The following is a 72,089-nucleotide window of genomic DNA, read 5'->3' as shown; positions in this document are numbered from 1 at the left end:
ACAGCAAACTCTGCTATAATACAAAATATGTTATAGTGTAATAAGAGAGACCCATGTGTAGGAAATAACTATGTAATATGAGGTAGAATAAAATAAAAGTCAGAGGTATAAAGATAATGTCATAACATAGCCCAAGAGAAGGAGAAATATAATTATAAGTAGGAATCATTCCAATGAAAAACTTTAAGATGCTATGTTTTATTCATTTCGTATGTGTCTTAGCAACTGCCTTCAAAACCAATTATAATGAAATCAGGACAGATACATGATTAGACGGAGTAAAAATCAGAAGATTGAATTTGGATTGATTGATTTTTACTTCAATGGTGTTAAGAAAAATTATCCCAAACCTGGAAGTCAAAAAAGAGTACCTAATATCCTTTTAATTCTTCCTAGGAGAATGTTTCACAAGCATACCCAAGGACTATTTAATGATACAGGAGGAGGTTAAGTGTCCCGTGTTGGAATTTACTATTTGATTACAACCCGGGTGGTGTAAAGTTAAATGTTGACTTGTATATTTCAGTCCAGAAGAAGAGATAACCATAAAGGTTATGATTTTATTGCCCTGTAGAACATAAACCAGTTTTGTTTCTCATATAGCATCATACTCTTTTGCCATTTCTCTTTTAAGTGACTTTTCTAAAGTACTATATCAAGGGTCAGCAAATTTTTTCCATAAAGGATAAATATATAAAGGTAAATAATCTTGAACCAATAAATTCTCTACCCAAAATTTACTTTGAATACTATTTTATCTTTGGTCTTATTTAAACAAATCTAAGACAATGTATTTGATAAAGACAATAAATATTTCCTGCTTTTCAAGACATGTGGTTTCTTCCACAATTACTCTATGATCGTAGCTCAAAAGCAGCCATAGATGTTACATACAAAAAGGTGTGTCTGTGTTCCAATAAAACTTTATTAAAAAAATTAGTATGTGGCTGGATTTGGCCCATGGGTGATAATTTGCTGACTCGTAATATGTTACCGCCTATTCTGAAATGCTCTTGGAATTAGCTGTAACATCTTACAGATTTGTTCATTTTGACAAATGTTCATTCTATATTTATGTGAGTTATATTTTTAACTTCTGAAAACAATACATTGATATTGGAATATAGTAAAATAATGGTGGGAAGTTAGGCAAAACAGTTTATTTTCCTTCCTATGTTGATCAGGGCAAACTGACTACAGTGCCACAATCCTACACAAAGGACTGTTTTGTATAGGATTCAGAGCAACCAGAGTTGCAGGTCTGGATAGGTTTATTTGTCTTAAAAGCCTCAGTTTAATCATCTGTACAACGTCACATAAAATTCCCACTTCATGGTGTTATTGGGAAGAATGAACAAGACAATTTATATATGGAAAAATTATGGACCTCAAATACGTTGTCTTAGATTTGTTTAAATAAGCCCAAAGATAAAATAGTATTCAAAGTAAATTTTGGGTAGAGAAATTATTGGTTCAAGATTATTTGAAAATTGCAAAATTCGGGTTCACCATTTGAGGAAATTAAAAGTATTTGTGTGTCATTTACCTTAAAATTTAAGCATGTTTATTGTATATGCTTAACTGTGAAATTAAGTTATAGTCTGTATCTGTTTACCAAAGAGGGAAATAGATTTGTTTGAAAAGTTATCATCCAAGGACTGCTAAGTTTGAAATTAAGTTAGTGTTAAAGCTTTTCTGGTAAAGGAGTGTATTAATTCCTTATCATGGTAAACTATTTCAGAGAAGATTGTGAAAATTAACTGCTGATTATGAATCCTATGATCTTGTTATAACTACCCTACCAGAATTTAAACCCAACAAACAAACAAAAAACTATGAACTTATAAAAAACAGATTAAAAACTTTCTTCATTGACTAGGTTTATGAAAGTAGAAATAATTGAGATATATTAATGATTAATTTTAAAACTATGCTAACTTTTTTTCTTTGACATATATAATACAGCATTGGACAGGGAAAGATGTGCAATGTTTTTTTAACTATCTTTCTCAAGTCCTCCAGTCCTCACACTTTATAATCTGTTTCAAACACTGAAGCACATAATATGTACTGAAGTATATAATATGTATGTTAAGGAAAAATGGGAATAATATAAGACAATAAACTACCCCCACAATAAAACAAACAAAAACTTTTTGCTAATTGTCTCCTTATACTTTCAGGCCTCAGGTCAAATTTTGTGAAGTTTGAAACCAGAATCTGTCCAAACCGTAAATCTTCCCTGACAGGCAGAAAGTCCAGCTTTTCTGTACAGTTTTCCTATCACAAGTAATTTATTTGAATTCTTTTACAGCACTATGATAGGCAGAATAATACCCCTCTCCCTCCAAGATCCAGATGAACCTGAGAATATGTTCCCTCACATGGCAAAAGGGACCCTGTAGATGTGACTAAGGTTAAGGACTTTGAGATGGGAAGATTATGCTGGATTATTCTGGTGGGCCCAACCTAATGACATGGGTCTGTTAAAGGGGGAACATTTCCTGGCTGAAGTCATAAGGAGATGGGACTATAGACAAAAGGTTCAGAGGGAGATGCCACATTACTGGTTTTAAAGATGGAAGATGGATCCATAAGCCAAGGAATTCAGACAGCCAAGAAAAGCTGGTGACCTTTAAAACCTGGAAAAGTCAAGGAAACAGATTATCCCCTGGAGCCTCCAGAAAGAATGTAGCCCTAATGTCAACCTGAGTTTAGCCCAATGAGGCCATGGAGGGCTTCTGATCTACAGAAACATAACATAATAAATTTGCATTGTTTTAAGTTACTAACTTTGTGGTAATTTGTTACAGTACCAATAGAAAACAAATACAAGCACTCAAATCCATCTCCATATGTGCTTTTGCCTCTCCTTTTCACACACTCTTCTTGTTGGTAACTGAAGCTGCTAAGTCACTTAGCAGAACTTCTTAACCTTACGCCAGGCAATTAATTCTCTCTGTACCAATTTACTTCACATATGAATCCAGTTGTTTCTCTCAACTAAGTTTTTCTGTGGTTATATTGTGTACTTAATCAAGTAGTTAAAAATTCTGAAAGAGGAAAAGAAGTCAAATACTTAAAAGAAATAGAGTACTGAGTCAAGCTGCCTCCCCCATTAACCCATGGGTGAATGTCAGTCAGGGTTCCATCAGGAGTACAGAACCACCATGAGTGATATGGTGTAATGCTACAGTGTAGAGATTAGGCCTTGCACAATAAAGAGGAGGGGTAAAGAAGTCTATAGAAGACTGTGGCTTCTGAGGTTGCTGGGAGTCAGCAGGCCTGGCAGTTGGTAAGAAAACCTAGTCATGAAGTGTGGGAAAGCAGAAAAAACACACTGGAATCTGCAAGGACAATCTGGAATCCTCATTTCTTTCTAATTGTCACTGGTCTCAGTGGCATGGGTGATCTGCAGCAGAGTCTTCTGATGTTTGTCCTACAGCTGAACGTGCACCTCACATAGGTAGACCTCAGAGAAGCTGAAGGGAATGAGCCAGTGGAAGTTGGAAGCTCTTGTAGTTGCAGGTCCAGAAGCCATCCCAACCATACCAGCTGTGGTGGTTTGAAGCTGTATGTTCCCCAGAAAAACATGTCCTTAAATTTAATCCATTCCCTTGGGAGTAAACCTATTATAAGTAGGACCTCTTAATGAAGTTACTCCAATTAAGGTATGTTCCACCTCAACCAGGATGGCTCTTAATCCTATTACTAGAGGGTGAAGGAAATTCAGACACATGGAGAGAAAGCCACAGGAAGCAAGGAGCTGAAATGGAACCCAAGAGGAGAAGAAGAGACCAGGAGATGCTGCCATGTGCCTTGCTACGTGGCAGAGAAGCCAAGGATCCGCTGGCAGCCAGTCTTTGGGAAGATGCTGTGACTTGGACATTTTCCCAGCTTCAAAACTGTGAACTAATAAATTCTCATTTTTAAGCCAAACCATTTCATGGTATTTGCTGGAACAGTCTAGGAAACAAAAACACCAACCAAGTAAGCAAGTATACCAGAGATAAAATGTGTAAACTGTAGTAGCACCTGGTGCCCACACCAATCTTTATGGCATAATGGCTGCCAATTCCATTGCCTTCCAAATTTCACAAATTTCTCTTGTGGCCAATTCTAAATTAGACTGTTAAGTTGAAGGTCTTTTGGGGAAAGTAGTTCTAATAAGTTGGCAGAGTGTTCCTATAAGAAGACCCTATAATATGAGATTCATGTCTTTCAGTAACTCCAATCAAGTTCTCAAATGTGAGGGACAGCTTACTTCCTTACACCCATAAGAAATCTTAAGGGACTTTTACCTTTTATACTGCATCCCCCATCTAGAAATTAAAGGGTCTTCTCTTCCTCCAACATGAGATGCAGCAAGAGTAACAGTAGAAAATGGCAATGCTAAAAATATTAAATACATTTCAATTACAACTCTGAAAATTCTTACATCCAATCACAAGATGTGGCTTGAACTCCATGGCCCAAATAAAGTAACCACAAAAGTTGAGAGTGAATCATTAGAAGCATGAGTTATTAAATAAGTTAAATGTATGTGGGAGAATACAAAAGTCTAATCCAAACCATTTTCAGGAGGAATTTTTTGAATATCAAAAATTGCATATAAACTCAATTTACTTTACTAAAAATCAATAATTAATAGTTCTGTTTTCAGTTCTCTGATTAAGATGACTTTGCAATTTTTCCAAGGAACAAATTGCTTTACTTTTATGTTTCTAAAGTGTGTTTTTAACCAAACAAAAACAGTTCCAAAACTAGTCTAGCTCTCTCCATCATAAAAAATATCTTCAGCAACTCCCACTGACAAAAAGAATCAACCAACAACTCTTATTCTCTGGGTACTTTGCTAGAAAATAGAAAAATATTCCAGTGTAGATTTACCAGGAACTGATAAGATACCTGAAAGTGGGGCTGGGAGTTGAAAAATTAAACATAAAATGTGTGTACAATTTATTTATTCTGCATTCATTCTGTGATTTGGACAGCAACAACAAAGTGCTATATTTATAGCTTTCCACTCCAAGAGCTTTCTAAGTGTGTTTTTGTTTTGATTTGCCTACTATATTTCTAAATTTCTGACTTGTAGATAGGGGTAATGGGTAAAGAGTAGAATCTTAAAAAGAGACTTCCAGGCAGATGATGGATTAGGAGAGACAGAGCAAAATTCCCATCCATGAAAAACACTAGATAGAGTTCCAGGGTTCCACCAGCTGGGCAGAGATTTCTACACTGATATTAAGTGTGTACCAGGAGATGCTGAGAGACTGCTTTTAAGACCAGTGAGTGTTTGGCCTGGAATGCTGCCTGGGAATGGGCAGTGGGAGCTGACTGACAAGCACAGAGAACAGCTTTCCACACCTGGCACCCTCCTCAGATCTTGGCTCAGGTGACAACCCTTCACAGATCTGTAGCCATGAGTCCCCATACCAGGGACTGGCATTTAGAGCAGGCATATGAGCATGAAAGAGGGCAGCTTTCCACACCCCATGCAGCCATCTTTGCAGTTGGCTGGGGAGATGACCCTTCACAGTCCCATGGCCGAGAGTTTCCTTGAAGGCGTTCAGGATTTGACTGGCTTGTGATGGCATCTGTTCTTCCCCCATGGAAGCCCATGGTGTGCACAGCCTAGAGGCAAGGGCACCACATGGAAGTGCTGGGAGCCCTCCCCCAGTCCCAGGGACTTGAGGGCATATGGCAGACAGGGACTGTGGGGTATTTGAACCGGAAGGTGAAGTGTGCAGCTCTGCAGCCCCAGAGTACTTCAGCTGCAGCCCCGGGAATGGCTGAGACCTCTGTGTCCTGGAGCAACCTCCTTGCCAAATTGCACAGGGCATGTCCCCACCCACCGGACTAGCAGTCCCCAGTGCACATGAAAATTTGGTGCACTGATTGGACTTCCACATGGTTTGGACCCCCACTCACTGCATAGACAAAGTTAGGGGAGAACTGCCTTGAGGGCAAAAGGTGGTTCAAGAGCGCCATCTACTGGTAGGTCAGGGAAGATGCACTCCACGTAGCTGCAGTTCTGCTAAATTTTAGATAAATTTTCAAATAATCATGCATCAAGATAAGCAAATGCCAGGAGGCCAAAAACAACAGAAAATTATAAAACGTATGAAGAAACCAGAAGATATGGATACTTGCTAAAATGTATTTTGAAAGTTATCACTGTTATGTATATATATTAAAGTTCACAACAAAAAAATTCGTTTAAAAAAAGAAAAAAACAGCACGGCTAAAGTGAAGTGTAAGCAGCGTGCGATTTTTTTAAGAACACCAAACCAGTAAAGAATAAGGAAGACTAAGTTAGGTTGAGAGAAAACTGCAACATGGGTTAGAGCTTTAAAAAGAGAGAAATCTCAACACTCATTCTGTGTGAGAATTTAGAGAAAGTTACAAACTGTTGTTTTTAAAATGTTCTACTGTGTGTTGTAATGGATTATCTCCTTCCTCTGTGTATATAAGGGACTTCACCAAATACATAAATTTCAACATTTTTATGTTTAGTTTTACATTATATTCAGATTGTGACATCATACTGAAATTAGGAATAAGGCAGTCAAATAATGGAGAGATTAATATCTATTTATTGTATGATTTAGTACGCATTAATTGAGCACTTTGTGCCATGTTCTTTTGGAGATGAATAAGCCTTGCTCCCTCTTCTAAAAAGTCAGGTAGATAGATAATTACAATTCAAATAAGTAAGTTCCATGATAAAAATATGCCCGTTTTCTGTGGAGCAAATGCAAAATAGATAGTAAACATTTAAGAAGAAAATACATTTGTTAAGAATTGATTAGCCTTTAGCATATATTTTGGTTTTAAAATTATATCATAATACTATATTTGTATTCTTATAAGTAGAAATATGGAGGTATAGGCACATATCCTTTGAAATGAATAACATAAATTAAGATCACACAATTCCAAAAAGGCAAAAGGCAAGTGGCCATCAGTGTCTGACATACCCTCTCCAAATTTGTCATCAAAATGTCTATAAAAATAAGCACAAAAGTACCTGGTGTATGTGTGTTTGAATATGTGTTAATATGTATGTGTTGAGGAAAAAAACTTGTTTGACATAAAAACAAAAGTTTACTGATACAGACATGTATGTCAGTAGGTCCTGCCTATCTTCTCAAAAGAAAAGACTGGTGTTAAGTACACATATTTATTTATTTCCCATTTTCTCTTGGTGGAAAATTAGAGGACTTTGAAATTAGATATTATGTGATTGAAACACCAGTTCAGCCACGTGTTCGACTCTGTGAACATGAGCAAAATACTAAATCTGTCTATACCTCAGTTTTCGTATCAGAATATAATAACCAAACTTCAGGCAATCTTTCATGTAATCTAAATCTCCATCAATTGAAAATGCACCATTATTTTCTATACTATTGAAAGAGAGAGAGAGAGAGAGAGAGAGAGAAAGGCTGCCAATTTTAATTCTAAGATATTATTATAATGTGCATCCTGACTTTGGCATCAATGAAATAACTATGTACATAAACATATATACAAACACAGTTATATAAGGACACAATGCACACACTCAAATTTTATCTCTGATAACATTTGCAATCCAATATTACAGAAAAACATGAGAGGCACATACCCTTTCCTATTTTTATCTATATTTATACATATTACCATGGTGTTGTATATTTGAAATGTATTAATTATCTTGAATCCTTGAAACTTGCAAACCTGTTGACCACAAGTACAATGCAAACAAATTGAGAGAAATGTGTTTTGGTAAGAAATGATAACCAAACATTTGGGAGAAGAAACAACATGGATTGGCTTAATGCCAGTCAGATTGACTCTTCTTATAAAAACCTGATGCAGATGCTGCCACCCAAGTGTCAAACTAAGGGAGATCAACATCAGGTCTCTGACTCCTGGCTACAATGTTCATGCTACAAGATTTGCTGCCATTCTTGCTGACACCCTGTGGTCAGACCAGCGGCTACCGCCGGTGGCTATAGATCCTTGTATCCCACCTGCCTCCCGAGTTCTCTGTCAAATGTTTTTCACCTGTTGTCCAGTGGCTCTCCTGCAAGAGACTTTAAAGACTCTCATATCCTCCAACTTTAAATGTATTGTGTACCTTGAAGTGGTTATTGTATATTGGTCATATTGGAAGCTACAATTATGTGAGCAAATAAATCACATTTATTTGACAATTGACATAGTTAGCAGGATCCAATTCCAATGCAAATACCTTGTTAGGTCACCAGGACTGCAATATCAGTATCTGAAGTCTAAATTCAATGTTCTTATTTAATTGGCATTTTAGTTTGAAAAATAAGACTGAGAAAAGAGTTGTAGGATACTCAAGATGTAGAAAAATCATTTTAAACAACCAAAAAATGAAAATTATTGGTTAAAAAATGAGGATGCTTGGAGGCCAATAGGGACCCTTATAAAATTTAGGATTAGAGGCACTTGGGATGTGACCTGATCACCCAACCAGAAGGGTTAGATCCTATAGTTAAAAGAGCTAAGCAGGATGAAATGCCTTCTTTATTCCTGGGTGCAATAAGTAATAAAGACAAAGATAGAACTAAAGGGAAAATTCTGGCCCAGAAGGATTGTATCTAAAGGACCAAACTCAAATCCCTTCCCACTTGCTCCAGATGGTAACCCAGATCCCTTGACAGGAAATGACGACTATCCAGATAACTCATATAACACAGATGGATGGGAAGCTGAGACACATGGCCATTATTGAAACTATTAAGAAGAGTAATAATGATAACCCTATTGTAGAAACAAAGCAAAAGGCATTTACCAGACAAGAAATCATAAAATTAAAATAAGAATTCTGGCAAAATGGAGAAACAACTGAAACACAGTGACCATTAGAGCTATGGTCCCAAGGAACACAAACTTGCCCCTTGCAGGCAGCATATTGATACAATTAAGAAACATATCTAATAATGCTAGACTAAATCAAATACTTAGAAGTTTTGTAGAAAAACACTCAGAAATAGGAAGGTCACTGTTTGATGGGACAACTAGGGATTGGAATTTAAGAATGGCCTTTATGAAATTTAGCAGAAGTAAAAACAGGGACTTGCCACTAGTATCCTGATGAAGCTGGGGCTATAGACTATGATTTATAATGTCTATACAAAGAGTCCATTAGAAGCATAAGCAACAGACCAAATTAAGAAAATTACACTAAGATCAGCACCAACTCTAACAGAACAGCTCTCTTCACAATATTTACATGTGCTGACACAACTGGCAAATTAATTGATGTAATTAGAAATGCTAAAGAATTAAGTCAGGATAAAAACTAAGCATTCAGTGCACTGTTTGGTTTGAAAAACCAGAGACCACCCCAATTTAATACAGAATGAGAAAAACTTGTACTAAAAGGGAAAACAGACATAAAATATGACACAAAATTTTAGGAAGCCCTTCAATATATAGATAGACACAAAGACAGACACAATTGCCCATATGTAAGGATGGTGACTTCTGAGGATAATTGCAAATACAAACAACATTAATGCTGGTAAATACTGGATCCCAGATCATAGGTATTAAAAGCCAGATTAACAAAAATGAAGAAAATAATGGAAGAGGTTATATTGAAGGTATGGGAAAAAAATTAGTATAGGAACTTGGGTTAATAGCTATATTATAATAGAAGAAATGTAACACATTAAAGCCAAATGCCTAATAGGACCTACTTTAGAAAACATATTTGAAATGGGCATTATATAAATAGAGTAATGAATACCTGACAATATAATTTAAAAGGAGGCTCCAGGATATTACTAAAAAGATGCAAGAGCTACTGAAGATATAATAGTCCCTGACATCTCACCTCCTAATAATCCCATTTGGCAGGTTAAAAAAACAGATGGACCTTACTGATTTACTGGAGATTTTAGAAATCTCAATTAGGCTACTTAGGCTACTCCCAAACAAGAAGGAACACTATTAGATATTGGTGCACTAATTAATAAAATTGCTACAGAAAAAGGCACATGGTATATAACTATAGATCTCAGTGACTTATTATTTGCAATACCTATTGCTAGTCAAAGCCAACACATGACAGCATTCTAATGGGAAGGAAGGCAATATATGTTCACGAGATTACCAGAAAGATATATTAATAGCCCAGAAATAGCACACAACATGTTGACACAAGATCTTACATGTGTTTTCTAACACATATCCATACCAGAATACTATCTTATCTTATATTGATAGCATCATTAAAATTGGACCTGACAAACAAGAACAAGAGAACATTATATACAACTTATTTCCTTTCTAACAGAAAGAAGTTGGACTATAAATCCTACTGAGGGCACAGACCAGGTACTACTGTAAAATTTTTAGGAATATACTGGTCCTCAGAAGGACCAACTATACCACATCCAATACAAATTGCAACTGTTACAATCACCCAGAACAAAGGAAGAGGCATGAAAATTGACATTTATTTGGCTACTGAAAACAACATATACTTCACACAGGTATATTGTTGAAACCAGTATATGAAACAACAAGTAAAAGCAAAACATACCCCTGGGGAGAAAAACAGGAATTAGCAGTTTACAACAACTACATTTATACAATACATAGCTGTTGTGACATTAAGTGTCATTTTAGTCAAAATATTGTACTTATTACATCATAGCAATTTTCCTTACTCTACAACCATTAGAATTATTACCTACATATTTTAACATGTAGTTGAAACTACACAGTTTAAAGATTGATTGGGATAAAAGCACATATGTGATCATTGAAAAACTGGCAAAACTTATGAAATAAAATGTAGAATGAAATTTTCTAAATATGTTGGATCCTGATTACATGAACCAAATTTGAAAATCTGTGCTTTGTAGTCACAAAACAAGTAAATAAAGACAAACATGCTACGGACCACTATATGAAGAGTTTATGTAATAAAATAAATGGATAAGATTTCCTGGGGAATTTATAGAAATTCATTTACAGATCCAATGTATATTTAACATTATTGAGAGAAATTGTAAAAGTAATATTAGTAAAGTATGTTAATATGATATTATAAATAATACAATATTATATGAGGTGATTAATATAATATGGTATAAGTTTTTTAATTTCTTGATGGAGTATAAGATACATACAGAAAAGTATCCATATGAAAGTACTGAACTTGATAGATTTTTTCAAACTGAACATACCCAAGTAACCAGCACCAGATCAAAAAACATTTCCAGCTCCCAGAAGACTCTCTCGTGAGCTTTTCCAGTCTTAGGGTAACCCTTATCCTGATTTCTAAAAGTACAGATCAGTTTTTCCTGTGTTTATATTTTTATTCTAATGGAGTCATACGAGACACACACTTTTGTCTATGGCTTTTATTCACAGATTTTTTTATGCAACTTGTTCATATTGTTGTTCATTCAAATTTCTGTGTTTCATCACTAAAGAGTTCATTTTCATTGTTGTATAGTAATCCATCCCATACACATATTAATCCATTCTTCTGTTGATGGACATTTGGGTTAATTTCAAATCTTATGAATCGTAAGGCTATGAAAAGACACTAGTAGATGTTTTTTGGTGAACATATACCCATTTCTATTGCTTGGACACATAGTAGTATAATTTCTTAGCCATTGGGCATGAATATAATCATTTTTAGTAAATATAGCTAAATCGTCATCCCCAGTGTTATGAGATAAACTTAAATTCTGACCAGCAGTGTATGAGAATGCTGTCCCAAACCTTGGTATTTTTGTCCTTTTTCATTCTAGCAATTCTGTTGGGTATTGAGTGGCATAAAATTGCAATTTTATTTTACATTTCTCTGACCAATGAGTAATGAAGTCAATCATTTTATATATACAGCATAAGTTTTGAAATCAGAGAAATTTGACACAAATCCCAACTCTTGATTTATGTAGTAGTATAGTCTATGATGACTGGTAAATTAACCTGCTGACCCTTAATTTCCTCATTTGCAAAATGAAAATAAAAGCTCTTATTTATTTGCATTATTATCACATTGTATTGTTAGTAGTATTACTGTAAAATTAAACAAGAGAGGATATTTAATATAATAAGGATAGTAGCTGTGACATAGACAGGTCACTCAAAAAATAAACTTAGTTCTTTCACCTAAGACTTGTCAATTAGAGATAAGAAAATTTACAGCCTTTTAAAATTCATTTACATATACACCCTCATGCTCACACATACACGGAAGCATGTCTCTTTTCTACCAATAATAATTAATGCACCCAGGGTTCCTTATATCAGCAGCTTAGGGTGCTGATATTTTTCATATCCCAAGATCCTAAAGGATTTCTCAAGACTTCATCAGCATTTATTTCTTGGAAGTTGAGTTTCTCCTTCCCATTCCAAAAAAGTCAGAGACCAACAGTGGCTTACTTCTTTCTCCTTCCATATAATTTTTCTTATTATTTTCATGAAGCATCACTGTTGAATAAAAATTGTCCCATGCAAGATACAGCCATCTTAGCCCACTGTTGTTTTGATAATCTTGCTCCTTCAAAAGCAGTTTTCTTAGTCTCTAGGAAAAAAAGGAGTGAAAAAGAAGTCCTCTCTTCCTGGTATTGCTCTTATCACTGTTCATCCCAAGCATCTAAAGAACCAGTCTCCAGGAGTTTACAATTCCTTGATCATAACATAAACAAGATCACCTCCCACTGCTTTGTTTGAGGGGAGAGGATAACACTTTCATTGTTTGACTCATTCAAGTGTATTTCTCATTAAAATTGGCCTTGGATCCCATGATTATGACTCTATAACTTGAATCACAAGTAACCAAAACCAACAGTGTGTAAAAGAAAAGGTGAATTTTTGGAAGAATTCTTAAGTAACACACAAAATAAGAGGAAGTGTTAATGAAGTTAGCTTTTGTGAGAATAGAAAAGCTCTGACTTGTTTTTCCTTAAAACTCTGTAGAACATGTTTTGTTTTCTTCTATATTACTATTAGAGAGGAGACATTTAGAGGCTATTTTGATTTAGATTTAGAAAATACTTTTCTCTGTATTGTAGTAGAATTTTTAAAAATTGCATTTCAAGAATTGACAGAAAGACTTTTGCTTGATTTTGTTGCTGAGTTATGCTTTCTGCATACCCATATTTTAAAAATTAGAAAAGTTTTTTCACAAATTATTATTTTTTAAAATTTTAACATCTTTTAAGTGTTCTGTTTTGTTTTGTTTTGGGTGCTATTGTGGTTATTGTATCTCTTTTAAGAGATCCTTTCTAGGAAAACCAGTTACAAATTTATTAACTCACTTTCTTCTGCCCTCCATACATGTAAGTCTTTGTCCCATTTTATGTTTTTTTCTTTTTTGAAATTTTTGAAGATTGTCTGTATTGTTGTGTTTTCAGCTTTCTTCTGTCTTTACTCTTTGCACTTTCCTGTGTGGATTTTAATCTACTTTATGTGTTTTTATTTTCATGAAATATATTTCTTCACTGTTTATTTTCTCTTCTAGTCCTATTGTGTTTTCATTTTAGTACTCCAAATGATACTCTGTTCAAAAACCCAGATATTTTTATAGTTCAGGGGACAAAATGTTTCCTGAATTGTTTTGCATATTCATTTTCTCAGGTAAGCTCTTTTTTTATGTAACCTGAATGACCTTCATTTGACTTCATTTTCTAGTTTTTTTTCCCTCTTTGCCTATTTGCCATGTTTCTGTTTCTTTGACTAAAAAAAAAAAAAAAAGATCATGTTCAAATGTGGAGTTTTTATTCATGTACATGAGTCTATCAACCTAATTGCTGTTCTCTCTTCATTTAATTGAAGCATTGTATAATTCTCCAACTAGATATTACAGTGAACTTTCATCTCTAGTACATTTTTGTTCTACTTAGGTTGTTTGCTGAGAAGTAATGTTTTCTGTTGTCCTAAACAGGTAGAATATATGAAAAAGAATTCAAATATGGATTGCCTTGAATCCTCTTCCAGGTTCTATCATTGCCCAGAATGTTTACTTACAGGAACTTCCTCTTTAGCAATGCATGTGTCACTGCCTTCATTGTCAATCCCCAACTACCTAATTCCTGAGAACATACAATAGCATAGTTGTGGTTAATATGGGACAGGAAATGATGATCTTGTCAACTCAAAGGTTAATTACCACAGCTACATATGTTTCTAGTCCCTTAGAAAACTGGCACTTTCAGAAGATAGTCAGAATGTTGTAGTGTCTTCTCAGTTTTTACTAAAAGACTCTGCTTTATGAGAAAAGAACATACTCTGATGGAAAGCCTCATAAAACTCCGTATAATTCTGCTCCATTTGCTTTTTGAAGATATTTCTCTAATTATTGAACTACATTATAAACCTCTTAATTTTCTATAACATTTTGAGTTTTTTCCTACTTATTTATGCATTCTACATGTTTTTTAAGGTAGGCAGACATTTCTGCTATCAAGAGACCTAGAGAGCAGTCAAATGTGCTTTATTTCTTTTGAGTTGTGTTGTAATTTGTTGCTCTGCACAATTATTTTCCACTCAAATAATAATAAGTACTATTAGCTATTATTCCACTAATTTCATATCTCTGAGATTCCTTCTTTTTTCTTTCTTTCTATATGCCCAATAAAATCTGGATCCCCAACAGAAACTGCTGGTAAGGCACAAAATTATAACATGAGTGTCAAAAGAGAGTCAGAAGGGTTGATCCATTCCAAGGAAGGATTTGGGCTTGGAATTTTCAATCTCTTAGCCTAGCTTATATTTTCAATAACTAGCAAATTGACACGAGAACATACATGTGTGTATATGTATATATGAGTGTATTCATGTGTGTGTTTATGTATGTGTGTGTGTGTGCGTGCTTCCATTGTAAAAGGGAATGCTGGAGCTGTGGCTACAGCACTAAACACAGTTCTGTTTTCTGCTCTTGCTACTCAATACCAGTGTAGAACATGAGTTTGTGAAACCAAATCTTCTTCCTAAGGGGTGGCCAGAAGTAGTTTTCAGGTGCCAGGTTTATTGAAGGCCACATCTGAAATTCTTTAGTTAATATTGCATATCACTGAAAGTCGTTACTACAATTTGGGAGAGTATTCTCAAAAGCAGACTTAAAAAGCGAAATACTGTGGACTAGACCTATGATTAGGTTATTTTTCACATTATTTACACTTAGCCTGGATATTCTTGGAAGAGGTTTTTTTTTTTCCACTATAAATTTTAAATCCAATCATACCAGAGTGGAGATTTTGGAAACTTCTATAGGGTTTGTTTCTGTAATTCAAAACCTGATTTTTGGCAGCTCTGTTCTCTGGATTTTTCATAAACTTGTGATTGAATTGACTGCAGTTTAGTGTATTTGTGTGTTTTTTCTTTTTACAATTTTGAGATAGTATTGTGCAATATGAAGATGAAATTAGACAAAAGACAGCTGAAATCATTATAGAGACAAATCTAAGTTTTGTTTTCTTCAATAACGTATCCTCTGTGTTTACTGTTAGCACACAAACATGACAAATTACTAAAAATTCATTCAAAAAAGAAGAAAAAACACCTCACCAAGGAAAACTGAACAATTTTGAAAGCCAAAGAAAGAATGAATAGGACAAGTCATTATCTAGGAAATTCACACAAGGCATTTTCCTAAACATTCCAAGGGATTGACAGAAATAGAGATCTGTTTCCTTTAAACATGAAGGATACGCCTTTACTTCTCATCTAGACTTTGAAGTTATAAACTCAACAAAAAGTAAACTATTATTTTTAAATAAACATGTAAATAAGTTCAAGTAAATTTCAAGTGCAACATAGAATATAGTATGTGTACAGTAATAACCATCCTTGATCAAGTCTTCTAAGGGTAAGCAACAGCAAATAGTGGAGAAGACTCCATTACCCTAAAAAATTGGATTACTTATAATGCTTGCCAGGAATATGGTGATTGAATTCAAGGTTCTCATAAATACTTTTAAATATAAACACTCTTTATTGTATTTAGTTCAAGAGTTTTATTTAAAAAGCCATAAATATCTGTTGTTTTTTACCTTTTCTATTTATTTATTTTGATCTGATTTTCAGTAATGCTCATTAGCAAGGAGTACTGCAGTTGCCAAGAATAGATGTTGGCAAACTCTGTTTTGTAAGAAAATTACGACCAATAGGGAGTGTGCTAGTTTGGATATATTATGTCCCTCCAAAAGACATGTTTTAATCCAATCTTGTGGGATATTTGGATTAGGTTGTTTCCATGGAGATGTGACTCACCCAACTATAGGTGATAATTTTGATTAGATTATTTCCATGGAGGTGTGGCCCCGCCCATTCATCATGGGTCTTGATTAGTTTACTGGAGTACTTTAAAGAGAGCCACACAGGCCCAGACACTTGCTGTTGCTGATGTTTAGACATGCTTTGAGATGGAGACAAAAGGACGTTTAGCTAAGAGATGAAGCCCAGAGTTTGTCCCAGGATATGCTAAGACAGGACCCCAAGGTGATTAGAAAGAAATGACCTGGGAGAAAGAACCAAGACCACACAGGAGCTGAGAATTGAGCTGGAACACAACCTGGGATCAGCAGACACCAGCCACGTGCCTTCACAGCTGACAGAGGTTTTGCGGATGCCATCAGCCATCCTTCAGTGAAGGCACCCTGTTGTTGATGTCTTGGTTTGGACACTTTTATGGCCTTAGGACTGTAACTTTGTAACCAAATAAACCCTCTTTATAAAAGCCAAGCCATTTCTGGTATTTTGCATAATGGCAGCATTAGCAAACTGGAACAGGGAGTAAATAGACTAAGGGCAGAAAATAATCGTATTTGGCTACATTTTTCTAGGTTATTTTGAGATATGTGTGTGTTTGTCAAGATGGACATGGTTTATGTTATCAAGACCAATGATGACTCCTTGTATCCACATAGTTCCTAATGGATATTTGTATCTTGCCTTCAAAATGTCCAATGTTGTATTTATTTCTTTTGCCTTTATTTTCCAAAATGATCAAGCAGGGATCAAATCATAGAAATATTCTCTCCGAAATGCAAACAAAAGGAATACTGTTTGTTACCTGAGGCTTGAAAGAAAACAAAAGAAGCTGAGTGCATAAGAAAACACAAAGATGTTTGTATATGATATACATTTTGGGACACTTGTATGCAAATTTAAATTGTAGTGAAGGTTTATGAAATTCAGTCTTCTCTCTGCTCCTATAATATGAAATGCAACTTTTGACTTGAAAATCTCTGTACAAACAATAAATGAATAACCGATTCCTTTACCTCCCTTCTCATGAACAACTTATGCATGTTTAAGGTATCAGTTAAAATGTCCCTTCGGTATGGTGCTTTTCCTATATAATTTTTAAACATGTATACATACTAATATTTTATACTTTCTTATTTAATATTGCTATCTTCCCTAAGGCAATTATCTACATGAAGACAGGAAATGTGTCTAATTGGTTTAACTTGGTATTACCATGTACCTGATGTTAAGTTCACTAAATATTTGTTGAATGGATGAATGGAATGGATAAAAGTATATCTGAACACATACCTACTCTGGTAAGTTCTAGAAAGGAAGGCTACAAGTGATATAACTAAAGATTTATGTTGAAATAATGATTATGGTACTTTTACTTGTTGAGTTAGTGCATTCTGAAATTCTTCCAAAATACGATTTTTTTTTCAAAGTTGGTCACACACACACACACATAACATACTCTGGTGAGTGTTACAGCTAGGACATTGACTCATTAAAGGAATAGTATATATAAAAAAATGAACAACAAATTAGGATGCTATGAATAATGTAAAATATAAAGCCTGCCTCAAAACATCTAGGGAATGGACAATATCTTTGAGATCAAAAGGCTCAAAATGACATTTGAAAGAAACGAAACAATTACAGATTCAAAATATAAGTTCTCAGATTTTCAAAGTGATGCATGTAGAAGCTGCTTCATCTTCAAGAAAAAAAAATAAGAATGTTTACTTGAGATGAAATGGGACTTGACATCCCATCTGGGCCATTGTTTATATCAGTTTCCATCTTTGCCAGCATGAGTTAAAGGTTATAAGGAAGCTGGGTCCCATCAAAGGAAATCTAGTTCTTGCTCACATGTTAAGAAAACTAAGCCCAGTCAAAATCAGACTTCCATCTCACATCTCACATCTTCACATTCATCTCTCTGCTCTGGACTGACACAGGCTCCTCAACTTGTAGTGCTGATCAATGTTGAAGGACCTGTTGTTTTCTCTTGTTCTTGCAGTCTGACCCCCTACTATACAAATCGCTTCTGGATACCCCAGGGATAGGTTGAAAGACAGAGAGATGAAAAGAAAATAGCAAGGTCTCATTTGACAGATGCTACTGTAGTGTGAAATAGTACTTTCTGTGTGACACAAGCCCAATAATTCCTCTTTCTTTGACAGAGTGAGTGTGTGGGTTCCTTTGAGACTTGTCAGTTGGGATAGATGGATAATTGCACCATTCACTAAAGTAGACAAAGCAATCTCTGGCAATTGTCTTGTGACTGACCTTCAATTCCTCCTCCAATAGCAGAAACAAACAAACAAACAAACAAAAAACCCACTTTCTTCTGGGGTTGCTTTACCATTTCAAGAAGCTCTTTTGGCAGGGTCTTTTCAGGATGGCTTGGCCTGGATTCCTTTTATAGTGTCCAATAAGGCAACTGGAAAATAGTGAAATTCAGGAAGGGTGGACCACTTTGTCATTTCTTCTGTTTTAGTCTGCTATCCCAGGATGTTCCAGCCAGCATCTCATCTTTAATAAATACTTCTCTGTATTAAGAATCAGTTGCAAGTTCCTGCAGCTTCCAAACTCCAAACTCCATAGAGCACAGATAACAGTCTCACATCTCTCTCTTATACTTGGATAGTAGCTCTGGATAGTTTGATACAGTTTACATGTTACTGCAGTCTAGTCAGCATCCAGGCAGGGAAAGAATGTCAGTCACCTTTTGCCAGACAACCCCAATCTTTTTTGAATTATACTCTTGAAACCTCCCCTCACTTGTCTTAAGATGGTTTTACGGCAAAATTAAGATCATCTTAAAATGATTGCATTACTATCCAACACATTCCTCTGCTCCAGTGACCAGTATCCTAAGTGTTCCAGAAGATATGATTGTTAGATACAAGCAATTTGAATCCCTGAGTCACCACTTTGAAGGGAATGGTCCTGTAGAACCCCTGACCCAAGAACAGACCTTGATTGAAGACATATAAAACCCCATTTGTTAAGCAACTGAGCTTTTAGATTTGTAAGAACTGCAGCATAGCTTAGCCTAACTGAATAATATGCACTCAAATAATTGTCCAAAATCATGCAACATTACAATTTGCTTTGTATCTGATCTATGACATTCTTTTACAACTCTTGTTTCTTCTGGAGTTTTGATTTGCCTTTCTTCTGCCTTGTTGAACTAGCTACACAAGCTTTCAGCATAGCCTCAAAATTAACTAGTGTTTCCATAATTCTATTCAGTATTTGTAATTGTTTTTCTTCAGTTTCTTCAATCAGAAAGAGACTTCCAAACTTCTGCTACAATTTGGACAAATTTTTCTCTAAGTCTACTGCAGGCTTGTTATACTAAGATCATCCTTCACTGTACTCATGAATTAGAGCTACAGTTTCATAGCAGCTATAACTTCCTCTCTCTTACATTCCTCCCTATTTACTAGACTTTACCTCAATTATTAAAGTTCAGAAAAGATGCCAAGGAGGTAAGCTTTCTAAGAATTTGTAGATCAGAAAATTGTCTTTGTCTTGATTGGTAAATAGCATAAATTATTTTTATTGTTAATTTAGCAAGATACAAAATTCTGGGATCAAAATATTTCCCCCAGACTTGAATTCATTTTCCATTTTCCTCTAACATCCTTTTTTGTTTTTTTAATCTGAAGAGATACATGAATGTTAATGTGATTTCCTTCTAAGTGTCTTGTTTCAGTTTTTCTTTCTTTCTTTCTGGAAGTTAAAGAATCTTTTCTATCTTTTTGAAATATCATTGAAGTGTACGAATGAAGTTGTTCAATGTTTCTTTTGTTTTTTCTTCCTATATAGGATTTCATGGGTATTTTCATGATGAAGATTCTGTTCTGCTGTTAACTATAGAAAATCTTTTGAAAATGACTATCATTTTCATCTGTTGATTTTTTGACATTATTTATTTAAATTTATAACAGCTCTTTTTTGCCCTCCAATTAAACCATTCTTTTTCTTGTTAATCTTTTTCTGGTTTGGGGAAGCAATGTCTCTTTAATTCTAATTAGAATTTAAAGATCATTCTCAAAAAATGATCTTTGTTTTTCTCTTAAATAAATGCTACTCTTTTTTTTTTTTTTTTAAATTAGATGTATTATGTTCCTTGGACATTCATTTTTATTAAACAATGAAGGGCTGTGCGTATTATGATGGCTAATTCTTGTAGATTTCCTCCGCTTTTGTGTACATAAATCTTTTCACACAATGGATCTCTGCTTATGAGAAGGTTGACTAGTACTGTTGTATATACTAGTTTGATCATTGAATCTTGGGGTCTTCTTCTAGATGTGTTAATGAAGAGATAGACTTTGGATGTTTTAGGAGGTCTTTTTTGCTTGAGTTACCACTTTTTACCAGAAATGACATTTTCTAAGCAGTTCTTATAAATTAAACTCAGAATTTTGACTTAGGTTAAAGGCAAATACCAGGCTTCCATTCTCTCTTGACTCAAGTGTTTAGGAGGAGGATGGACAGAGGAAGAGACAAACTAGTTTAGCTATTTTATAATAACATGGCCATGTGGCCATTTCATAGCTGAATAAGCATCTCCACTTTTAATCCCTATTTATAGCTGTTTTGTATATTTTGATTTTATGTACCTGCAGACTTGGAAAGAAAAAAAAAAAAAACCTAAGTTCTTGGTAAGATTGGCCACTACTGCTATTCAGCATCTTCTTTGGCATTGATATCACTTCTCATGTCTTCTGCTCTCTCCCTTCAGTCATCGAGCTCACACATGCTTCTGTCTTTCATAAATTTATAGAAATCACTCATCTGGTCTAATGCTTCTTTCCTTTCTCTGCTAGAATAAGCTTATTCTCTCTTTTTCAAAATCCACATCAGTGTATTCTAGGGATGGAGAATAGGAAAGCATGTGTGCCTAAACTGCTCTCTTGAAAATCATTTCCTCATGCACTGCATTTCTCGGAGACGGGAAAAAGAATCACCTCTCTCCATGCTCAAATCATTTTCTGATCTATAAATTTATACTCTTGGATAACATTCCAGAAATGTTCTTCATCTAAAAATTATCCAAATTTACTTTCTGATTACAGTTGTTCATTCTTCCATTTCTCTTCTCTATCACATCATACATATTGTTTACCTCTTATCAAGTTGACTGCACTTATTTCTACTTGTTTATAAATTATTTCATATCTTCCCTTCCATGCTTATCTAATTTCAATTTTAGAGTAATTTCACATGAGCCATTTTCTTGTCAATACCAGGATCTCAACTGCTCTTCCAACCTCTTGTCTTTTCATTGACCACCAGGGGAGTAATTGATGCTAAGTCAAAACAGTGCTTGCTTTATCTGCACTCATAGGCTGAGAGATACTGAAAACCTACACACACACACACACAAGTGTAAATATATCTCTGTAGAAGTGTAGATTCAAATCTTTGCCCCTCACTCAGCAAGAAGGAGCAATAATTCTCAATATTTGTACATAACTGGCTCCTCTTCTCCACAGTGGCAATATCCATATTTCCTACTCTCCACAAATTGTTTTAAGCTACCACTTTTACTTTCATTCTCAGCAGATAACTTCATCTCTTACATAATGAAAAAGTAGAATTCCCTCATCTTTTCAAAACCAAGTATTAAAACTACCTATCTCCACACCACCTTTATGTTCTTTCCAGTTATTAGAAGTCAAGTTAACTTGTGTTAAAAAAAAAAAAAAATCCTCAAATCTCTGTCACTTAAAACAATAAAGAAGGATAAGTTTCCATATCTTCTATTCCTTTTCTTCTAGATACAATTCTAAAGTGTTCTAGTTTGCTAATGCTGCGGAATGCAAAACACCAGAGATGGATTGACTTTTATAAAAAGGGGGTTTATTTGGCTACACAGTTACAGTCTTAAGGCCATAAAGTGTCCAAGATAACACATCAGTAATCGGGTACCTTCACTGGAGGATGGCCAATGGCGTCCGGAAAACCTCTGTTAGCTGGGAAGGCACGTGGCTGGTGTCTGCTCCAAAGTTCTGGTTTGAAAATGGCTTTCTCCCAGGACGTTCCTCTCTAGAAGCTTGCTCCTCTTCAAAACATCACTCACAGATGCACTGAGTTCCATCTCTTTGAGTCAGCATGTTTATATGGCTCCACTGATCAAGGCCCACCCTGAATGGGTGGGGCCACGCCTCCATGGAAATATCCTATCATCTACAGTTGGGTGGGGCGCATTTCCATGCAAACAACCTAATTCAAACGTTCCAACTTAATCCCCACTATTCTGTCTGCCCCACAAGATTGCATCAAAGAATATGGCTTTTTCTGGGGGACATAATGAATTCAAACCGGCACATAAAGCATGATTATTTATTTGCTATTTCAAGATACTAGATCTTTCTCTCTCTCAGCTTAATAGTAGCGACCTTGAGGGCATCTGAAACAATAGACTTTGGAAAGAAGGTAGTACTAAATATATTTTGTACAGCTGAAAAATCTTGAGTTTTTTAAAATGTTCAGGACCTTTGACACCTCATGTCTTCCAGTTTATTTCCAGAAGAAATTCATTTTCCAAGCTAAGTTTCTGGATTATTTCTTTCCTTTCATTTCTGCTAGCAAACATTTTGCCTTAGCTCATCTTTTTCTAGAATCAGTGGGAAGCAGTCAACACATGCATTTACAATATGGCTGCCAATCATTTCCCTAGAGCTGCAGACATAGTAAGCACATGGTTGCTCTTGTTATTGCAGACATTATATTTGCTAAATATTTTGCTGTGTCATACAAGGCTGTTTCTTCTGTAGTGCTAGATCCTTTTTCTTCTCTGATCACCTTCTGACTTCCAAGACAATGTCACATGCTCAAACTGTTTATTACCCCACTTTCAGATAACAAATTATCTATTTGGTATTTTAATATATGCTGTGGCAACAAAGAAATCCTCAAATTTATCTTAAAAAATACTCCAATATATAAAAATTATACTTCTGACTCACCTGATAGTCTAATGTGAATGTACCTTTTTTGTAGAAAAGAAACTGTGTTCACGATCTTTTGGACCATGGAGGCTCTGCAGTCTTCAAGGTGTATTTTCCTATGTCACCTTGACTGAAATTCTTTATCCTAGAAAGCTCTAAGGAAGCAGGTGGAGAACTTTTTATGTGCCTGTCTTATAGGACAAGTCCACATAAATTAGACTCACAACCTATTGGATTACAAATCAGTCATGTGGCCATATATAACTTGCAAGCAAACCAGGAACATATCGTCTCAGACTGGGCATCTGCTTCCCAGCAATCTATTTCCACTGTGGAAAGGGGATCACAAATTTCAGGGTACAGCTAAAATTTTGCTGCAATGCAGTAATAATGCTTTGGCTTTAAGAATAGTTCCTTTTGTAAATTGTCACCATGATAATAGTTAAAAAAAAATAAGAGAGTTTATAAAAAAGGATTATAATCTAATAATCAATAGTTTTGAGAATAAATGATGGCTTTTTGAAGGTAAGGTAGCATTAGGTAGTAAAATTATAATCTATCATAGAATCAGATAGTCTGACTGAACATTGACAAAATACAGCTTATCTGGAACTCAACTTCCTCTGGAAGAGGGGTTAGCAAAAGTACTATAGCCCATAGCCTACTTTTATAAATAAAGTTGTATTTGAACACAGCAGATATGCCATTCAGTCAGTATTTTCTATGGCTGTTTTCATGCTATGAGACAGAATTGAATTGTTGTTACCAAGACCATAACTTCCACAAAGCTGAAAATAGTTTTTATTTGTCCCTTTCAGAAAAAGTTTGTGAAACTTGATTTAGGCTAAAGGAGTAAACTTAGTAGTAAATAAGAATAAATAATACTTGTTGAATACTTATTCTTGAGTGTTAGATGCTGACAGTGAAGCTCAGAGATGTTAAAATATACCTTCCAAGAGCACATGACTAGTTTAGGAGAGGGAGAAAGAAACCCAGGCAATTGACATCAAAGCCTCCATAATCAACTGCATTCTACCTTGGAGTCAAGGGTTGATTCCAAAACATTTTCATTTTCTTAATTTCCTTTATATAATTATCTGTTTCACTAAATATTTTTACTCCTTTTATCCCTTTTTTGTGAGCTTCATTTTAATTCCAAAACTATTATTTTTATTATATTTTATTATTTATTATTTAGAATGGCTTATTTTAAATGTCTACTTAAAATACTTTTTCCAAGTCTGCAAAGAAAATGCTTTGGTTACCATTCTTATGAAATATGCAAGGTTAACAAGCCTTCATATTAGCTGCTTTTCTTCACTCTTGATGGGCCTGGGTTTACTGTCTATAAAGAATTTATTTCCACTTTACTGATGGAGAACCTACTTATGATATTAGTGTCTTTGCCCAAGAAGAATTTATACAGTAAATTTACTTCTTATATTATTTCATGGTAATTTATGCAGAATGTCATGATAATTTCAGTCATAGGAACATGCTATCCATAGATGTTTTCTGTTAATACAATTGTTTTTAAATTACAAAAGTGCTAATAAAATTAAGCTCTGTGAGCTCTCATTCTGCTCATATAGAATTTACTTCTGAATTATTTAGTGTACCTTAAACAAGGAGGGCCTTTGCAAACATTTCACATCTCAACATGAAGCTCAATAAATTCAAACACTGTCTACTGTCGACTAGCAAGCAATTTTTGTAGTCAGACCCTCAGAATGCATGTTCAAGGAGAGGAAAATGAAGGAATCTCTTACTTGTTTTGCAAGTTTCAACCACATATTTTTGGACCTATTCTTATCTAAAGTAGGGAACTTTTGTTGGTTGTTTATACTCGTTCTGAAATCCCCCCAAAATCATCTGTGGTAGATTGGATTATTGAATCCAAATTATTTATACAATAAAGAATTTTTCTGTATCTGAACTCCTGGTTATAATACAACTAACTGTAAATCTATGATTTGCCCTGTGAATTTGCAGTGCCTCCCACTACAATACCTAGAGTTAACTTCCTTGCCCTATTATATCTTGGGCTTGCGATTGGCTTTCTCCAAAGGAATGAGTAACACTAATGCACATAGAGGCTTTCAATGTGCTGAGAGGTTTGGCATGGCTTTTCAGAAGTTCTGCTCTCTGCCTTGAACAGAGCCTACTGCAGATAACTTTTGCTCCTGGAATAAGAACTCATGGAACAAGCCTAAACCACTGTTTCTTTGCTTTTATTTCATTGTCTCCCCTCTTTAATGAGACATTTTGTACATTTCTTTTTCCTAATTACTATCTGCTCATGAAATTTTATAAATAATAAATAATAAAATATAATAAAAATAATTGCTTTGGAATTAAAATGAAGCTTACACAAAAGGAATAAAAAGAGAAAAAATGTTTATTTAGTCAATTAGACACAGATATACTGCATATTGTGGACCCTTGGCCATTAGTCATTCTAATACCTAAAATCTTTTTGATCTTCCACCAAGAACCAATGTTCACACCCATGAGGGTGAAATTGTCTGCATGAAGAATGCATAACCTAAACCTAACCTTAAATTCAATCTATCATACTCAAATTCAGCTGAGCCTGATTAAGATCAAACTATAGCCAATGTGCAGTCACAAGATTATGAAATAATATTTTATTGTAAGACATTGAAATATTGGAATTATTTGTTATGCAACAATTTTGCAAGAAAAACAAACATGCCATCCTTCATTATTACAATATTCATTTATTCAATAAATATTTACTGAGAATCTGTAAAGCACCAGGCCCTATTCAAGAAAATGGATTCAAGGTGGAGTTCATGGCTTGGAAGATTAGTAATAATCATGTAAATAGAATGATTTTCAGATAAGACAATTACAGTAAAATACAAATCAGCCTGAGATGAATGATTAACAGAGACCTTAATAATATGCAGAAGGATTTGGATGCTGGAGGAGAAATACAGAGTTTGGGAAAATTGTATGTAAAGAGTCTGAAGTTACAGCAAGACATTCAATGAAGGGGAAAGTAGTGAGAGGTGAATAAGGATAAGATGTGCAGATTTAAGTCATACAATAGAATTTTGATTTTATTGTTTTAGTCATGTAAAATCATTGAAGAAATATCTTCTATCATGGAGTTAAAAATTATGTACATATGTGTGCTGGTCTGAATCTGTTATGTACCCCATAAAAAGCCATGTTCTTTAATGCAGTCTTGTGGGGGAAGAACAATTTGGGGTGATCTTTTGAATAGGGTGTTTTCATGGAGATATGACCCACCAATTGTGGGTGAGACGTCTTGATTAGATTATTTCCATGGATATGTGACCCCACCCATTCAAGGCGGGCCTTAATTAGTTTACTGGTGTCCTTTTTGACAGAATAAAAGGCAGAGACATTTTTAAGGAGATGCTTAAAGAGAAAATGCCCAGAGACATTTAGAGACAGCTATTGAAACCAGAAGTTTGGAGATGCTAAGCTAAGAGATGATACCCCAAGTATGCCTTGGAGAAGGTAAGTGAGAACCTATGGATACTTCAGGAGAAAGTCACTGGAATCATAAGCTGAAAGCAATGCAACTCTGGAGCAAAGGACCAGTAGACACCAGTCATGTGCCTTCCCAGCTGAGAGAGGTGTTCCAGACACCATCAGCGTTTTCCTCATAGAAGGTATCTACCTTCTGATGCCTTAGTTTGGATAATTTCATTGCCTTGGAATTGTAAATTTGTGAACAATTGGAATTGTAAATTTGTGAACAAAAAAGCCCCCATTGTAAAAGTCAATCTATTTCTGTTATATTGCATTTCTGGCAGCTTAAGCAAACTGGAACACATAATAGGTCAATGTTTGGGCCTTGGGTTCATGAATTTACTGAATTTTTATATGGCAACTTGTGGCATATAAGTGATTTCTTTTTTATTGGGGGAGGGGAGGTCCCTAGCATTTTTAATATCTTCTCAAATGGTTCTGTGACTCAGCTAATATTAAGACACTCTATAAACAAGAGTTTTGTGGAGGGGAGTGTAATACAAAATTTTATGTTTTAGAAAGAATACTCTGTCTATATGTAAAATAAATTTAAAGGGGTAAAATTAAAGACAGAGAAATGAGTCAGTAGAGAGTAGATGTCAAGGGAAATGGCAGGACCTATGGAAGTGACAATGGGCAGTATAGAGAAAGATTTTGAAAACATTTGATAGGACCTGGTAACTTTATGTCTGGGGGCATTTGGATAAATTGGAGGGGATGAATAAATGATTCCTTGTTTCTGGTTTAGGAAACTGGGAGGATGCTAATACCATTGACGTGTACAGGAATTCCTGAAGCTAGGATATTAATGACAGAGCCAAAATAATCTCCAAAGGTGAGGAGACACAGGATGACTTCTATCTAGGCCAACCCCTGGCCATATGGGCTACATAAGCCCAACAATCCCAAGAAAAGCATCCTGATGGATAAAGAAGGCACTAGGAGAGCCATATGTTCTTTACCACCAAGAGGAACATTTTCCCTAAATGCATCCTTCTTCTATTTAAGTGACCACTTGCATCCATGTGCATCTCACTTCTGACCTTTTGGAATTATGGCTTCCACAGAAGTCCAGGATGATATTTCTCACATCTGTCTCTCCTATCTTATTTCTCCAAGCCACATGACTTATACTCTCTGCTCCATTAATATCAGACTTCTTACATTTAGGGCCACTCTTTGCTATTTCTGAACTATGTCGTTGCCTTCTCAGTTCCTCTGCTGGAATGTGACTAAATTCATTTAACCTGTATAACTCCTACTATACCTCTGAAAATCTAATGTGACAACTCCAGACATGGTTATGGGCTTCACCACTATCTACTAATAAAAATTTATGTATATTTGTATGGCTGACATGAAAATGCATTGGTATTTTTTCTGTATCTGTCTAGTATTCACTCAAACTGTGATCTCCTTAAATATAGAACCCTTGTCTAATTTACTTATTTTTGCCTTTGTAGTGAAAACTGTACTTTCTGGAATAAAGGTAATACTTTTGTCTTGTTAAATAATTTAATGGATAAGTTGCAGTTCATAGACTGGCCTAATATATCTTTCCCATCATATTCACATTCTGAAGCCTACCAAACTCCACCTTTCTCATGTGGCTTTCCAGTTTTTGTTAGAATCAATCTCTTCTTGACTATAGTCTTACAGAAAATGTGGACCCTATACTAGAACTTCTTGCAGTCTTACCTGTTAAAAAGGGAAAAATATATATATAATTTTCCTTCCCCCAGATTACAAATTTAAGAACATTTTTGTGCATCTCCCTTTATATAGAGCTTTGTGGACTTTATAAAGTTAATAATCAAAGCTCGATGTACATAAATATATAATTTTCATATGAAATTAATCATACATTTTATGTATATTTTGAATTTATTTGTAAAATTATTTTATTTATCTCTATTATGACAAAGTCTGTGGAAAGAGTTCTGATTCATTTGCCATTAATAATTTGATTTGTGTGTCACTGATAATGCTGTCACCCCTTTTTATATTGGATTTATGTTTTGGTGCTTCATATTTTTATGATAGAAAGTGGGAACCAAGCCGATCCTTTTTTTCTTTTATTATTTCAGTGTGCTTTATTACAAGTGGTTACAATATTCTTAACTGCAATAAATTTGTTACAGGAGTTTTATCCATAACAACTGTAATAAGGAATTCTTAATAAAAAGGAAGGAAAAGATGAAAATTTTCTTTTAGCACTAAACTAGGATCATCCCAAACTTTCCTGAGATAGTCTAACTGATTGGTACAATTCTTTAAAGACCACTTTTCTGTTCTTTGTGCAGACATTTCCCCTCTTTGGTACATAAGCCCACTTTCTCATGCATTACTTAAATTTGATAGTTTGGAAACAAGTGAATTTCTCACAGTAGGAAGCTGAGTTTTCCTAGAGAAAAGGATCTATTCTATAACATAAGCTTTGTGAAAACAAATAACTCCTTCTACAAACTCAAAACATTTAATGAATAAAACATGAAGCTCATAAAGAACGGTGCATTGCCCTTTAGCTAGGGACTTCAAAACTGTTGTGTATAAGCCACATCTATTTTTTTCTAACCTTTTTGAAAGACTTAGTTCTGCAAGCCTTTCTCCTCCATAGTCTCTTTATTTCATTTCAAGCACTGGCTAATTTAATTGTATTTCATTGTCATTCAATAAATCCCAAATAAGTTATTCCTGTCTTTTCAAACTATAGAGGAATGAAATATCTTATTTACTCCATTTACTCTACTAACCAAGGAAATGTGAGCTTTCTCAGGGCCTGCCTGAGCATGGTTTTGTGACCTATACAATATATTCATTGGCAAATTTCTTACTTTTTCTTGGTTACTATTCACACTTGAATCTTAAAAGAAATTTTTAATAAAGCATATTTTTGGCATGTTATTAGACAGTCTATCATTTGGGATACTGATTGAACTCTTAAAGGAGATAAAGGACCCTAACTTTAATGTGTGTTTCTCCACAAAATCTCCCTGGGCTCAATTCTGACAGTTATACTAAGCTCCATTAACCATTAGTTAAATTATCCATAACTTTTCAACATTGTTGGCTAATTGCTTTGTGATTCTGAAGTAACTCCAGAGTACAGTAAAACTTCATGCCAATACAATACACTTTTACTTCACAGTGTGCTATAATACTATTTAAATCCTGGTAATGATTGGCCTTCAGGATCCCAGATATCTGCCCTGTAAAATCATATAGTAGAGCTAAAGAAATTAGTGAAAAATTCATTATTTGATTCTTGCATAGTTGCAAAAATACTCCTAAATATGAATAAATTCTACAAGCATTCTACTTTTACCTGAAATAAAATGGCAGGTCCATTTGTTACTAATGAGGGATATTTTTTCTTGCATTAGTATTAAATATAATTATTTCCTTTTTGAAATATCCCTATCATTCAGAAATCTATATAGGATGAATAATTGAACCAGAAATTAAAACTCTTGCTAGCAAAACTGGAGTGGACAATGATTATGACTAACTATACAAATATAAAAATATTCTTGCATGTGGGGGAATAAATGAATGTAAACCATGCAGAGTGTTGGAAAAGGTGAGTCTATGGTCAAACTGTGAGTCTATGGTTAACAGTAACATTGTAATATGCTTCCAATAAATGTAACAAAGACAATACACCAAACATAAATGCATATGAGGGGGGGATATAAGGTTAGGGATATTGGATTCTTGGTAGTGGTGTTGTTGTCTGACCCTACTATTACATTGTGTTGCATGATATTTTATTTTTCTTTTTATTATCTGTTTTATTATTCATTTAAGAAAACTTTTTCATAGTAATCAATATGTTCAAGTGCTGACTTGCTGATAAATGTACAACTACATGATGATACTGTGAGCAACTGATTATACACTGTGGATAATTATATGATATGTGAATATAGCCCTATAAAATTATAGGGAAAAATATAAACAGAAATGAAAGTGCTGGAGAAAACATGGAGAGAGGTATATATGTTGGTTTACTGTTGGTTAGGAGGCAGAATGGTGTGGCCTTTCTGGAGATCAGTGTGGTAGTAGTTCCACAAGAATCTAAGTATGTGGATGCCATAAGGTCCTGCAACCTCATTAGGGAGCATATAGTCAGAGGATCTGAGAGCAGGGACATGAATGGACATTTGCACACTGGTGTTTATGGAGACAGTATGCATGATTTGCAATGAGTTTAAGTGGCCTAAGAGTACACTAAGGACCAGAATGGTGAACTGTGGTGTGCATAAAATGGAATATTGAGCAACTACGAGGAGGAGTGAAGCTGTGAGACACACAATGCAGTGAGGTGAATGGAACCTGTACACAGCATTTTGAGTGAACTATGCCAGAAACAAAGGCAAGCACTATATGCCTCACCAATATGGACTAACTACAATATGTAAACTCATAATTGAATCTTAGAGAACAGCTTATCAGGGGAATGCTTATTATAATGGTCCCTAGATTGTAAGCTCTTATAGCAGTCACATCTATTCCTAAATTGTAATGACTATATCCAGATTCTGAGATGCTGATCCCTTTGTGTATAGCCTGATAGATACTTGTACCTCTGGGTATCTGTGTGACATCTGAAACTCAGAGACAGAACTTGGCAGAACTCGGGCCAAAGGGTAAAGGATGATACTGACTGTGTTTTAAAACTTCAACTTCCATGTGAGACCAAGGGAAGAGATGTTTAGTTGGTGCAGGATCTAAATTTCCTAAACAATTTAACTCATACGGTATGTTCAAATACCATAATTACATGGAACTTTGAATAGGAAGTGAGACCTAGTAGGTTTGTACAGGTTAGTGTGAAATAGCAACACATCCCAAAGCAATTTGGACAGAGAATAAAAATTTATACGCAGGTCCCCCCTGAGGAGCTGGGGGATGATGCAAAAGTGTTGGGCTTCCTCACCTGGATTGTTGCTGATGTTCTCACAAACCCTGAGGACAAATTGTTGTGGGCGATTAAGGTAGCATGCATGAAGTCCACTTTTCAGCAATGCCGGAAACATGGCCGCCAGGGCTGATGCAACAACAGCTTGGGCTGCCCTCCGCCTTCTTTACGGAAGCGGTTCGCGCCAAAAGCACTAACCATACATCTGCCTTCCACCCTAGCAACAGCAGCCGCCAATCTTAGATCGTCACCTGTCCTTACTAGCCATCCCCGCCCCTCCCGAGAGTATATATGCTCAACCTCCTCAATAAAATTTTGCAGCTTGATCAGAATACCTGTCTTGCTGTTATTCCTCGTGTCTCTTGTCCCATACCATTCTTCCTTCATAGGACTTGGAGCTTCCGTTTATCGTCCCGCGGGCCGGGACAACTGGCGCCCAACGTGGGGCTCGAGCCTTGTGAAGGATAGAACGCCGCGCTTAAGAAGAGAGCTCTCACACTCACCGCACCCGGGATCACCACGAAGAAACTCGCTCATGAGACAGATCCGTTCAGCAGTCAACCAGCGCCAGCGAAAAGGAAAAGAAAAAGGTAGGCCCCCGTCCCCACCATGGGACAAGCAACTTCCCAACACGAATTATATGTTAGTCAGGTCAAACAATCGTTCAAGACACGGGGAACTAGAGTTAAGAAAAAAGATCTCACACGCTTCTTTGATTTTCTGCTAAAAACCTGCCCTTGGTTCCCTCAAGAAGGTACTATAGACCACCAGTGTTGGCTAAGAGTCGGAGATTGTCTAAAAGACTACTTCAGAACCTTTGGTCCTGAAAAGGTCCCGGTTACTGCCTTTTCTTATTGGAACCTAATTGATGAAATCCTAAGAGTCCATTCTTACGCCCCAGACATTCAAACACTCTGCAAAAGAGGAGAGGAAGCTTTAAGGGAACACTCTCGTCCCGCTTCAGCATGCAGCTCAGTAATTATTAATATGCCTGAAAACCCCCTAAACAAAGACCCCAACAAAAGTAGGCCAAATACCCCAACCAGTCAGGCCAGTCCATCGCCCGGTCAGCCCGAAGCCGACCCAGAAGCTAAAATCTCTCCCCTTTTTGAAAACCCGGAGGCTAAACCGGAGGCTACAATCTCTTCCTCTTTTAAAACCAATTCCCTTCCCCCGTTTCGGCCACCCCCTTATAATCCTGATTTTCCCAATCCATGCCCTTGTTTTTATCCAGTTACGTCTCTGCCTCAGTTCCACACTTTAGAAGAGGCCACGGAAAATCTCCGGCTACATGCCGATAATTTTAAAGAAACCTTTAATCAAGAGCGGCTGTGAGCTGCCAATTTGCTTGCCGACCTCTGGTCGGCAACTCAAAGCATTGCTGCCCTTGCACTCCCGGAAAATGCCCACTCACCACGTCCCCATTGCACTCACCACACCTACGCCTTTCCAGTTACACGTAGTCAGACCCAAAACCCTTCCGCTGACACCCAACATGGCGCTGCTAGCTCCCAAAATGGTGCCGCTAGCTCCCAAAATGGCGCTTCTAGTAGCGAAAGCGAGGAAGAGGAACAATCAAACCCCCCCAGTTCTGACGAAGAGGAGCAAGAGGAATCTAGTACTACCCCAACAGCTAAATATAAAAAACTCAGTTTAAAATATTTAGAAAAATTAAAAAAGGCAATGAATGATTATGGCGCTACCATCCCCTTCACACTCACCTTATTAGAAAGCCTCAGTGAAAAGGAACTCACTCCTAACAATTGGTCCCAATTAGCCAGAGCTGCCTTGTCCGGTGGCATTTCCTGTTATGGAAATCCGATCATGAAGAGCACTGTAAAAGGTATGCCACCCGTAATGCCCGCAAAGCCACCTCTAAAAAATGGACATTAAACAAATTTTTAGGTCAAAGCCCCTACCATCAAAATGACAAGCAAGCGCAATTCCCCCCAGGCCTCCTAGCACAAATACAAACGGCCGCACTTAGAGCATGGAAAAAACTTCCACAAAAGGGTGCTGCCACTGCCTCTCTCACTAAATTAAGACAGGGACCCGATGAACCATATACAGATTTCTTCAGCCACCTGCAAAATATGGCTGAGCATCTATTTGGGGCCAGAGAAAGCGAGAGTGATTTCATTAAACACCTGGCCTATGAAAATGCCAACGCTGCCTGCCAAGCAGCAATCCACCCCTTTCGCAATACCAATCTTAATAATTACATAAAACTCTGTTCTGGCATCGGGCCCACTCAAACTCTTGGAATAGCCATTGGTGCGACCCTTCAAAATTTTTCAGCACAAACTAAGCCTCCAACATGCTATAACTGTAAGCAACCTGGCCATTTTTCAAAAAATTGCCCCGTGCCAAGAACCAGTTCCTCTTCACCCATCTCTAAAAAAACCCCATTTCCACCCTCTATTTGTCCCCGCTGTAGAAAAGGGTTCCATTGGGCATCTGAGTGCCACTCTCACGCAGACATTAATGGCCAACCCCTTAAGCCTAAGCCCCAGGGAAACTCACAATGGGGCCGGCCCCAGGCCCCAATCAGAACAAACCCAGGGGCAATACGGTTTGTTCAACCATCCCCAGTCGTAGCGCTCCCAACCACAAACCACTCTGCCATATCTCAGACTTATGGAGAGCTACAGCAGGGAGCGCAGGAATGGACCTCTGTACCGCCTCTGAATCAATATTAACCCCACAAACCAGCCCTCTCCTCATACCTGCAGGAGTCTATGGACCTTTACCCCCAAATATCTTTGGTCTCATTCTAGGGAGAGCTAGTACCACCCTGCGCGGAGTCCAAGTCATCCCAGGTGTACTAGATAATGACTTTAAAGGTGAAATACAAATAATCGCAGCCACCTCAAACAATATTATCCCTATTCCCTCTGGCACTCGAATAGCACAACTTATAATACTCCCCATTCAGCATGTCAACTCCAACTTCAAAAAACTCCAGCGCCCCACAGAGGGCCCTGGATCCTCCGACATTTTTTGGGCACAACCAATATCCCATAATCGGCCCACCTTAAAACTAAAACTTAATGGCAAGCTATTTGAAGGAATCTTAGACACAGGGGCCGATTCCACAGTTATATCCTCAAACCACTGGCCAAAATCCTGGCCCCTCATGGCCGCTGCCACCCACTTACAAGGAATAGGCGAAGCCACAAATCCTCTACAAAGTTCACAAGCCCTAAAATGGGAGGATGAGGAAGGGAACGCTGGTACAGTTATACCATATATTATCCCCCATCTCCCCGTTAATCTCTGGGGTAGAGATATCCTAACTCAAATGAAAGTTTTTATGTGCAGCCCTAGTGATACAGTTACTGCTCAAATGCTCAAAATGAACTTTCTCCCTGGCAAAGGCCTAGGCAAAGCTAATCAAGGAATAAGACAGCCCATCTCTATAACACCTAATACAGCTAGAACAGGACTCGGGCTCTCCCAAAATTTAGCCTGATGGCCGTTGACATCCCTGTACCCCATGCTGAAAAAATCTCCTGGAAATCCATAGAACCAGTATGGGTTGATCAATGGCCCCTGACTCAGGAAAAAACCCTAGCGGCTATAGAGTTAGTACTGGAACAACTTAACGCCGGACATATTGAGCCTACTCAGTCCCCTTGGAACACTCCCATTTTTGTAATAAAAAAAAGGTCAGGCAAGTGGAGACTGTTGCAGGATTTACGAGCTGTGAACAAAGCAATGGTGCCCATGGGGGCGCTACAACCTGGTCTCCCTTCGCCAGTTGCTATCCCTATCGGTTTCCACAAAATAGTTATAGATTTAAAGGATTGTTTTTTTTCCATACCGCTTCACCCAGAAGACAGGCAACATTTCGCCTTTAGTGTTCCTCAAATCAACTTTCAAGGCCCTATGCCCCGATTTCAATGGAAGGTCCTGCCACAAGGTATGGCCAATAGTCCAACTTTATGCCAGAAGTTTGTTGCAGACGCTGTTAACCCCATCAGGCACTTATGGCCACAAATCTACATCCTTCATTACATGGATGATATCCTATTAGCAGGTCCAAACATGTCCAACTTACACTCTTGTTTTCAAGACCTTCTAAAAAATTTAACAGCAAGAGGTCTTCAAATAGCTCCTGACAAGGTGCAAACTTCGGACCCCTTTTCCTATCTGGGGTTCGAGCTTTGGCACCAGCAAGTTTTAACACCCCGCATTCAACTGCGAACCTCCCATCTATTAACGCTAAATGACTTCCAAAAACTTTTAGGGGACATTCAATGGCTTCGCCCCTACCTAAAACTGCCCACCGAAACTCTTCTGCCGCTCAATAATATCTTAAAGGGAGACGCAAACCCCTCCTCTCCTCGAAGAATAACTACAGAGGCAATGCAAGCGCTTTCCATCATAAATCAAGCTATCCAAAGTCAAACTTGCTATCAAATAAATTACCACCAACCTTTAATCTTTATAATTCTTGCTACAACTCACACACCTACAGGAGTTTTCTGGCAATCCAATTTAAAACAGCCAAATGGGCGAGGCCACCCATTGCTCTGGGTTCACCTCCCCACTACTCCATCAAAAGTGCTCTCGCCATACATTTCTCTTATAGCTGCCCTCATAATTAAAGGCCGACAAACTAGTCACCAATTGTTTGGAAAGGACCCTGATTCCCTTATCGTCCGGTACACTCAAGACCAAATCCATTGGCTCTCCCAAACCGACGACGAGTGGGCTATCACATGCTCTTCATTTCCAGGCAATATTGATAACCATTACCCCGGCGATCCATTAATTCAGTTCGCCAAAATCCATCAATTCACCTTCCCAAAGGTCACTAAAGCAAAACCCATAGACTCTGCTACCTTAGTCTTTACTGATGGTTCAGCAAATGGGACTGCAGCATACGTCATCGAGGGTCAAGCATTTTCCGTGCGCTCTCCCTATACTTCAGCTCAACTTGTCGAGCTCTATGCAGTCCTGCAGGTTTTTACCCACCTTCAGAACCAACCTTTTAATTTATACACTGATAGCGCATACATAGCCCAGTCTATACCGCTATTAGAAACAACTCCATTTATCAAACCTTCCTCCAATGCAGTCCCCTTATTCTCACAGCTACAAAAACTAATTCTCAAACGACAGCACCCCTTCTTCATGGGGCACCTCCGTGCCCATCAAAATCTACCGGGTCCTCTTGCAAAAGGCAATGCGCTAGCAGATGCTGCCACTCAGTTAATATGCCCTAATCTCTGCGATTCTCTAACCTTAGCTTCCCAAGCCCATGCTCAACACCACCTAAATGCAAACACTCTCCACCTAAAATTCAATATTACAAGAGAACAAGCAAGGGAAATTGTTAAAACCTGCAAAAATTGTGTAACCCAATTGCCAGTCCCTCACTTGGGAGTCAATCCAAAAGGATTCATCCCAAATGAAATCTGGCAAATGGATATCACCCACTTTGCCAGTTTTGGGCAACTCAAATATATTCATGTTTATGTTGACACATATAGTGGATTCATTCAAGCTAGCCTACAATCAGGAGAAGCTTCAAAACATGTTATCTCTCATTTACTACATTGTTTCACCATCTTAGGCCAGCCTAAGCTCATTAAAACAGACAATGGACCTGGATACACTGGCAAAAATTTTCAAACCTTCTGTCAACAATTACAAATCAAGCATACTACAGGAATACCATATAACCCCCAGGGGCAAGGAGTAGTAGAACGAGCACATCGCACCCCAAAAAATGCCCTGTGCCGTCTAGCTGATAGCACTCTCAATCTCACAAAACAATGCCCTCGAGATCTTTTACATCATGCTCTTTTTGTTCTTAATTTCCTAACTCTGGATGATGAAGGACACTCTGCAGCTGATAGACACTGGCATCCCAAAACACAAACGCAGCAAGCCACCGTTATGTGGCGCGACCCCTTAACATCAAACTGGAACAGGCCTGACCCCGTTATCATCTGGGGACGAGGCTCTGCTTGCATATATGACCAACAAAAAGAGGGTCCTCGCTGGCTTCCAGAAAGACTAATTAGACATGTTAATCCTCCACTGTCAGAACAAGCCCCAAAATCCCCCCTTCCCTTTGACAATAACCTTTCCAGGGAACAAACCCCTTCCTGAGAAAAAATTTTTTTCTTTTTTTTTCTTCCAGCACGTCACCAACCTTGCTGTAGCCTGCCCAGAATACGTCCAACCTACGCACAGCCGGCAACCAGGAAAAGCCCAGGTTACAGGTTTGCCCCATCGCTGAGGCCACATGAACTATTGGCTCTTACTAATTGGTCTTCTGGTCTTGCTGTTTACAGCCAGATTGGCAGCTGTTGCCCCAAAATATTGGAACCCATTAGAAAAAATCCTGCTTGCTATAACGTACTTGTGCGTTGTAGGGTGCATCACTCTGCTAGCTTGCTTTCCTTAACAGAAGAAACCTATAACCCCTATTAGTATGGCCTTGTTAAGCCTACTGCCATTTAAGGTTGCCACCTTACATTTTCTCCTGCAGAGTGTGCTTAATGACCCAGGTACCGCTATCCACAGTCCCAATCCCCACCAGCCTTGGAAATGGACCTTGGCACGATGGGAAGATTCCAAAATTGTGCAAACCCACGTTACCGCAGGACGCCCTTCCTTTGTTGTTTACACCTGTGACCTAATCCTGTTCCCGGAGGGCACACCTTGCCTTAACCAGGCCCAATATTACATGTGCCCATCCTCAAACCCCGGGAAACAGTACTGCAATACTCCCAACCAATACTACTGTGCGTACTGGGGGTGTGAAACATTAGCCACTACTTGGAAGCCTTACGCCCCTGATCATTACCTAACTTTAAAATGGGCCCCTTTTGGCTGCAAGCCCCATGACCATTCCATCAATCCTTATTATGATAACTATAATTGTCAAAAACTAAATCTCACCGTACAGCTCCCTGCTGATCCCTCTTGGCTAATCGGTCGAACCTGGGGCTTCAGAGTCTATTTGGAAGGAGTCGACCCAGGGAGTCTTATCATAATAAAAAAGGAAGCGGTACAGCAAAAACCATTCGCCATTGGGCCAAATGTAGTGCTCGCTCCCCCGCCCCCAACTACCCCTCCTCGCAAACCCGCCAATTATTCCTCTGCCACCATCTCAGCTAATTCTTCCTCTACTACCAACTCAACATCGTCACCCTCAAGCTCTTCCATAGAGCTTAAGCCAATCTATAACTCACTTTGGACAGTGCTCCAAGCCACCTTTCTCTCCCTAAACTCCTCCCAGCCTAACCTTACTCGCAGTTGTTGGCTATGTTTCTCTGTCAACCCCCCTTTTTATGACGCTGTAGCCCTTAATACCTCATTTAATATTTCTAACGAAGACAATCCTCCCCAATGTCCTTGGAATACAACAAAAATTAGCCTCACCATGCAATCCGTTATCCACTCTGGGCATTGTATTGGTAACGTTTCCCCCTCCTTAAAAAAGGTCTGTGCACAGTCGTCCTTTCCATCGCAAGGTAAATTCTATATTCCCCCAACAGGGGCAAGATGGCTGTGCTCTTCCACGGGGCTTACTCCTTGCGTATCAGCAAGAGCCCTCACTGAAACAAAGGAAATGTGCCTCTAGTGGCTGTGCTACCCCGTGTCCTCTTCCATGAAGAAAAAGACCTTTATCAACACTGGGACGTGCAGCCTCCAACCATGCTAAGAAGCAAAAGAGAACTGGTCACAGCTGTCACTATTGCCTCTCTTTTAGGCATTGCTGGCTTGGGCACCGGAACCGCCTCTATCATTCTCCAACGCCAAGGCTTCTCCCACCTAAGAGCTGCTATAGACGAAGATTTAGCCCGCATTGAAACCTGCATCACCCATCTTGAGAAATCCCTTACATCTTTATCAGAGGTTGTTCTCCAAAACAGGAGAGGCTTAGATCTACTTTTCCTTAAGCAAGGGGGACTTTGTGCTGCACTAGGTGAGGAATGTTGCTTTTACGCTGACCATTCTGGCATGGTTAGAGATTCCATGACCAAACTTAGGGAAGGAATTACAAACCGCAAACGTGAACGGGAAACCCAAGGAGGTGCCTCCTGGGGGTTCAACGAAATCCTTCCTTACATCCTCCCTATACTAGGCCCCTTAATAACCATACTCCTTATAATATCCTTTGCACCTTGGGCCATCAAAAGAATAATACAGCTAGTAAAGGACCAGATTGATTCTGCCCTAGGCGAGCCTATTCAAGTGCACTATCACCGGCTTCACCTTGCTGACCAAGGTATAAATCCAGATTAACTAACTGCTACCCGCCCTTACCGGTGAAAGGCCCCTCCTATGGGAGCAGCATATAACTCGAAAGTATGCTTCAAGCGTGTGCCTTGATTGGTACCGCTGGGTGCAAGGCAAAGCACTGAAAAGGAGGGCCAAAACAATTAAAGGCCATTTTCGAGCTCCTTGAGAAGTATGCCTCATTTGCATAGGGGTTCGCTCTGCACAAATCCCCCTCCCCAGAAAAACAGAGCCACAAACAACTTGGGGAATGAGGCCTCTACTTCCCCCAGCAGGTTAATGCCAAAAGAATGTTCAATCAGCATTCTTCCTCCATCCTTTTGAAAAACAAAGGGAGGAGATGTTGTGGGCAATTAAGGTAGCATGCATGAAGTCCACTTTTCAGCAATGCCGGAAACATGGCCTCCAGGACTGATGCAACAACAGCTTGGGCTGCCCTCCACCTTCTTTACGGAAGCGGTTCGCGCCAAAAGCACTAACCATACATCTGCCTTCCACCCTAGCAACAGCAGCCGCCAATCTTAGATCGCCACCTGTCCTTACTAGCCATCCCCGCCCCTCCCGAGAGTATATATGCTCAACCTCCTCAATAAAATTTTGCAGCTTGATCAGAATACCTGTCTTGCTGTCATTCTTCATGTCTCTTGTCCCATACCATTCTTCCTTCACAGGACTTGGAGCTTCCGTTGATCGTCCCACGGGCCGGGACAACTAATAGTTTGGTGTGCCAAGCCCTCTATCTTGGGGCTTTCCCTTATGAAGCTTGTTATTGCAAAGGGGAGGCTAAGCCTACTTATAATTGTGCCTAAGAGTCTCCCCCAGAGTACTTCTTTGTTGCTCAGATGTGGCCCTCTCTCTCTAGATAAGCCAATTTGGCAGGTGAACTCACTGCCCTCCCCACTGCATGGGAACTGACTCCCAGTGGTGTAAATCTCCCTGGCAATGCAGGATATTTCACCCAGGGATGAGCCTGGACCTGGCATTGTGGGACTGAGAACATCTTCTAGACCAAAAGGGGGAAGCAAAATGAAAACAAAATAAAATTTCAGTGACTGAGAGATTTCAAATAGAGTCTGAGAGGTCACTCAGGTGGGCATTCTTATGCACTATATAGCCATCCCTTTTTAGGTTTTAGTGTATTTGGATAGCTAGAAGGAAATACCTAAAACTATCAAACTGCAACCCAGTAACCTTGACTCTTGAAGACGACTGTTTGGCAGCGCAGATTACAAGGGGTGATGGTATGATTGTGAAAGCCTTGTGGATCACACTCCCATTAACCACTGTATGGATGGATGAGTAGAGAAATGGGGACAAAACTGGGTGAAAAATAGGGTGGGAGGGGGGATGATTTGGTGTTCTTTTATAGTTTTATTTTTTATTCTTATTCTTGCTTTTTCTGGTTTAAGGAAAATGTTCAAAAAATAGATTGGGGTGATGAACACACAACTATATGATGGTACTGTGAACAGTTGATTGTACACCATGGATTACTGTATGATATGTAAATATATCTCAATAAAACTGAATTAAAAAAAACAAAAAACAAAAAACCTCTTGCGAGCACAAAGAAGAGAAATTTTGCCTTTGCCATTCATTCATGTCTCTAGTTACTCATCATTCTATGAATAACTATTAAAGATATACAATACTCTAGATGCTAGAGTACTCAGATGTGTTCAGCTGCTCTTTAGGGGCATGGAATAAATATAAGTGCATATTTTAAACTATCTGGAAAACTATGTTTCCTAGTATGTATTGCTGAATAAATTAATATGCTAAATATACAAATGGAAAATGAATAAACTTAAAAGATTTTTTAAAAATTTTAAACTCATTCTTTCTTAATAATTTTCCAGCCAAGTAAATTTACATGTTTATTCACTTGTTTGTTCAACAAATATATATTGATTGCCTACTATATGACAGAAAAAATTCTAAGATTTTACTGCTGGATTTTATTACTCAAATCTTTATTTGTGAGACCACAACCAGTTTTCCTTAAAGTTTATGATGTGCCCTCCACCCCCACCCCAACCAATGCTTTCAGAGTTTATTTTATTTGACTCTCTGTATGCTCTGGGGCAGAACAGGCATTTTGTAGATGCTGAGGTTTTATGACTGGAAGGGCACAAGCCCAAGTCAGAGGTAACAGCAATAGCCAAATTGCACTGAATAAGGAAGAATCACTACCATTGAAGGTTTTATGAGAATCTGAAATCAATATCCATCTCTAAAAGGATTTCCTGTAGACTGCTGGCACTGAGAAAATAAAGTTGCTCCAGCAGAATGGTTGTGGGTGAGGAGGGTTTCTATGTCTTTAGTTGTTTGGCTTAAAACAAGCTCTTGCTGTTAAGAGTAGTGGAATAAAATATAAAGACATATATAAATTCCTTTTAGATATTGACTGGTTCTATGAAGAGAAATAAAGGAGGGTAAGGGAAATAGTGACTGCTTGTGGAGTTGTAGGAATGGGTGTTTTTGTTTGTTTTGTTTTGTTTTGTTTTGTTTTGTTTTTAGTTTTCAATTAGCAATATTCACACCCTCGGATTAACCTCATTGGCTAAGAAGATACAACTACTGCACAAAGTTCATTCTAAGATTACATTTGCATAGAGTCTTACCTGAGGCATATGAAAAACATCAGGCAGATAACTGAGGGAGGAATGTCCCAAACAAGTGCAAATATCCTAAGGTCTGAGCACATAGTGGTTTTAAAAACAATAAGAATACCAGTTGAGCAGAATAAGCAAATAAGTGAGGAAAAATGAGTAGAGGATGCATTGAAAGATGCTGGGAAAATGTAAGTAGACAGAAGGAATTAATGTAGGAGCACTGAACTTTTTAATTCATTTTTTATTAGATAAGTTGTAGGTTAACAAAAAATCATGCATAAAATACAGATACTATATTCTCCCATATATTATCCATACCCTATTATTAGCACTTTGTATTGGTGCGATTCATTTGCTGCAATTGGTGAAAGAATATTTTTATAATTTTATTGTTAACTGTAGTACAAGGTTTACTCTAAGGTTCACTAGTTGTGTTTTACACTCCTATGGGTTTTCTTTTAAATTTTTATGTATCCTAAAATTTCTTGTTTTAACCACTTTCAAATATATATTTCAGTGCTATTAATTATGTTTACAATATTTTGTTACCATCATCATCATCATCATCCATCAGAAAACTTTTCCATCATTCCAAATACAAACTCTGTAAAATTTAAGCATTAACTCTCCATTCCCTATTCCACCCCAGCTCATGGTAACCTATACTCTAGTTTCTGACTCTGGATTTATTTATTCAAATTATTTCATATCAATGAGTTCATACAATATTTATCCCTTTGTATCCAGCTTAATTCACTCAACATGAAGTCTTCAAGGTTCACCCATGTTGTCTTGGGTATCATAACTTCATTCTTTTTTATGGCTGAATAATAATCCATTGTACATATACACATACTGTTTATCCATTCTTCGTTTGATGGACACTTGGGTTGTTTCCATCTTTTGACAATAACAAATAATGCTGCTTTGAACATCAGTATGGAAATATCTGTTGAAGTCCCTGCTTTCAGTTTCTTAGGGTATATACCTGGAAGTGGGATTGCTGAGTCACATGGTAACTCTAAACTTAACTTTTTGAGGAACCACCATACTGTCTTCCACAACAGTAGCACCATTTTACATTGCCACCAACAGTGAATGCATATTCCTATTTCTCCACATCATCTACAACACTTGTAATTTTCTCTTTTATTTATAGTAGCCATTCTAATGGGTGTGAAATGAAATCTCGTGGTTTTGATTTTGCATTTCCTTAATGACTAATAATGTTAAATATTTTTCTGTGCTTTTTGGCCATTTGTATAATTTTGGAGAAGTGTTTATTCAAGTATTTTGCTCTTTTTAAAATTGAGTTGTTTGTCTTTTCATTGTTGAGTTGTAGGATTTCTTTATATATTCTGGATATTAAACCCTTATCAGATATGTGGTTTCCCAATATATTCTCCCAGTGTGTCAGTTGCAGTCTTATTTTTGTGATAAAGCCCTTTGAGGTGCAAAAGTTTTTAATTTTGAGGATGCCCCATTTATCTATTTTTTATCTTTTGTTGTTTGTGCTTTGAGCGTAAAATCTAAATAGTCATTGCCTAACACAAGGTCTTGAAGATGTTTCCCTGTGTTTTCTTCTAAGAGTTTTATAGTTCTAGTTTTTATATTTAGGGTTTTTTTTTTTTTTTTTTTTTGTCCATTTTGAGTTGACTTTTCTATATGGTGTGAGGTAAGGGTCCACTTTTATTCTTTTGTATATGGATATCCAGTTTTCCCAGCACCAATTGTATATTCCAGGTGAGGTATTCTACATGTGTCAATTATATCTGGTTGGCTTAGAGTATCACTCAAGTCTTCTATATCCGTCTTCTGTCCAGATATTCTATCCAATTTTTAAAGTGGTGAATTTTCTCCTATAATTAATGTGGAAATATCTATTTCTCCCTCCAAACCAGTCAATATTTGCTTCATATGTATTGGCACTCTGCTGTTAGGTTCATATATGTTTATAATTGTTACATCTTGAATCGGTACCTATATCTCCATATAATGGTCTTATTTGTCCCTTCTAACAGTTTTGACATAAAGTCTATTTAATTTGAATTTAGGATAGCTAACCCAGCTCTTTTTTTGTTACTACTTGCATGGTGTTCCAGAATGGATGTATTATGTCCCTGAAAACACCATGTTCTTTGATGCAGTCTTGTGGGGGCAGAGGTATTAATGCTTGTTAGGTTGGAAAACTTTGAGTGTTTCCATGGAGATGTGACTCAATCAACTGCGAGTGAAATGTTTGAGATGGAGTTATCCAGAAAGGATTTGTGGAAAGTCCTATTGTCTGATGGTTTTGACCCCTGTAAACTGCATGCCAAGCCAATGATATTCTTGCAAGATCTATGTAGATGGAGATGCTGCTGGTCTGGACTGGAGAAGGAACAAAATGAAGGAAAAATTTCTTCAAAGACAGAGCCATGGAGATTGAGGTCTGGAGTCAAGAGTTCTCCAGCTGGGAGAATGGAGCAACACATGCTCATGGAAAGGGTGAATTTGCCCTGGAGGCAGAGCATGGGCCTTCTGCCTTGATGCTCAGGAAGGATGCTGCCACCCCAGGCCCCAGAGAGGGTGGGGCACATTCCTCAGGGATTGGGGATAGCCTGGCCTCCACTCCACTGTTCAGAGAGGGGAGAGCCTTTGCCCAAGAAAGGCAGAGTCCTGGTGGCACCCTGATGCTTGAGGAGAGTGGGGCCAAGAGGGTGGTCTCCCCAAAGCATGGGTATGTTGGGACACTCACCCCAGCATTTGGAGAGAAAAAGGCTACTGTGTAAGCCTTTGGAAAGTGTGGGACTGCCACTCTTTCAAGCCTCAAGGATAAAACACTATTCTCTAAATGACTCTCAGACTTTGAAAGCTAACAGAGTTTTCCCTATGGTTTTTAGGAATTGTTTTAGGTCCCATAAACTCTGTTTTCCTTTCAATTTCTCCTTATGGTAATGAGAATGTTTATCCTATGAATGTCTCTCCTTTGTATATTGGAAGCAGATAATTTGTTCTAAGTTTCACAGGTCCACAGATAGAGGGGAATTTTGCTTTAGGACAGACCATGCCTGTAACTGATTTTAATAGGATTTTGTACTAAACTATTGTTACTGAAATAATTTAAGTTTTTGTGATATTGTGGTGGGATGAATGTATTTTGTATATGGAAAGATCATGTCATTTTGGGGTCCCAGGGGTGGAATGTGCTGGATTGGGTATATTATGTCCCCAAAATACCATGTTCTTTTATGCAATTTTGTGGGGGCAGATGTTAGTGTTGATTAGGTTGGAAACCTTTGATTGAGTGTTTCCATGAAGATGTGTCTAAATCAACTGTGGGTGAGATCTTTGGATAATTTCCATGGAGGTATTATCCCACCCATTCAGGGTGGGTCTCAATTGGATCACTGGAGTACTTTGAAAAGAGCCACACAAGACCAGACACAGAGCAGCTGCAGCTAAGAGAGGACAAAATGCCCCAAGAACAACATTTTAGAGAATGCCATTTTGAAACACAACCTGGGAGCAAGCAGACACCAGCCACATGCCTTCCCAGCTAACAGAGGCTTTCTGGATGCCAATGGCCTTTCTTCAGTGAAGGTACCCTTTGTTGATGCCTTACCTCAGATACTTTATGCCTTAAGACTGTAACTTTGTAACCAAATAACCCCCTATATAAAAGCCAATCAATTTCTTGTGCTTTTCAAAAGGGCAGCATTAGCAAACCAGAACATATGGTATGCTTTTCCCCATCCTTCACTTTCAACCTAACCTGAGTTTCTTATGCTTTCTTATCTGTTCTTCCAATCTCTGCCTTTTGACTAGAGAGTTTAATCCACCTACATTTAGCTTAACTACTTGCAATGCAGGACTTTCTTCTGCCATTATACTATTTAGTTTTGCAAGTCTTGTATTTTTTTCTTTTTTTCCTTTTTTAAAATATTTTTTATTCTGAAATATAGCATATATACAGAAAAATGCTATATTTAACAGGTAGTTATAGAGGAAATTTCAGATGTAATATGGATTGCAGTTCTACAATTTCAGGTATTCCCTTCTGGTAGTTCTAATACTCTAGAAACTAAAAAGAAATATCTGTATAATGATTCAGCAGTCATAAGCATTTGTCAGATCCTAACTACTCTGTTACAAGTCTTCCCACTCATTGGAATATTTTCTCAATTTTGGTGATATTTGGGCAGTGACTATTCTAATTTATTCATTTGAAAAGGGGAATTGACATTATGGTGTTGGAGAATGCAACTGCTTGATGTTCTGGGAGGGACTAGAACCTCTAAGTTTCAGAGCTTATTTGGCATAGGAAGAATCTGGAGGTTTTAAGTTTCTAGAAAATAAACTTAATAATAAAACTTGTAGAGGGTCTTAGAGTTCTGGGTTTTCTTTAGTGTTTTTCAGGGATACTGTTGGTTGGGCTTGACATACCATGGCAATTTGTAGTATCTGGCTTAAGCTTGCATAAGAGTAACCTCCAGAATGATCTCTCAACTCTATTTAAAATCTCTTAGACACTGAATCCTTATTATTATTATTTTTTACATGTATTTCCCTATTTTGTTTCAGAAGGCATTGTCAATCCCACAAGCCAGGGCCAGGCTCATCCCTGGGAGTCATGTCTCATGTTGCCAGGGTGACTTACATTCCTGAAAGTCATGTCTCACATAATGGAGAGGATAATGAGTTTATTTGCAAAGTTTGGCTCAGAGAGAGAGAGGCTACATCTGAGTAAAAAAAGAGGTTTTCTGGGGGTGACTTTTAGGTGTATTTATAAGTAGGTTTAGCTTCATCATCACAGAAAAATAACAGCTCTACACAACCACGCATGAAAGAAAACCCAAGCACCCCATATCCCTTATCCTTCCCCAAATATTATACCTTTTTTGACCCTTGTTTTTTTTTAATTTTTTGTATTGTACCATATTCATTTCCTTTTCATTTCTTTCTGAATGTATTTTTCAGTTTTCATATTTTTTGTGGTTAGTAAGAGGTTAACATTTAACATCCAAATATGCAACAATCTTTTTTTTTGATACAAACTCAACTTCCAAACACATACACCAGTGTTTGTAGTTGTTACAAATTATATCCTTGTACATTGTAGATCTCAATCCATTGATTTATCATGACTTTTCTTGCATTTGCATTTTATCACTCATAGGAAATAAGCAGTGAAATTGCATACTAAAAAATACAATGCAGTATTACTGGAGGTCTTTTTATAATGCTGCTTTGATCCACTTTCTGGTGTCTTTTCCTTTCATTCTGAAGAATTCCCTTTGGCACTGCTTGTAAAACAACTCAAGTAGTAATGAACTTCCTCAGCTTTGTTTTGTTTTGTTTTTTAATCTAAGTATGTCTTAATCACTCCCTCATTTTTGAAAGAAAGTCTTGTCAGATATAAAATTCTTGGTTGGCAATTTTCTCCATTCAGCACTTTAAGTATTTCAGCCTACTGCTTCTTTGACTCTATGGTTTCTAAAGAGAAATTGGAATTAATCTAACAGGACTTTCTTGTACATAACATTCTGCTTTTCTTTTGTAGGTTTCAGAACTCTTTCCTTGTCATTTGCATTCAACAATTTGACCACCAGGTGTCTGGGTATATTTATCTTCAATTTTATCCCATCTCATATTTAATGGGATCTTAGATATAAATATTCATGTCTTTTGCCAAGCTTGGGAAGTTTTCTGCCATTATGTATTTGAATATTCCTTCTGCCCCTTTCTCTCCTTCTCCTTCTGAGACTCCCATAATGAGTATATTGGTATGCTTGATGGTGTCCACAGGTCTTTTAAGCTATCTTTACTTTTTTAAATTATTTTTTTTTCTGTGTGGTTGTGATGATCTGAAGTTGTATTTATGCCAGAAACTCATGTTTTCAAGCTAATCCATTCCTGTGGGTGTAGACCTGTTTTGAGTGGGATATTTTCATTAGGTTACTTCAGTTGAGGCATGCTCCAGGTGGGTCTTCATCCTCTTAACTGAAGTCCTTTGTAAGAGGATGAAAGACAGAGAGAAACACACAGAAACACAGAGAGAAGGACACACACAGAAGCTGTGAGAGAAAGACACAGAAACAGAGAGGAAGCCACTGAATCCAGAATCTGGAAGTAGTGAAACTTGGAAGAAAAGGGAGAGACTAGCAGATACCATGTGCCTTGCCATCTGACAGAGGAGTCCAGGTAACATGCAATGCTGCCTTGATTGGACATTTTCATGGCCTCAGAACTGTAAGCTTGGAGTTGCTGAAAGCCAGTCCATTTCTGGTATATTGCATTTTTGGCACTTTTAGCTAACTAAAACAATGGCCCTCAGTCTGATTTGTTTCAACTATCTTGTCTTTAAGTTCACTCTTTCTTTATTCTGCCTGCTTCAATCTGCTCTTGAAACCATCCTGGGAATTTTTCATTTCAGTTGTTGTGGTCTTCCACTCCTGTAGCTCTCTTTGGCTCCTTATTTTTTTTTTTTTTTTTTCATTTGTATCACTTTATTGAGAGTCACATTCATTATTTTACTGCTATCCTTTAGTTCTTCCTCTGTATTTTCTTTCCTGTCCTTGCTCATGTTTATCTACAGTCTTATATTGTTCACTGATGTTTCTGGATTTTTATCCTCTTCCTTAGATGGGCCATCCTTTCCTTTTTCTTGGTCTTGTAATTGTTTGTTTCACACTGTTTGTAACCATGCCTGAAGTTTTCACATTAGATTTTCAATCATGAGTACTTTAGTCATTAATTTGACATGCCTACTAGATGTTCATGTGAAGCTGTTTTATACAGTTTAGTGTAGAGTCTGGAATTGTGTGTTTACTTACATAGAAAAAGTATTTAAAGCCATGAACCTTCATGAGGTTACCTAGATAGTAAATATAGAGAAAAGGCACAAGAACTGAGACTCAAAACACTTCACAAGCATGTTCTGGTTAAATTAGCAGATAAAAATGTTGTGACATGTTGATGTGATACCAATAGTAATCAATTCATTTATTTAATAATTATCTGTTGACTACCTATTGTGTCTAGTACACGGTGGTGAACAAGTCAGAAAAGGCCTCTCTTCTCATGCCACTTACATTCTAGTGATGGAGAACACAGAATACAGTCAATCAATAATGCCTAAGAGATTAGCAAGTTAATATTTAGAAATGCAATGATGCAAAGAAGAGGATAAAAGGAAAGAAAATGATTATATTGTCCATGAAGGTCTGAGAGGGTAAAGTTAAGCAGAAACCTCAATGAAAAGAAAGAATCAGCTGTGAGACAATTTAAGGAAAGGCCCTTCTAAGAAGTGGGGTAGACTGGTGTAAAGACCTTTACAGTGCACATAATTTTGGGTTCCAAAAATCAACTTCTAGAAGTTTGTTGTATGAATACAATTATATAAGTGCATTGAGATGCAAATACAAGGATTTCTAAGTAGCATTTTTATTATTGAGAAGAACAAAGCTAGAATCAAGTTAAATTTTATCAATATGGTACTGGCTAAATAAATGATGATTCCCACTATAATGGAATAAATGGTAGCCATTCAATAGGATGTCATAGCTACATGTATTAATGTGAAAGTATTCCTTAGGTATGAAAATAAAAGCATATTCCTTAACATTATGTACATTATGATTTCATCCATCATAATATTCCTTTTGTAAAAAGAATGAATTATATACTCCTAACATTTCTCAGGGAACAAAAGAAACTGTTAATGATTATTGAGAGAGGTAGAGTTTTTTTGTTTGTTTGTTTTGTTTTGTTTTTCTTTTTCTTTCATTTGAAAGCATACTGAGCTATTTGAAAGACCCCAATTGTTATCTACTTTTTAAAAATAAAATTCCCAAAAGATTAATTAAAATAAATACTACTAAAACCACCCAATGCAGGAGCCTCCACTTTAGCACCAATATTCTTCTCTTCATACATTATTTCTTTTTATACATTTATCTTCCTTTTTTTTTTAAACACACAGTTGTACAGATTGGTCTGTGTGGAAAGCCTCCTATCCTCATGTCCTCTTGTTTAACCCAATAAAATTTAATGTTTCTATGTACTATTTAGATCCAGTTTGATCATGTCAGTGATGCTAGTGGGGAGCTGTGGGAACCTGGGACCCCCAAGTGTCTTGAAGACGGCATACAGCAGTTTGCTTGTCCTAGGATTAAGGTTTGACCTATTCTCCATGTCCATGCTAAATGTAATCTATAACTACCTCCTCCCTGTTGATTACAATCAATTCCTCCTACATTGCAAGCCTGCTGTATGCTCTCATACCTGTTAGAATGTTGAGCCCTCATAGCCAGCTTATTCAGCCCCTCAAAGGGTGGACTATTTCCACACTGAGCTCTGAACTTGCCATCATTCAGAGCAGCTCCTGAATCCACTCAGAGAAGCACCTAATTCCAGGGCACTGTGACTGAATTTCCCCACCCTGTAGGTAAGCCCCATAATAAAGGCTCGTATCTCAGAATGTGTTCAGTGCTTTCTTTAGTCCTTTGGCAACAAAAGCCCTCTTGGGCCATGACAATTGGTGAGTCAGCCAGGAGACTAAATAAATCCCAGAAACTGATGATATAAACTTGAAGAAGGGAAAGAGAAGTTCCCGGGTGGGATACCGGGGTGGCCTGTGACATCTATGTGGGGAGGGGTGGCTACCCTCCTGGATGAATGGGGTCTGCCGTGGGAGCATGGAGATGCACATAACTCCTTGGCTGGACTAATAGCCTTCCTGCAACAGGCTGTAGGACTAGTAGGATTTCATGAGAAAAAGGAAAGCCACCAGGCTGCTTTAGTAGTAACCTGGCCATTCTTGGAGGCTGTGTGTGCAGCTACAGAAAAAGCCTCAATGGCTGAAGTGGCAGTGTGCCACTCAGAAGAAGAATTGAAGTTAGAAAGGGATATGTAATTGACCCAAGCAGAATTGAAAGATGTTCTGAATAAAAGTTTAGAAGTACTGACATGCCAGTATCCTAGAGTAAGAGGGAATAAGGCTGTCCAAAAGGCAAGTTAGGCTTGCCTTAGCTTCCCCTGACTTGGACCTTACAGTGTGGGACACTGTAGATTATTCATCAAAAGATGATGAACCCCCATCCTACTGGGAAATTAAAACTAAGGAAAGTAAGCATGCATGTCTTCTTGTCCAACAAAAGGTGACTTCCCCCAGATGTACTGTGGCAATATATCAGGATAAATTACCAGGGTTATTTAATAGCCCTGTCTGGCCAACGGAAAAAACTAATGGTACCTGGCAAATGACTATTAATTATATCAAACTTAATTTAATAAATTCTTTGTTTGCAGCTGTGTCAAATATAGCTACCTTGTTGCAGGATATGAGTATTCAATTAAGCCAATTTCACTTTGTGTTAAACCTTGCTAAAGCTTATTTTAGTATTTTAGATTCCTTCAGCCAGACTGCATCCACCTTCACATGGGAAAACCAACAAGGGACATTTGTTGTGCTTCTGCAAGGATATTTCCACAGTCCCACCATCCGCCATGGACTGGTAGCACAAGATTTAAAGAAAAGGCTCTATGATGGTGATATTATGCTAATGAGTAATTCTTTTCCAGAACCAGGAATTGCTGCTAGCACAGTGCTGACCCACCTTGTAAGTCAAGAATGGGTGATAAATCAAAGCAAATTGCAAGAGCCTGGGCATTCTATCAAGTTCTTGGGTATTGTCTGGCTGGGTAAAACTAAAGCTATTCTATTCCTTCGGCTGTTGTTAAAATACAAAATTATTCTACACTGGTATCTCCTAAACAATGCATAGCTTTTCTTGGTTTATTAAGTTATTGGAAACTGTTTATACTCTATTTAAAAATTTTAAAACCTTTGTACACCCTAATTAGAAAAGGAAAAGCATGGGAATGGGATTTTCCACAGCAGGCTGTGTTTGTAAAAGCTAAGTGAACTATCACACAAGAATAGGCTTTAAAGGGGGTGGACCCCTATATATCCTATGAGTTGGATGTGGCCAGTGCCAATACTGGCTTTGGGTGTGGTTTGTGGCAAAGGCAACAGACTAAATGTATAACTATTAGATTCTGGTCCCAACTTTGGAAGGGCATAGAAATCAGATAGCCCACCGGAAAAGCAATTGTGTACAGCTTATAATGCTCTGTTACAAGTGGAAGGTTTAACTCAAAGGTGTCCAGTGAACTTACAGGTGGCCACACCCATATAGGGGTGGACACAGGAGACTAAATAAGACCTATTCGGGGAGTGCTTATCTAAGCACACTGACAAAATTGAAAGCCCACATCCTACAATGCCGAATTTTTAACAGAAGGCCTGTGAGTGCAGAGATGCATGAAATTTTAGGACCTGTCTCCCATGTGGAAAAGCAGTATGCCCTGCCTCCTGTTGATCCTCCCAAGGTGGCTGCATGGTATACTGACAGATTGGTACTTGGGCAACAAGCTACCTGGCTGTACAGCCAAGTACTGATATCATCTGGTGGGAGATTAGAACTTTGCAAAGCAGTCAATGGGCTGAGCTATGGGCTGTATGGATGGTAATTGTCCATGAACCAGGAGACACCTTGACGGCCCAGAGAATTGGGCCATATAATGAGGCCTAATAGTGTGGATGGCCACATGGAAGCAGGAGTAATGGACAGTGGTTGTGGGAGTCCCTGGCCCCTGAGTATCCTGAGAACTGCACACTGCATTTTGCTTGACCTAGGACAGCTGAGGTTTGACCTATTCTCCTTGTAATATCAGATGTTAACTGTAATCTATACCCAAAACTACCTCCTCCCTGAGACTCCCTGAGATACTGTTATCTCTATAATTTTCCCCTCCTCCCTACATTGCATGACTCCACTCCCTGCCTTATGCTCTCATATCCACTGGAATATCAAGCTCTTATAAGCAGCTTATTCAGCCCCCCAAAGGGTGGACTATTTCCATGTTGTGCTCTGAACTGGCCACCATTCAGAGCAGCTCCTCAATCCATTCAGAGAAGCTCCTGATTTCAGGGCAATATGGTTAAACTTCCCCACCCAATAGGTAATAAAAGCTCATGTCTCAGGACATGTCTGGTGCTTTCTCTAGTCCTTTGGCTACAAAAGCCCTCTTGGGCCATGACAGTGGTCAACCTCCCCCTATGGGGGAAGGAACTGTGGGAAGACATCTGGACAGCCTGCCAGAAATGTAAGGTAACTGCTTTCCATGTTTTTGCCCATAATGTTAACTCATTGCTAGGTAATGCAGAAGCGGATGCCCTAGCAAAATTCTGCAGCCTAACATCAATGATGCATGAGGTGACTAAATGGCTGCATCAGAAAATCGAGCACCAAGGGTACCAGACTTTGTGGAAGCCCATGTGGCAGTTTCAGCTGCCTATCACCTGACCACATTGGCTGAGACCAGATCCCTCTCACCTGGTGGCAAGTAGACTATACTGGCCCCTTCCTGTGTCCAATGGGACAAAACATGCCTTCAGCACATAGATATGGCTACAGGACTGCTGCTGGCATTCCCAGGGGCAAGGCCAACTAATGAGCTACCATATGTAACTTAGAAAAACTAAGTGCCTTTTTTGGGGTCCCCCACACATGTGGACAGCAATAGGGGGAACCTCTTCACCAGGCCATTAACCCAGGCCTGGGCTGCAGAACACAATATCCTTTGGATGTTTCACTTGCCCTATAATCCCACAGAAGCTGGGTGAATTGAAAGAATGAATGGCCTTTTAAAGGAACTCATTAACGACAATAGAAAACTCCTTACAACAATGGACTCCACAACTGTACCAGCATTAACTCCAGACCCAAAGCTGTGGCTCCTGCTCCCCTGGAAATGGTAACTGTGGGGCCCGTGTGCAAGCCTTTCAAATTCAAATAAGGGGGGTCCAGCTGCCCTCAAGCTGCAGTGAGGCAGCGATAATAATCTGCTCTTGCTTGTGTGACAAACACTAGAAATTGGGGAAAATAAGGTCAATCAGCTCTGGTTCTGGCTCCAGCAGCCAAGCTAGTTGAGAATCCTAAGCCCATGGGGTATTATGCCCAAGATTATTTGAATTCCCCATCTGGGATCCCCATCCCCTAGGGAACTGTATGTGTAACTATGCAACCCCAAACTAACTGTAGATCTGACCCACAGGGGGAGAAAAATATGGCATTTAAAAACCTCCTCACCTGGAACTCTTCTATCCACTAATGAAAACTCAGCTTATATATATTGCTCCTACATGTGCTATTAATTCTTGTTAAAAATTGTATATTCTTGTTTCAATAATGCATTAACTAAATGTTTTAAGTATTTAGCATTATTCTAACAAGTTTTAATTTTAGTGATAACTGTATGCTGTAGAATGTCTGCTTGAAAATGGAAAAATTATTTTGGTAACTTAAGTATAAGAGATATAAAGGATGTTTTGTATTAAAAGGAAAAAGAAAGTAGTTTTGTCCTAAATGACTGGTTGCTTCAGAATGAAAAAGAGAAAATGTAGGACAAAAACCTGGATGGCTATGGAAAGTTGCAGAAAGCTTGCAGAAAGGAAATTTATTTCTCTGGACAAAGTTAGGAAATGGTAAAAAAAAAAAAAAAAAAAAAAAAAAAAAAAAAGAAAAGAAAAGAAAAGAAAAGAAAAAGAAAAAGAAAAAGAAAAAAAAAACACTAAAAACTAGATTTAGAGTAAAGCAGACTGTCTGGTACTTTTATCCTAGCTATTTTAACCCCAGGTGTACCTGTGCTTTAATTAATATTCAGTGTTGTGTATATGTACCTTATAACTCACAAAATTTAACACAAGCTCTTGATCACATGTCAGATCATATACAAACTATTGACCATTTATCTGATGATCCTTTGTCCAAATGTATTAGTTTTTCAACTTGGCCATGTTGCCATTTGTTAATAGAATACTGTCCATATGTACTGGTTTACTTGTACTCTGCTGATCACTGTATTGTTGTTGTGAATTATGGATGCAACGTCTGTCCTATGGTCAACTGTGTGGGGATGGATTTTGGGAACCCAGGACCCCCAAGTGTCTTGAAGACTGCACACAACAGTTTGCTTGACCTAGGACTGTTAATGTTTGACCTATTCTCCATGTCCATGCTAAATGTAATCTGTAACTACCTTCTCCCTGAGACTCCCTGAGATACTGTTATTTTTATAATCCTCCCCTCCTCCCTTGTTGATAACAATCAATCCCTCCTTACATTGTAAGCCTGCCTTATGCTGTCATAAGGCATTGGAATGTCAGACCCTTAAAGCCAGCTTATTCAGCCCCCCAAAATGTGAACTATTTGAGCTCTAAACTCAATGTCATTCAGAGCGGGTCCTGAATCCATTCAGAGAAGCTTCTGATTCCTGGGCAATGGGACTCAACTTCCCCACCCTGTAGGTAAGCCCCATAATAAAGGCTTATGTCTCAGAATATGTCCAGTGCTTTCTTTAGTCCTTTGTCAACAAGAGCCCTCTTAGGCCATCACAGGAGCAGTTTGTAATTTGTTGCTGAGTGATGGGATGTGCTAGGGAGAGCAATCCATGTTGTCAGAGGGAGCAAGGTTGAACTGAGCAAACATGTTGAAGGTAGAAGCAGAACATGAAAAGCAAACGAGTAATTGGAAAAAAAAAAAAAAAAACTAGGAGGATTTAAATCAACAAGGAGTATAAAGAAGAGATCCAGAATGAATGGAGATGTGGGGTATAGAGAAAGAATAGTTTAATGTGTTGGGGGATGGAAGATTTTCAGGAAATAATGAAATTCAGGGTGTTTGTGTGATTGCCAAAGTGAAAGGGAGGTGATTATCTCTGCAAATCTCCATCTAGGAATGCAAAATGCATATTTTCATGTTACATATAATCTCCCATTTCTCAGGGAGGCTTGATAGCAGCTTCGTTATAAGAATAACATCTGGATTACATTGTAACAGGTAGTTTTCATTAGGAAATGAAAACAGAATTTTTCACAGTGATCTTTGTTTTTAAGGGAACATTGGGTTTCATCTTTGAAATCCAGGATTTTGTGAGTAGTGGCATTTTGATTTATGGACATATTTTTCTAATACACAAAGTACAGTTTAGTGAGCTAATATTTTTTGACCTGAAAATTTACCCAATATTTCAAGTGAAAATGAAATGTACCTTAATTCCTTAACCCTTTTAATTTAAGAATTTATGGAAAATGTATTACCTACTAGACCAACCAAAAAGTCATAATCTATTGAGATGTTGTCATTTCACTGAGGATTTATAAAGGAAATGACTTAGCGTTTCATTTCCTTATGGTATATTCTCTGATTTGTTTTGTATTTTGAAATATGTGTACTACATTAAACAAGTATAATCAAAGTGTCAGTAGCTGTTTCAGTGAAACACATGATTTATTTCAATAGGCATTTAGCTACTATATTTGCAATCTTTATGTTTCTTAACAAGTGACAATATAGTTGTAAAACAAAACAAAATGCTGAGAAATCATTTCTATTAATAGAGTATTTTATAAAAATTTAAAGTATATTTGAATCATAAAAATCAAATCAAAATTTTTTCATATGATGGAATATTATGACTCATAATTACTAAAGCCAATATTCTTCCATATGCAAGAAAAGTGCATCCATACCTTAAAAAATACTCAGTAATATGCTGGGAATCTAAAACAGAGCAATGCTCATCCAGATCAGTATTATCAATCAGCATCACATGAGAACTTGTTAGAAATATAAATTCTCAGGTCCTGCCCAAGTCCTACTGAACCAAACACTAGGGGTGAGACCTAGTAATTTAGTGTACTCTAAAGATGAGTAACTATTATCTACAGTTAGGTACTGAAGGCAATTCAGATTCTTTCTCCAAAAATAACCCAGTTGCCTAGAGCTATAGGATTAAAGTAAGTAGTACAAAACTTTCCCTCTGAAGTAGTCCAATCAATGTCAGTGCTCCACCCATATCTCCATTTCCAGCCTGCAGGATGTATTCACTCTCATCTTTGTCTGAAGCTTTCCTTCAGGTTGCCAGAATTTTCTGCCTTACTTCAATTGGAAGTTTATGAGAATTAAGAACACCTGATGTAAACTTGAGCCACCTTAACCAACAACTGCAGGCTGTGGCATATAAATATTCCAATGCCCTGCCTTTCCATGGACAATCTGAAGGGAGATCCAGTCTCCAGATCTCTGCTGTGGGATCAAGCCAAAGTTAACTTTCATGGTATTTTGCTTGGTGCCCCACCCTTGCTTGCTTTCCTTTCCTTCCCAATCCTCTTCCTTACTGCTGATAGCTGAATAAGTAGAAATATTAACTATAATTCTTTAGCTGGAAAGTGGTAGCCAGTAGAGGGAAAAAAAAAACTGTTTATTAAGATCACTTCACTCAAGCAGCTTTGAGTTATTCTGACCATGAAAAGACCTTGTTAAAATAACTTGCTGTTGCTCTAATCTCAACAACAAAAACTTATTCTCTGCTTTCAGGAACTTTCCCAGCATTGCTTACTGTAAGATATGAGGAATGTAACCATATGGTCTCATAATCATGACCTTGAAAAACAAGCCTGAATGAGGGGAGGACCTGAAGATAACAAGGAGATGCTGACCAAACAGCTTTCTCTCTCTCTCTCTTTTTTTTTCCTTTCTGCCTTCTTCTGGCTCCTGGCCATTTCTTTGTCTGTTTGGGGCTATAAAAGCCCAAATAATTCTTCTCACTCTGAACTGGTCTTGGACAGCTTTTTTTCCCTTCCAGTTCCTTTGTTGATGCATCTTCAATAAACTCACCTTCTCACCAAAACAAAGAGACTTGTTTCTCTGTTTGATGCAGGATCAAGCAGGCCTGACTGTTTAGAACTGTTTTCAAATGGTAACACTGCCATACCAGTTTTCCTCAGAATAATTCCTAACATCTTTCTACCATGGACTCTCATCTCAGGGACTGCTAATGGAAAACCCAATTGAAACAGTCTATATCCTTATCTCTAGAACTAAATAACACAGGGTTTTGTATTAAAATGACCAAAAGCATTCTCAATGTAATTTTATTTTTTGCCACAAAACGGTCTTTCAAAACTACTTTTAAAGGATTTTTATTAGAGAAATTGTAGGTTTACAGGACAACCATGCATAAAATACAGGAATCCTATATTTCATCCTATTATTAATACTGTGCATTGGTATTGTACATCTGTTATAATTGATTAAAGGGCATTTTAATAATTGAACTTAGCTATAGTCCATGGTTTAACTCAGGATTCACTGTTTGTTTTGTGTAGTTCCATGGATATTTTTAAAATTTCTATTCTAGTACCATATAAACAACATAAAATTTTCCCTTTAAACCACATTTAAATATTTATTTCAGTGCTGTTAACAACATTCACGAGATTGTGCTGCCATCACCATCCATTGCCAAAACTTTTCCCTCACCCCAAATAGACACTACACAATTTAAGACTTAACTCCCTTTTTTCCACCTCACCCTGTTCCCTGGCAACTTATATTCTAGATTCTGATTCTAGGAGTTTGCTTATTCTAATTATTTCATATCAGTGAGATCATTTGTCCTTTTGGGTCTGGCTTATTTCATTCAACATGATGTCATCAAGGTTCATCCATGTTGTCAGATGTATCAGAACGTGGTTTCTTTTTCTGGCTGACAATATTCCACTGTTTCTATATGCCACATTTTTCTTTTATCCATTCATGAATGGATGTTTGGGTTAGCAATTCCTCAGAAAGTTAAGTACAGAATTACCATAAGACCCCACAATCCCATTTCTAGGTTTATACTCAAAGAAATGAAAGCAGAGACTTGAAAAGATATTTGCACACCAATGTTCATTGTGGCATTATTCAAAATTGCCACAACTATTTTGTATTTTATAATTGTCTTTATTTTTAGAGTAGTTTTATATTTATGGAAAAATGATGAGATAGTAGAGTTCCCTTACACTCTGCTCCCAGTTTCCCCTATTATCTTATATTCGTATACTACATGTGTCAGCATGAGTGAACCAATATTGATAAATTATTATTAACTAACAAAGGACTCCAGTTTTGATGAAATTCTACTCATTCTTCAAGACTCAGCTCATGGCCATTGTGTGTGTGTGTGTGTGTGTGTGTGTGTGTGTGTTTGCTTTTTTTGTCCCCACTCATTCACTTAACATTCAAGTTTTTAAAATTGAGCACTTAATATTTGTGCCAAAAATTGTTCTAATATTTGGGGATAAGATAGTGAACAAGACATACCAGGTCTTAGCTATCATGAAACTTGATTCTAATAGAGATGGGTAAAACTTTTAAAAGTTAATAAATGCATGAAATATAATTTCACATGGCAAGAAGTCCCATAAAGAAGGAAAAGTAGTGAAATATACTAGTCATTAGAAAATCAGGCAACTTTGTACAGAATGGTCTATATAAACCCTTCTGGGGGTTGCTAGTGGAATTGACACCAAAATGGTTAAAGTGGCCATGGGAAGAACTAGGGGATGAAAAGTCCAGGAGAGGAAACAGCAATCCCAGTGGCCTTATGGAATATTAGAATCTGGAAACTGAAAGAAACCCTGTTTGTCTAGTGGGCAAAGGGGAAGGTAGTATCAGATGAGGAGGGAGACATATGTAGAAGCGAATCTCAAGAAGGTGTCATGTGAGGGAAAGCAGTATTGAAATTATTCTAAACACAATGACAGATTAGACAATAATAAATAACAGGTGTAATACAGGGCCATCCTATGCGGTGATAAGATTTTAAAATGTCATTTTGAGGATTGGGTGGGAGGGCATGTAGAGATGGAGTGAAAGTAGAGAAATTGGATGGATTCACCATGTTTATCATTTTCAACCACTCACTCATTTTTCTAATTCATATGCTTACATGTGTATTTCTTCTTAGAATGAGAGCTATTTAAGTACAAGAGTCAACTCTAATAATTTTTATATTCCAAATGATGAATATATTGTTTGATATATATGGCTACTCAGTGTTGAAAGAAGGAATTAATTTCTAAAGATTAAAATCTAGTTTACATGGACTTTCCTGCTATTTCTAAAGGCAAATGATTTGGTAAAGTTAAACTCCTTGTGTTTCATTTGATTCCCCAACTGCTTTTCTTATCAGTCATGTTTGCCAAATCTGTTCTATTATTGACTGTTATATTCAATTTCCTCAGTCCTTTTCCCCCAATGAATTAGGAACAAAAACAATCTGATTAATTTAATACATTCTTCTTGGTTTTATTTACAAACTATTTGATAACATTTTCATGTTCTCCATGCTAATTCATCATGTTCTTCTTAGAATGTATGTCTCAGAAGGGAACCCAGGACTCTAAAAAATATCTGATTTGAAATGAGGGCAACAATAGTATGGCATAGGTGCTCTGTAATTACACATCAAATTTACATCTCAGAAACTTGATTGTGTTCCTTCTTTCCATGATAGCTCTATAATGTGGGTGTTAAATTAACTGATTAATAATTGATCACCTTGAAAATTATACATGTAATATACATTTATATTTAAATCCACTTATATTTTTTTTATATTTATAATCGTACCTGTTCATGAAAGCTTATATTTGGTATGATTAATGATTTAAGTGGCAAATGAATAATTTGTATATATTTTAATTGTATTTTATATCACAGTACTTTTAAAATTTTTCTGGTTGATTTTAAAATCCAAACTTATTTTACAAGCAAATATCACTAGTCCTTTCTAGTTTTTTCCATTTAGATTCCATATAAATCCATGTAGCTGGTCTCAGAGTATTTGAAATAAGGGACTACCAAGACTCAATAATCGACTAATTATCTTTATCCCTTCTGAAGTAGTACACTTCCATTATTCATTAGCCATGGGACTGATCTTTGCATAGAATATGCACTTCTGTAGACAGAAGAATACGTTAGTAAGACGATAGCCATGATTTAGTTCCTTTTCTCAAATGATCTTCCCCAAAGAGCATTTTATATTACTTGCTGAAGTAAGACTGTGAGTATTAATGACTTTCTTTGAATTTTAAAAGTGTTGGCTGGAATTTTTAAAATATACTCAAATATTGATCATCCACAGCCATTATAATAGGAATATAGATCTCCAGATAATAGCAAAGTAGCAGAGGTTTAAAAGGTCTTTTAAATTGTTAATGAGTCTAAGTTTAGGTGATTCTTTTACATTTATATCACATTTATATAATGCTAGGAGTGTTGTGACAAAAAACAAATCTGGACTTAGAAAGCTCACCCTTTTTATATGGCTAAGCAGATAACAACCCATCACATACATCTTCTCAAGATATTTCTCATGTTTTAAGGAATACGGTTTGGAGTCAGGATAACACCCTCCTTCAAGTTATGCTTATCTCTTCCCAGGAAACTGGGAGATAGCTTCCTTGATTACATTTTGAAGAAATGGCTTCCTTCCTTGAAGAAACCTTCTGCTGTGTTGAAATTTGCAAGGGCTTACTTAATCTTTTACATATGTTTCAAATTTACATACATCTCAAAAGGACAAAGGAAGAGAATTTACAAGTATAAGTTTTCTAAAGTAAATACTAAGATAGTTTAGAGGAGGAGGAATTGTCTTCCTTTATGTTCAACAGGGAGAATTAGGCCTTTCTTATTTTTTATTTTTATTTGCCCTTATAATATTCACTGCTATTGTACTAATAAGTGTAAGAAAAGTTTTTGAGTAGTCAATCAAATAATTTCCATCTCCATGTAAATGAATTTTAATTGTTGTTTCTTTTCAGCATAATGTGGTAAGCCTAAGTATATTCTGTCTGTAGGTGATATAATTACTTATATCAATTAAAATCAATAACTCTGTGAAGTATTTTTATTCAATGTTGACAAATCTACCCATTTAATATAAAGCCCCTATCTCTTGTAAATTAGTTTTCAAAGTCATAGAAAGTCATCGAAAATAAACAATTTAAATGAACTCCAAGTGTAAACCTCGTCCATTAAAACTTGCTGAACAGAAGCATTTCATGCAACAGAATAATAGCACTCCCACTGTAAGAAGGGATAGCAGCCCTTTATTTTATACATAAATGTGTGTGTATGTGAGTACGTATATTTATGATACTCGTTTGACATTCAATCTGTTTAAAATGTATAGGAGATATGATTTTGTGAGTTTGAGGAGTGCCTATTAGCAATGAGGAACATCTATTGGATTGACATTAGAGAAAAATCACTGTATCTGAAGTGTGGAGAATGGATTGGAGAAAGGTGGTAAAAAACACTATCAGGATCACAATTAGGAAGCTACGGCAATAATCTAAGCATGGTAGTGGAACAAGATGAATGGAATTGGGAATGAAGCACATAACTAAAGAGCCTTTTATGGGGTCAAACTAAAAAGGGAAATGAAGGAAGAGAGAAAAAGTCAAATTACTTTAGTTCTTTCTTGTTACCTGGGACAATCCAAAAAATGAATTATTTAGTTGTTGACATCTTCATCTCTCCTTTAAAATTCTAATAGAAAAATCACTCAACACGTGTATGACAATTATCTCTAGGTCCTGTTTTACATTTAGCTTGGGCTCTTAGATCAGTTTCTCACTAAATTTCAGATACCACCTGTAAGAAAGGAATAAGTTTCATTTTCACATAGAGACAGCATGGAATAAGGGAAATGGAGGCAAAACCAGTTTAAACAAGCCCCAGACAAAGAGAAGAGAGAATCTGCCTGATGTAAAGAGACATGAGGTAGTATCAGAGGTGGGAACTCACAGCATAAAATAAAATAAAATAAAAATTTGGGGGGGGATTGGCTAATCAGTTCAAAATCTCAATAATGAGCTAGTTGGCTCTCTGGGATTGGCTGTACAAATTAAAATCTCAAAAGATGAATTAGTTAGTGTTCTCGGATAGGCTGTAACCTCTGTAGTACCCAGTCAGTGGGGAAACAGGGGAGGGACTTGCGAATTAGGAGTAGGAGATTTATAGATCGCCATTCTCTTCCTCTGGGGCGCCAGCCTTCCGCGTGTTTGGCTGGACGCCCCATCTTGCAAGATCGTAAATAAATTCTTTTCTCCTCCAGAACCGAGAGAGCGTTTATTCCCTTACAGGTACCGCTTTATTTCCGACAACTTGGGGGCTCGTCCGGGATCCAAAGCTTCGGAAGGGGACCCCCGAGGTGGACAAAGGGAAGGCGCGCCCCGCTGATTGAGCGGTCTTGGACTCCGCCATTGGAGGCCCATCTCCGGCAGCTAAAGGGCCCGAGACCAGACGCTTGGATCTGCCGGTTGTGGATGAGAAAAGGGGGAAAGGGCTTGCCTCTGTTTGACCAGGCAACTCCGTGCACGGACCAAGGTAAGGAAAGTAATATATTGCCTTGGTGGTCGGGAATTCCTGATGAGTCTGGAGCTGCTTGTGTGTGACTGAGACGTGCGACATACTGCACGAAGCGAGTGAGGAGTCTCAATCTGCGGTTCCCTTCTCCCGCGAGGGAAAGGGCCAGAGACAGACGAAGCGAAAGGAACTGAGAGAAAGAAGCCCAGACAAGACTCAGGATGGGAAATAGAGGCAGTTGGCCGGCCGGGGAAGAAGAAAAGGGGGCACCTATAGAGTCTCTCGGGGACATCCTTCCAGATAGCCCACTAGGTAGGATGTTAAAATATTGGACCGATAGCGATCGGACCAAGGGAAAGGACAAAAAGAAAATGATTAAATACTGTTGTCACATTTGGACTGAAGAAAGCATTTCACCGCCAGACGTATTCTGGCCAAAGTATGGGTCAGAGGAGGACTGGCTCTGTGCCAACCTTGTAATTTATGTTAATGAGAAGAAACCCTTTTCTAAGGAGGAGTCTGATTATGCCACGTGCTGGCTAAAGAACAAAAAAACTCCCCCTTTACCCTGTGAAAGATAAAAACCCAAACTTGGAAGATGAGTTGGTAGAATCTAAACCCTGGGACCCCTTATTAAGCCTTCCTCCTCCCTACTATTCCCCTCCTCCCCCAGGGCAGAGATTGTTAGAGTCTGAGGACCTAATAAGGTCTGCACAGGTTCCAGGGGAATCAGGAGGCCCATCGGCGCCAACTGCCCCACCAGATATGACCCATCAATGGTTGAGGAAAGAATTAACACAGTGCAAAAAGGATGTACAGAATTTTCCATTTCCAAAAACTCTTGAAGGAAAGAGAGTAAGGGAACATCACCCCGTTAAATCCCTTTACCCCTTGAGGGAGGTGCCTATGGGGCCAAAGGAAGTCGGGTATGTAAATGCCCCATTAACGAGTGCAGAAGTAAGAAATTTTAAGAAGGAGATGAAATTGCTAATAGAGGACCCAATGGGGCTGGCTGAGCAAATAGATCAGTTCCTAGGCTCTAGCCTATACACGTGGTCTGAACTTATGTCCATATTAAACATCCTCTTTACAAAAGAGGAGAGAGGAATGATAAGAGGGGCTGCTATGAAAGAATGGGAAAGGCAACACCCGCCAGGGCAAGGGGTGATGGCAGCAGAGCAAAAATTTCCAAATACTGACCCTGATTGGGATAATAATGATAAAGAGGATAGGGCACAAATGAAGGATCTCAGAGACCTCATTGTAGAGGGAATAAAATTGGCGGTACCCAAATCTCAAAATTTGGATAAGGCCTTTGAGGTAAATCAAGAGAAAGATGAGTCTCCCTCTGCTTATCTACAAAGATTGAGAGAACAAGTAAGGAAATATTCAGATATGGATCCTGAAGAACCTGTAGCCCAGGGAATGTTAAAGGTCAGCTATGTGAAGGGATCTTGGTCTGATATTCAGAAAAAGATTCAGAAAATAGATGGATGGATGAATAAGCCATTGGAGGAGTTATTAAGGGAAGCACAGAAAGTATTTGTAAGAAGGGAGGACGAAAAACAAAAGCAGCAGGCTAAAGTCATGATAGCCACTGTTGACCACTTGGTCAAGAAAAGATTAGAAACAGGAAATGGGGGATGCAGACAGAGGCGAGATGGGGAGGGGGCTGGGCTGATTTAAAAAAAGGAGCAAGGAAAATGCAGAACTCTGCAGGGTGTTATCATTGTGAAAAGCCTGGCCATTTCAAAAGGGAGTGCACAGACTTACAGAAGGAGGGTTGAGTTATACCGCTAATGAATTTTGAAGACTAGGAGAGTCAGAGGCTCCTCATCTCAGAAGCCCACCGGGAGCCTTTAGTAAATTTAAAGGTGGGCCCATATCAAGAGGAAATTACATTCTTGGTAGACACTGGAGCAGCTTGCTCCTCTGTAAATCATCTTCCAAAGGGGGCCAGGCTCTCTGGCAGTTCCCTCACCGTCACAGGGGTAAAAGGGGAGGGATTTAAAGTTCCCATTCTTGAACCTACTAACATTTGTTGGGAAAATAATCAAATCATAGCTCCCTTGTTGCACATCCCAGAAGCTGGGAGTAATTTATTAGGAAGAGACCTAATAATACCTATGGGACTGGATTTAGAGGTAAGGAATGGACAGATTGAGGTTTTGGCCCTGCTCACTGAAGAACATGAAAGAGACATTAAGGAGGAGGTATGGGTAAAAGAAGGAAACAGGGGAGGGTTGCAAATTCCCCCAATTAAAATCAAGTTAAAAAAGGAAGGGGAGGTCGTGTGCCAGAAACAATATCCTATTCCTCTTAAAGGAAGACAGGGACTCCAACCCATCATTGAGGGTCTCCTTCGGGATGGACTCTTGGAAACCTGTATGTCCTCTTTTAATACTCCCATTCTCCCCATTCAGAAACCAGATGGTAGCTGGAGAATGGTGCAGGATCTAAGGGCCATTAATAAAATTGTCCAGGTTCGACACCCTGTAGTTCCTAATCCTTACACTCTCCTGAGTAAAATTCCCTTCCATCATAAGTGGTTTAGTGTAGTAGATTTAAAGGATGCCTTCTGGGCCTGTCCCCTTGATCCAGAAAGTAGAGACCTGTTTGCCTTTGAGTGGGAAGATCCCTTCAATGGGCGAAAGCAGCAATACAGATGGACGGTCTTACCTCAGGGTTTCACGGAGTCCCCCAATCTCTTTGGGCAAGAGTTAGAGAGGGTACTGGAAAAATTTCCAGTCCCACCTGAAATCACCCTTCTGCAATATGTAGATGATCTATTAATATCAGGTAAAGAAAGGCAAGTGGTGGCTCAAGCTACGAAAAATCTACTGAACTTTTTAGGGGAACAAGGATTAAGGGTATCTAAAAGTAAACTGCAATTTGTAGCAAGGGAAGTTAAGTACCTAGGCCACCTCATAAGTGAAGGAAAAAGAAAAATCCATCCAGAAAGAATCCAGGCCATAGTAGAGTTGCCTCTTCCTCAAACAAAAAGAGCTAAGAAAATTCCTGGGATTGGTAGGGTACTGTAGATTGTGGATAGATTATTTTGCATCTCAAACTAAAGAGCTATACCAAAAATTACTAGAGGAAGAGCCTGACAAGATAGAATGGGAGGAAGTGGAAATAAAGGCATTAAATGAACTCAAGCAGGCACTGGTGCAAGCTCCTGTTCTAGCACTTCCTTCCCTCGAAAAACCCTTTCACCTGTTTGTTACAGTAGATAAGGGAACAGCTTTGGGGGTCCTAACCCAAATCTGGGGAGGCCAAAGAAGGCCGGTGGCTTTCCTTTCGAAGGTTTTAGATCCAGTCTCTAGGGGGTGGCCTGGGTGTGTTCAAGCCATTGCAGCAACTGCCCTTTTAGTAGAAGAAAGCAGGAAATTAACCTTTGGAGGGGCATTAGTAGTTAGTACTCCTCATCAAGTGAGAACTATTCTGTCTCAAAGGGCAGGGAAATGGTTAACTGATTCTCGAATCTTAAAATATGAAGCAATCCTAACGGAAAAAGATGATTTGGTCTTAACAACAGATCATAGCCTAAACCTGGCCTCCTTCCTCTGGAAGGGGCCTGAGCAAGTAGAGACCCCTGAGCATGACTGTTTAGACCTAATTGAATACCAAACTCGAGTCCGACCTGACCTAAGGGATCTTCCCCTGCACTCGGGGGAAAGACTGTTCATAGATGGATCCTCCAAAGTCCTAGAAGGAGAAAGGCACAATGGCTATGCAGTTGTGAATGGGATAACTTGTGAAGTAAAAGAAGCTAGCCGATTGCCCAATAAGTGGTCAGCTCAAACTTGTGAATTGTATGCACTAAATCAAGCCCTCAAATTATTAGAAGGAAAGGATGGTACAATATACACTGACTCTAAGTATGCCTTTGGGGTAGTCCACACCTTTGGAAAGATCTGGGAAGAAAGGGGATTAATCAATAGCAAAGGAAAAGAACTGGTTCATGGGGAATTGGTGAAACAAGTATTAACCAATCTACTCTTACCTAGAGAAATATCAGTGGTGCATATAAATGGACACCAGAAGGGACCTACTTTTGAGGCAAAAGGCAATAGGTTGGCTGATGAAAAGGCTAAGGAGGCCTCTCTCTACCCCCCTTTAAAAATAATGATCCTAATACCCTCTATCCCTAAGGAATTTGGGGTCCCTACATTCTCTGCCAAAGAAGTAAAAGAGTTGAAACAGTTAGGAGCAACCTTAAATGATCAGGGGAAATGGTTTCTCCCAGATGGCAGACAAATGTTAAATAAACAAATAATGAGGGAGATATTAGCAGTCCTACACCAGGGGAGTCATTGGGGGGTACAAGCCATGTGTGATGTAGTACTTAGACAATTTGGATGTGTAGGCCTTTATACAGTTGCTAAACAAATCTGTGAGCGGTGCATAATTTGTCAAAAAATTAATAAAAAGGTTTTAAGAAAACAGGTACAAGGGGGAAGAGAGCCGGGCCTGAGACCATTCCAGAGCATTCAAGTTGATTATACTGAAATGCCACCAATCGGTCGTTTAAAATATATTTTGGTAATTGTCGACCACCTCACTGGATGGGTGGAAGCCTACCCTCTATCCTCAGCTACAGCATTGGGAACTTCTAAAGTTATCCTTGAACAAATCATTCCCCGTTATGGGTTAGTGGAAAATATAGACTCTGATAATGGCAGTCACTTTACCTCCCGTGTATTGCAGAATGTCATGAGAAGCCTGGGTGTCACTTGGGACTTCCACACTCCCTGGCATCCACCATACTCTGGGAGAGTGGAAAGAATGAATCAAACCATAAAGAAACATCTTTCTAAATTAGTTTTGGAAACAAAGTTACCTTGGATCAAGTGCTTACCTATAGCTCTACTAAGAATCAGGACTGCCCCTAGAAAAGAACTGGGAATTTCCCCTTATGAAATGCTTTTTGGTTTGCCTTTCCCCAGGAGGACTGGAGAGCTCCCCTCCCTAGACACAAAAGATCTTTTTCTTAAGAATTATATACTGGCCTTGTCTTCTACTTTATCATCTCTCAGGCACCGTGGACTGCTGGCTCAGACCCCACCTCTTGAATTTGCTGCCCATCGACATCAGCCTGGCAGCTGGGTTCTGATCCAGTCATGGAAAGAATCCAAACTTCAACCGATCTGGGAAGGACCCTATCAGGTCTTGCTGACAACTGAGACGGCAGTCCGAACGGCAGAAAGAGGCTGGACTCATTACACACGAGTGAAGGGACCGGTGCCTGAACCAGACGATAAGTATCCAGCAACTCAACCTGAATCCTGGAAAGTGACTCCTATCTCAGATCCCCTAAGGATCACTTTAAATAGGCAACAGTTGAAAGAACATACTAGGAGGGAGGAAGGGCTGGATTAAACCCTATGTTTGCATTGTGCTCTGTGTATAGCTTAATGATGAAATTGCTTATACTGATCATAATGTTCTATATTCAAGGAGTAACAGGTTCTGCTAAGCTGGTTATAAGTGTAGTCAAAGGCTTAAAGTCTCAAACTGTACAATTTGATGTTTGTCAAGTAATGAGCTGTAAAAATCTAAAACGTCAGCAACAACTGAGTGAGGAATATAAGCATTTATGTAAGCAGACTGTTCAAATAGAAAGCAAGATTGTTGGGGGGCGAACATTTGAGAGTATAACTTATGAGACACCTAACCCCTGTTATTCTTGGAACACTGCTTGGTGGACCACACAGTATGAGGGATGGGTCTTACCCAGGTTGGAGGAAAAACCATTAAGGGAAACTTGGCTGGAATTTAACTCTCCAGTTCAAATTGACCCCAAGGTCATTAGAACACTTAAGACCAAAGACTTAAAGCAAACCACAGAAATAGAGACAGGTTATGGAAATACAAATGCCTGGGTAGAATGGGGCAAACATACCATCCAGAGTCTAAACAGAAGTGACTGTTATGCTTGTACAACCAAACAACCCACTGTTCAGATTATGCCCTTCCCCTTGGGGATGAAAAAGCATGAAAGGGAGTTTAAATGTATAACACTCCTCTTTCAAAATGCTACTCCTGGTGAAAGTTGTAGTACGTTGTCCTCCCTTTTCTCTCCAGTCCAGGAGGGAAGTGTCAAAGCCATACCAGCGTCTCACCTTGGTCCCGGAAACCACTCTGCCTGTCTCTCCAGATGGGAAGAAGGGCTCCAGGATCTTGGTACCATGGCTCTGTGTACACAAGTGTGGAATGTGAGCAAGGATAGTACTGGCAACTTCTCCAGCCTAACTATACCCCGAGCAGACCTCTGGTGGTACTGTGGGAAGGGCATCCTCTGGCCAACACTACCTGAAAGGTGGGGAGGAACCTGTGCTTTGGTTCAATTGGCTATCTCATTTACCCTGGCATTTGAAAGTAATAAAAAAGTACCAACCCAAGGCAAAGGAGAAAAGAAAAATGTACAAAGTGTACCTAGTTCCTTCAATAAAAAAATGTTTGTAGATAGTATAGGGGTTCCTCAGAAAGTTCCTAATGAGTTTAAAGCTAAAAATCAAGTAGCTGCAGAATTTAAATCGTCCTTATTCTGGTGGGTCACCATCAATAAAAATGTCAATCATCAGCTAAAATTTATCAACTATACCAGGGATGTCATTAAAGAAATAGCAGAACAGTTAGATGCCACTAGCCGAATGGCATGGGAAAACAGAATGGCCCTAGACATGATGCTAGCTGAAAAAGGAGGCGTCTGTGCTATAGTTGGGGGAAATTGTCACACATTCATCCCCTATAATACTGCGCCTAATGGAACTATCACCAAAGCCCTACAAGGCTTAACAGCCTTGTTTCAGAAACTAGAAAAGAATTCTAGCATTAACAACCCACTCATAGAATGGTTGGAAAATTGGTTCGAGAAATGGAAAGGAATTGCAACATCTATTTTAATTTTCCTTATCATTCCAGCCAAAATGTTTATAACAGCTGGGTGCTACATAATCCCGTGTGCTCAAAGGCTAGTTCAAAAACCCATCAAAACCACTAGAATCAAAAATAAGAAAGATCCGTATGATGAGGAATGTGAAAAAGCCCTTAGCAAATTTGAGAATCTAAAATGTGAAAACTAAAAGTGTTTAAAAAAGAAAGAGGAGGGAATCTGTAAGAAAGGAATAAGTTTCGTTTTCACATAGAGACAGCATGGAATAAGGGAAATGGAGGCAAAACCAGTTTAAACAAACCCCAGACAAAGAGAAGAGAGAATCTGCCTGATGTAAAGAGACATGAGGTAGTATCAGAGGTGGGAACTCACAGCATAAAATAAAATAAAATAAAAATTTGGGGGGGGATTGGCTAATCAGTTCAAAATCTCAATAATGAGCTAGTTGACTCTCTGGGATTGGCTGTACAAATTAAAATCTCAAAAGATGAATTAGTTAGTGTTCTCGGATAGGCTGTAACCTCTGTAGTACCCAGTCAATGGGGAAACAGGGGAGGGACTTGCGAATTAGGAGTAGGAGATTTAAAGATCGCCATTCTCTTCCTCTGGGGCGCCAGCCTTCCACGTGTTTGGCTGGACGCCCCATCTTGCAAGATCATAAATAAATTCTTTTCTCCTCCAGAACCAAGAGAGCGTTTATTCCCTTACAGGTACCGCTTTATTTCCGACACCACCTTGAAAATGCCCTGAGCCTTTTTACCAAATGTATTCCCTGAGTTTTCTGCTTTACAATATTGTAACAAAATGATGTTTGTGACTTATACACATGTTGAGTTTAATTGTATATAGTTGTCTATCTCAAAGCAGAAGAAAATTTAATAAGATTAAGAATAAATTGAATTACATTCTAAAAGATTCTGAGGAATAGGGGCTCTTAAAAGCTCTTAAAAATCCAATTGTAATCTTCTTCATTGTGTGCTCTGGGATGTTTTCCTTCTTCTAACATATGATAATTTCCTCTAGTGCTTTCTTCTGTGAAAAATGATCAGAGTTGATCAACATTTTTGTTACAAGCATATGTCATAAAAATTGTTGATGAAGAAGATGAGATAAAATTGAACAAAAAGTTTTGAAATATATATGTGGACATACATGATTAGATATATAAATACATTACTTTAGCAAAAAGGTAGCAACACTAAACATATAACATTAGTAAATTTATATTTATCTCCATAAATATGTATATCTATGTTATATGCCATTTATTCTTTCAAAACAAAGTTAAACTCTGATTATCTAACATTTATACCACATGGTTTAGAAAAAAAATTGTAAAGGAGAGGAAAAATGTACATCAAATTTGGACTCCTAGAACTGAGAATTTGGCATATTTAT

This window comes from Choloepus didactylus, chromosome 7, assembly GCF_015220235.1.
Source record: "Choloepus didactylus isolate mChoDid1 chromosome 7, mChoDid1.pri, whole genome shotgun sequence".
Lineage (NCBI taxonomy): Eukaryota > Metazoa > Chordata > Mammalia > Pilosa > Megalonychidae > Choloepus > Choloepus didactylus.
The sequence above is the reverse complement of the archived record's forward strand: the minus strand, read 5'-3'. Positions refer to the sequence as shown.